The 69,359-nt window shown below is 57.8% G+C and overlaps 1 protein-coding gene across 1 annotated transcript; it reads left to right on the forward strand.

Annotated features, from left to right (window-relative positions):
* Positions 1-258: 258 nt before the first annotated feature.
* On the forward strand, positions 259-53,405 carry ASS1 (argininosuccinate synthase 1). Its single transcript, XM_042913738.1, has 16 exons — positions 259-337; positions 5,124-5,185; positions 7,132-7,241; positions 8,041-8,109; positions 12,981-13,169; positions 18,456-18,512; positions 21,825-21,899; positions 25,018-25,088; positions 25,633-25,663; positions 30,861-30,951; positions 33,799-33,883; positions 34,416-34,480; positions 43,144-43,275; positions 47,709-47,865; positions 51,770-51,835; positions 53,124-53,405. The coding sequence occupies exons 3-16, from the start codon at positions 7,137-7,139 to the stop codon at positions 53,167-53,169; spliced, it is 1,239 nt and encodes a 412-aa protein (XP_042769672.1). The 5' UTR covers positions 259-337; positions 5,124-5,185; positions 7,132-7,136; the 3' UTR covers positions 53,170-53,405.
* Positions 53,406-69,359: the final 15,954 nt, after the last annotated feature.

The raw sequence follows: 69,359 nt of genomic DNA on the forward strand, positions 1-69,359 counted from the left end.
GCCGCGCCCCGAGGGGCCGCCTGCCCGAGGGTCAGGGCGAGAGGACCCTGGGCGCGTGCGCCCTCGGGAGGACGTGCGCCCCGGGGGGCGGGGCGAGGGCGGACAAGGAAGGAGGGAAGGAGGGACCGGGCCCCGCCCACCTGCAGGTGGCCGCGGCCGCCTAGCGGCTCCGCGTGGGGGCCGGGCCCGGGGGCGGGGCCTGTCGCGCGCGTTTCTCCCCCCCCCCCCCCCACGTGTCCCTGGTCCCGGGCCCTGCCCCCGGGCCGGGTGTTTATAACCCGGGATGCGCCACGCAGCCGGCCCTGCTCCGCCGCCTGCCACCGCCGCCCGGGCCACGGTAAGGAGCCCCCGGCCCGAGACTCCGCTCCCACCCCCTGGCCTAGGACACCCTGCCCCCGGGTCCCGCCGACAGCGAGCCGAGGAGGCCGAGGGGACCGCGCTCCGGTCGCCCGTGCAGGCGGGAGCAGAAGTCGGCCCCGAGTGGCCAAGCGCCCCGCGCTCGCACCTGGACGGGAGGGCAGGAGAGCGACGCCGGGGCTTCAGTCCTTCGAGGGTGGGGCCGGGGCGCGAGTCTCGGACAATGCGGGGGTGGGGGGGGGTGGCAGGTCAGGTTATGCGTCCCCTTTGCGGGCCGAGGTCTTTTCTAGATTCCCCGTGTCTAGCCCAGCTTCCTCTATGCCGGACCCCCCCAGATGGAGACCTTGGGAGTCCGGAGGGTGGGGTGGGGTCCGGATTCTCTCACCCCTTCTCTGACCTCCCCCTCCTGCCCCGGTCTCTGTCTCCGCCTCCCTTTCTCTGCGTGAAACCTGAGTTCCCGCCCGACCTCTGCCCCTCTCCCCGGGCCTTGGGCGCATGGGCCCCTCCCACAGCCCGAGCCTCAGTTTACCGCGGGCAGATGGGCAGCGGGACGCGGAGTCTTGGTTGTGACTGCGCTCCTTCCCCCGCAGGGGGCGTCAGTCTCTGCCTCCTGAAACCTATTAGCCTTCTCCGCCCGAGGGTTGGGGGCGGTGGCCGCGCCGGGTCACGGTGCCCGGTTTGTGGCTGGCACTGGACTCCGGGGCTGTGGGAGGGGCCGCTCTGCAGGAAATGTCCGCCGTCCGGGTTGCTGTTGCCTTTGGCCCCTTGGGCGGCTGCGCCCTCCGGAGAGGGAGGGTCATTGTGAAATGGAGGAAACTCCTCTCCCATCCCGCCAGGGCTCTTCCTGAGGAGGTCCCGTGACCCGCCACCTCAGTGTTCCTTTCTGCGCAGTGGGGGCGTCTCCTCAGGGGCATCGCGGCCCGGAGCTTGCACAGAGTCAGGCAGGAACAAACCTGTTCTTTCCCCAGGGTCGGATCAAATAGGCCCTGGGCTTTGATCTTTCCTTCCCAGCCCACGGCTGGTAACAGGGCAGACTCTGGAGCCAGCAGACCCAAGCCCGGAAGGCAGGCACGACCGGGTGAGACCTTGGGTCAGCTGCCAGCTTCCCAAGCCTCAGTTTCTCCGTCTGTCAGAGCTGGCACAGGCTCGGCGCTCAGGAAGCAGTAAGACGGTGGGGCAATCTCTGTAGACTGTTGACAACTGTGGCTGGGTCCATTCACTCAGTAACTGTCTGGGGCATGCCTCACCACGTGCCATACAGGGGACATGAGACCGGAGACCAGATCTCTACCCTCCTACGGAAGCTTCTAGTGAGGAGACCGTAGACAGAGCCACAAGAGGAATGGATGGGTAGGGCGGGAGGAATCTTCATCCTACAAACCCTTCCCTCCTTCCATCCCCCCTCTCGGAGCCCAAGCAGGGGAGCCAGGGGGCGGGGTGGGGACCTGTCCCAGTTGGAGCCATCTGTGCGCTGTGCTGAGAAGCACTTCTCGTTCCGCTCAGTACAAGCTGAGTGATGCAGGCTGCCCACTGAGCACCTAGACCCTGAGCCAGGCACCGGGTGGGGCAGAGGAGGGAGGCCCCCACTCTGTATAGTCCAAGTTCCCCCGAGGACTCACATGGGCCGCATCAACTGGCTGCCTGCTCTGGGCTTTGTGGTCGCTTGGCTGTGATGGTAGCCATTTCCCCTGGCCTAGGGCCCCAGGAGTCTGACTCACGGAGGGGAGCCAGGCCCAGACTTACCTGCTGTGCAAGCACTTTCCCAGGTCCCATTTCTTCTTAGCCTCATGGGTCCTGGGAGGCGAGCCAGGACAGCCAGATGCCTTTATTGGAGCACAGAGCCCCTGAAGAGAGTGCCTTGCCTGTGGGCGCCCATGTGGAAAGAAACCCATTGGAATTCAGGGTCTAAGCCTCTGAGCTCTGCTGTAACACTTTGGGAAGGGTTGATCTTCCAGGCCCTGGTGCGTTCCACCCCCCGCCCCCCGCCCAGACTTGGGGAGGCGCCCTCCCCAGACTTGGGGGTAGGCCATGTACCCAACAGGCTTTGCAATATTATTGGTAGGATCAACGAATGAATGAATGCACTCTCTGCCGTGTGCTCCAAATGCTCTTAGAAGTTTGCCTGTCTTTTACCAGAGTCTGGTGAGATCTGCTTAGTCTCCCTACCACCTGTCTCAGGGGCTTTTCACCAGAAGTAGAGACTCAACCTTCCCAGCCACGGCAGACTCCCCAGTGACCCCTAACCCTGGGTGGAAGATGTTTGCTGGAGTGCCACTGTCCCCGAGAAAGCCAGTGTTCCCGATTTGATTCTCAGGCCCCAGGAATCCCGCTGCTGAGAGCCAGCTCATTGTCTAGCCTAGGACAAGCCCCTTGACCTCAGCTTCCCCCTCTGTCAATTGGGAAGAAAATCACTCACTGTCTTACCAAGGATGTGCAGACAGATGAGCTGAGCCCATCAAGTGGATGGTGGGGCTGAAACCCGACAGCGGCACCTCCTGGTCAAAGTGTGGAATTGCAGCCTAGCTCTGTCAGACACAAAAGAGGGCCCCGAAGTGATAGGACCTCCAAACCCAAGAATGAGGAAACCCCAAAGTCAGAGAGAATTCTTCCGGCTTAGGCGGAGCTAGGGTTTAAAAAAAAAAACAACTCTAACGAACCCAGATCAGCAGAGTTAGAATGTGAGGGAGGGGTTCCAGAAGAACATTCACCAAGCTGTATCCCTGACTCGCGGAGAAATATACTACTGGTTGGTGATGATTCATTGGGGGTTTTGGTTTCTGGAAGACAAAAGTGAGGGGGAGGCGATCTGTGGTCTGCATTCAGCCTAGGCTTCAGTCCCAGTTCTGGCATCTGGCAACCTGAGACCCGGGCAAGTAGTTGACCTTTTCTGAGCCCCACGTGGTAGTGATAGCTGGTATAATTAATTTTTAGGAATAGTCTCCACCTTGAAATGGCACCTGTGTGGCACCGCACAGAGTATCTGCTCTTGTCATCGTTCCAGCTTTGACGTTTAGGAGCCCACGGGTTTCATTAGAATTGAGGAAGTATCCAAGGCTGGCCTAGCAGGTGCATGGGAAGCTTGTGGGGTGGCCCGGGCTGGGGCCACGGAGAATGCCACCTGCCTGGGCAACTCAGACCAGGCTGGTAGGCATCTCGGCATGAGGCCACCTTCTTCCCTCCTCCCAAGGTGTCCGTCTTCCGGGGAAAGGTGTCAGGTCTGGCGTGGGAGTGGGGAAACACGGATCTTCTTGGCAATGGGCACGTGCCTGGGAGCTGGGGAGGGGGGCAGGAGACTGCCCTGGGCCCTTCATGGAGGGTGGGGTGGAGACGAGGGTTTGCTAGACACACCCAGGCAGGCATCCCAGGGTCCTGGGGTGTCAGAACCAGAACGGCTTCCAGGTAGTGCCGATGGCTAGACTGAGCCCTGGAGAGTGAGGGACTGGCCTGAGGTTAGCCGTGGCCGTGGTAAGGGGAGTCTAGCTTGGTGCCCAACTCTGGCTCCTCCCCGCCAGCCCCCCCCCCCCACCCCAGCATCTCACTGAATCCTCACTGTCGCCCTGTGGACTGGTGGGCTCTTCTCACCCCCATTTAGCAGACGAGCAGCTGAAGCAGCCTGAGCCCAGGTCTGGAGGACCCAGCCCCTGTGCTTTACCCATAGTGGGTACTCACTGGACTGTACCCCCCCCTTCCTGCTCCTCGGCCCATCTCCCGCCCCCAACTCGAGGCCTCAGCTCTTGTCAGTTTCCACTCGCGGAGACAGACATCAGTGTCATCACACAGCCCAGGGACCGGGCTGGCTGGGGGAGGAGAAGCTTCACCGGTCCGGGGATGGGGGGTGGGGGCTCTGGGAAGACGCCAGTGTCAGATTGCGACATTTCCCAGCCCACCCGCCCCGCTAATCTCTGCACACACAGGCCCAAACATCCCCCACGCGTGCGGGCGTGCACACACGCGTTCATGCTCCTGGGCACACAGTCCTAGATACGTGCATTCTTTCACACAGCTCAGACCTCGGGGCCAAGGTCCTCGGTGGGCATGCAGGCACACAGCCTGGCAGGCAGGAGGGGCGCGCCAGTTTCTGGATGAGCGCGTGCATAGAATTCTAGGCTTTGGGGGGACGTAACCCTCCTCTTACGGGCAAGGAACTGGCCTCTGGACAGTAGAACAGAAGCGTCGCTCTGAGTGCCTGCCAGGTGCCAGGCACCGTCCGTGAGATGGTCCCTGTCCTCGCGGAGCTCACACTTATGGGAGTGGGGGTACAATTAGAATGCAGCGTGCCTGTGCCGAGATGGGACCACGGGGCGGAGGGGGGCGGGCACAGTCTGTCTGTCTCCGTGGGGCTCCCTCTCCCTTACTCTGGCGCCCACCGTCTTGGCCTTGCATCACCTGTCCCTGTCTCGAGCCCACCCCAGCCGCGCCAGGGTGTCTGAGCCGCCTGTGGCTTCCCAGACCACACCTGGCCCCAGCGGTTCCCTTCCCTGGGCCTTGTGCCTTCCAGCAGGGGGCTTCTGGGGCCCAGCTGCTGCTGGGGTTGAGTCCCGGCTCTGCCACTTAACCAGCCAAGCAAGGCCTTGAGCAAGCTCCTTAACCTGAGCCTCAGTTTCCCCGTCTCGGAAATGGAGACGACACAAAGGGAAGGGCTCCGCACGTGACGGGCATGTTCATTTATGTGGATTGTGGGGACCAGACGGAGAGGCCAGGTTCAGGGTCTCTGGCTTCACCTGGACTGCCGTTCCAGACGGCTGAAATAGCTTTGGCTTTTGCAGAGTGGTTCGCCGAGCCGTGAAGTCGGGTTCCAGAAGCCGGGAAGCCCCACGTCCCATCCAAGGTACCTTCTGAGTCCTTCCTGCCTCTTTCCCTCCATTAAAAAAGAAATATTTTTTTTCATGTTTATGTTTTGAGAGAGACAGAGCGCGAGCGGGGGAGGGGCAGAGAGAGAGAGGGAGACCCAGAATCCGAAGCGGGCTCCAGGCTCCGAGCCGGCAGCACAGAGCCCGACGCGGGGCTCGAACCCACGAACTGCAGGATCATGACCTGAGCCGAAGTCAGACGCTCAACCGACTGAGCCACCCAGGCGCCCCTCCTTCCCTCCAGTTTTGATGGTCTGCTCTTGCCATGAGCACCGTCCTTGGGCCCCAGGGTCAGGGTCTGCTGAGTCACCAGCAAGCCGGGCTGGGGACAGGGCCTGGCAGGCGGTCGAATGCCCAGTGGAGGCAGAAGTCGTCTGCATCCGTCAGAAACACCCCCCCTCCCCATCCGCACTTCTCCATGAGGTGTTCTCCCTTCCGCGTGCCAAGGGCCGCAGGGTGTGCGAGCCCTGGGGCTGGCCAGGGGTCTGCACACAGGATGCGTGTTCTAGCGTCGCAGTCGGGCCCTGTCCAGGCTCTGCTGCGCAGGGCTGGGTGACTGGGCCAGCACATCTCCTCCCTGGACTTCCAGGCCCAGGCACAGGGGAAGTTTTCAGTACATGGGAGCCTGTATCTTTGCGGTCGTGATGATGGGGTGCCCCTTGTGGGCTCCCTCCTGCGGAGGGGCGTCCACGGCTTTTCCCAACAGTGCCTAATAAAGGCCCTGACCTTGGTCAGACTCCAGTGGGAGCGCCTCTCACCAGACACAAGAATCCCCCCTACCAATGCAGGATGCTGGGGCCACGTCCAGGGAGGCTGGGACCAGATGGTTTGGGTCCAAATCTGGGCCTGCTGCCTGCTGACCGTATGACCTCCAGCAAATGACCCCACCTCCGCGACCCTCAGCTTCCTCATTAGCAAAGCGGGCACGATAACAGCACCTACTCTCGGGACCTCGTGGAGAGTGCCGGGGGACTCAGGGCGGGTCCTAACGGCCCAAAGGCTGAGGGAGAGCCTCCCGGACGGAAGAAACAGTGGCTGCAAAGACAAGGACACAGGGGTCTCTGGTGCCTCAGTGTAGCTGAGGAGACAGATAAGGCGGGACGCATCTGTCCCTGCTGCAGGGGGACGGATCATCTTCATCTCCAGGAAGGAACTCCCTCTGCCTGTCCCCTTCCTTCTCTGGACCTCAGTGTCTCCGTCTGTATCCTGGAGCAGCGTTTGAAAAGAGTCTAAACTCCCAATGTGCGAGGGCTCGCTGGGGCACCAGGTGGCGGGGGGGCGGGGGTACGTGGAGGCAGGGACTCTGCACCCTAGCATCCTGTTCTGCTGGGAGGCAGCATTGCATGCTGGGACGAGCTCTGTGACCTTGAGCCAGCTGCTCACCTGTCTGAGCCCCAGGGTCTGCCGCCCCAACGGACACAACAGCGGGTCACGGTAGGGGCGGGGGGTGAGCCACGTGAGGCCCCCCAGGGCCACGCCTGGCAATCTCTGAGCTGCCCAAGGCTTGGGGCCAAAGCCCCGCCCAAGTCTCCAGAGCATCCTGGCCCTGTCCCAACAGCTCAGGCTCAGGCACCTTGTCTACCTGGCGAGGGATGCTTCCTTCCTCCCCCAAACCCCTGTCACCCCCAAGCTGCTATCAGTCTTCCCAGCGCCTTCCCTGCGTGGATGTAGGTGTGTGCGTGCAGTGTGTGGGGTCAGGTCCCCGGGGGTAGGGGTGGGGGAAGGGATGAGGCCGCAGGAAGGAACAGCTTCTCAGCTGGCCTTGAGAACAGGTGAACACCTTGTTCCCAGCCCTCTCCTCCCCCCGCGGCAGCTCCTCTGAGGGCTGAGGCTGCCCAAGGCCAAAGTGGGGGCTGCTGGCCGGTTGGGATGGGCTGGCTCTGAGTCACTCTCCTTCCTCCACGACAACCTCCCCCTCCCCCAGACGAGATGTCCAGCAAAGGCTCCGTGGTTCTGGCCTACAGTGGCGGCCTGGACACCTCCTGCATTCTCGTGTGGCTGAAGGAACAAGGCTATGACGTCATCGCCTACCTGGTAAGGAGGCTCGCAGTGTGTCCGTCTTTCTACCCGTTTGTCCTGCTGTCCGTGAGCTCGCTCTCCCTGCCCCCGAGCCCAGCTTCCCCTCCCTAAGCCTGTCAACTGTAGGCAAATACTTCTTTCTTCCCCGGTAGAATGAACATCCGTGGTGTCCCCAGGTCTGGGGTGCCCCACAGGGCACCGAGGAGGCCAGCCGTATGCGGGCGACCGGAGCGGGGGACGCCAGAAATGAGCTTGGCGGTGTGACCCGGCCAGCCTGCCTGCAAGGGGCCGTGGGCTCTGGCCTGCAGCGGGGACCGTGGAAGGCACACCGTCTTCCTGTTTCCGGAAGCCCCTTGTCAGCACCCAGGGAGTCTGCAAAGATCATAGACTCTTGCAGTGGCTGAAGGGTTCTGACTGACTAGGCTTGGATCATGGGCGTATCCCTACCTTGAGCAGGGGACGTGATTTGCTCCCCTCCATTCCTATGGAAAGAGGCCCCCCAAAAGAAGTTTCTGGTCCCAGAGGAAGCGAGGACAGTGCTCCACATAGACAGAAGTTCAGCCGTTGCCAGGAGTGATTGGTTTGCAGTTGAAGTCAAGATACCTAAGAGCGCCCGGTCCCCTTGTCATTCAGGTAGGGGAGGGTGAGGCCCAGGGAGAGAAGCGTCTCGCTCACAGTCACCTGGTAAGTGAGAGCCACCTCCATTTGAGGGGTGTTGTAGACAGCTTTGGCAGGGGGAGAAGGGGCTGAAATTCTTCTCCAGCTCTCCTTCGTGCCCCTGGGCTGATTAGGCCTCTCTGCTGCTGTTTCTCAGGCCAACATCGGCCAGAAGGAAGACTTTGAAGAAGCCAGGAAGAAGGCGCTGAAGCTCGGGGCCAAAAAGGTACCAAGTGGCGGCAGGATTTGGGGTTGGAAGTGGGGTTTTGACCTGGTGGAGGCAGCAGTGGGCATGGCTGCCTCAGGGTTCCTTGTCCCCTGCATCCTTTTCAGCTGGGTCCTCTTGCTTCCAAGAGTATGGGCTCGATTCCTTCTGTTTTCAGGTGTGTGGATGCCATCATCTCCCTGCCTTCCCTACCCACTTTCCCACCACGTCCTCATCCCCCCCTGCCCTTCTGTCTTCCTCTTATCCATCCGTCGGTCTGCCTGCCCATCCCTCCTTTATGCCTCTGTCCCTCCACCCATGATTCACTCATCTATCCATCCATCCAACAATCATCCATCCAGCCAACCATCATCCAGCCATCCAGCCATCCATTCACTCATGTATCCCCCCATCCAGCCAACCTTCTTCCATCCATCCATTCATCCATCCCCCCATCAACTATCCATCCATTCATCTGTCCATCTATTTACCCATTCTTTCATCCATCCTTCATCCATCTACCTGTCCATTCCTCTTCTATCTCTGTCCATCATTCCATCCATTCAACAGAATCAGAAAATTCCAGTTGAGTCCGGTGCCCTGATTGAGCATCTAATCACGTGGCAGGCAGGCCCTCTGTTGGGTGTGGAGCCCATGTAGTAAATAGGGCCAACATGGTCCCTGCTCACATAGGCTCACAGTGTAAAGTCTGAGCTGCTCCCCGGGGCCGTCCCTGGTACCCTCACCCCTTCACTTGGGCAAGTGGACAGGGGACACAGCAGGGATGGTGTGAAAAGCCATCAGCTCACCTGCTGGGTCAGAACTGGTCCCCTCTGCAGGGCACTTCCTTGGGGCTCTCAGAACCTAAAAAGGAGCCTGGCACATACAAAGAGCTCAATTGGCACATTAAAATAATGCATGAGTCCCATATCCCATCACTGGCCGCAGGCCTAAAACTGGATCTCCCTCACGTCTCAGAGCGGAGAGGGGTTGTCTGAGCAGGAACCCAGAAGGTGGGATAAGAACACTTGAGTGTTGAAGATGAGCTGGGCCTTCACATGAGTTGGGCTTTTGTGTAAAGATCTGTCCTTAATTCATTACTCTAGAGCATTCTTAACCTTGTGCTCTGAGGATCCCAACTACTTTTATGTACTTGGAATTGGAGTGGGAATTTCTTGCCCATACCATCAGGGTATAGTCTCATTGCTTTTCTTTTAATTTTCATTTTCTTTCATTCTTTGAGTCATTTAAAAAAAAATAGTTTCTTTTTTTTTAAATTATTTTTTAATGCTTATTTATTTTTGAGAGAGAGACAGACAGAGCACGAGCAGGGGAGGGGCAGAGAGAGAGGGAGACACAGACTCGGAAGCAGGCTCCAGGCTCTGAGCTGTCAGCACAGGGCCCGACGCGGGGCTCGAACTCACGAATTGTGAGATCATGACCTGAGCCAAAGTCGGGTGCTTAACTGACTGAGCCACCCAGGCGCTTCCCCCCACAAAATGGCTTCATTTTAAGCTAAATATCGGCTCACAGGAAGTTGCAAATATAATATAAAGAACCCCATGACCATTTTCCACTCTTGAAAATACTTGAGTGCCCCATAGTTTTGTGGATTACATCTACTGATACGACGTTATAAATAAAAGCTGAAATTAAACACTGTAACCCACTTTAACGTTTTTTTTTATTTTATTTTATTTTTTTTTATTTTTGGGACAGAGAGAGACAGAGCATGAACGGGGGAGGGGCAGAGAGAGAGGGAGACACAGAATCGGAAACAGGCTCCAGGCTCCGAGCCATCAGCCCAGAGCCCGACGGGGGGCTCGAACTCACGGACCGCGAGATCGTGACCTGGCTGAAGTCGGACGCTCAACCGACTGCGCCACCCAGGCGCCCCAGTAACCCACTTTAAAGACCAATATTAAACACATCCTATGTTAACATCAGTGACGTTTTTACCTCAGAAAAATAAGTATTTCCAAAACAAAAATGTTTGGTAAAAGCAGCATTGTGTATGTTGCATTTTTATAAATCTCTTTCATGTCTGGTTTAGCAGAAGACAGGTGGATTCTTGAAGCTGTGTCTCCATTCATCTTGCGATGTGTTGTTTTGGTTGATACTGTGAAGAAAATACGGCCTCAGGAATGTAGCCCTGGAAGAGAGAGGAATATTTTATTTTATTTTATTTTTTATTTTTTAAAATGTACGTCCAAATTAGTTAGCATATAGTGCAACAATGATTTCAGGAGTAGATTCCTTAGTGCCCTTGACCCATTTAGCCCATCCCCCCTCCCACACCCCCTTCCAGTCACCCTCAGTTTGTTCTCCATATTTAGGAGTCTCTTCTGCTTTGTCCCCCTCCCTGTTTTTATATTATTTTTGCTTCCCTTCCCTTATGTTCAACTGTTTTGTCTCTTAAAGGCCTCATATGAATGAAGTCATATGACATTTGTCTTTCGCTGACTAATTTCACTTAGCATAATATGCTCCAGTTCCATCCATGTAGTTGTAAATGGCAAGACTTCATTCTTTTTGATTGCCGCGTAGTACTCCATTGTCTATATAGACCACATCTTCTTTATCCATTCATCCATCGATGGACATTTGGGCTCTTTCCGTACTTTGGCTATTGTCGATAGTGCTGCTATAAACATGGGGGTGCATGTGTCCCTTCGAAACAGCACCCCTGTATCCCGTGGATAAATGCCTAGTAGTGCCATTGCTGGGTCGTAGGGCAGTTCTCTTTTTAGTTTTTTGAGCAACCTCCATACTGTTTTCCAGAGTGGCTGCCCCAGCTTGCATTGCCACCAACAATGCGAAAGAGACCCTCTTTCTCCGCATCCTCGCCAACATCTGTTGTTGCCTGAGTTATTCATGTTGGCCATTCTGACCGGTGTGAGGGGGTATCTCAGTGTGGTTTTGATTTGTATTTCCCTGAGGATGAGTGATGTTGAGTATTTTTTCATGTGTCGGTCGGCCACCTGGATGTCTTCTTTGGAGAAGTGTCTGTTCATGTCTTTTGCCCATTTCTTCACTGGATTATTTGTGTTTTGGGTGTTGGAGAGAGGAATATTTTAATAGCCTTTTCAGAGAGTTGGGGATATTTTCTGATACTGCACCTAAACTCAGCAAGGGGTGGTTTCTTAAAGATTAGTGTGATGGGGAACTTGACCCTGTAGCAATGAGTTTTTCATGCATCAGAATCCACTGGCGCAGGAGCGCCTTGGTGGTCCAGTCAGTTGAGCATCTGATCCCAGGGTCATGGGATCGAGCCCCGCATGGGTCTTCTCACTGTGCATGGAGTCTGCTTAAGATTCTCTCTCTTCTTCTCCCTCTGCCCCTCACTCTGGCTTGCGTGCTCTCTCGCTCGCTCTCTCCCTCCCTCTCAAATAAATAAATAAAATACAAATACATTTTTAAAAACCCTGTCCATCTTGCACTTTCGATGGATTTTTTTGTCTGTGCAAGATTGTGTCACATCATGCATCCACTGATCATGTGAAAGCCATTATTTCATTGAGTTATGCAGATCTTCCAAATGTTGGTACATTTCATCATAAGATATCAAAACATCGCATTTGTCAATCTCGCCACTACCCACGGAAATATTAGGAAGCTGTCAGATGGACGTTGTCCATAATTCTAACTTTTACCGGAAAACCTGAGTTTTCTCATTGGTAACAAATACTCAAGTGTTCCCTGAAGTGACAACAAGGTCACTTTATTTTTGTGAAAATGTCAAACACTCCAGTCTGAAAGACCATGTTTTGTCTGTCATGCTTTCAAGTAAAAGCGATGTTTCATGAAAAAAAAAAAATGGCTACTTCAGCTTGTAACTCGCTTTGGAAGGCACCAGAAGGACTTCATGTGCATTTCACCTTTTGTGCTTGAGATTCAACGGAAGTAATCATTGCTGCAGCTTTGAGACCGTTCTTAAGTGAAATCATCGCGGTGGAAACAAGACGTTAGGAACACAGTGGTGGTGTCTCTGCCTTGATTTGTGCTGAGGGGCCAGGGTGAACATCAACCCTAGTGAAAAAGGCAAATGACAGCTTAGCATCATCATAAAAAGTCTTTCCAGGGCGCTGGGTGGCTCAGTCAGTTGAACGTCTAACTCTTGATTTCAGCTCCGGTCATGATCCAGGGCCATGGGATCAAGCCCCAAGTTGGGAGAACACCTGTTTAGGATTCTCTCTCTCTCCTTCTGCCCCCTCACCCCAACTCATGCATGCTCTCTCTCTCTCTCTCTCTCTCTCTCTCAAATTAAAAAAAAAAAATCTTTTCACTCACTCAGTCTCCTTGAAAGGGTCCTGAGGGTGTCCAGAGGTCTATGCTCTGAGAACCGTTCCTTTAGATCGGGGCCTCTCAACCTTGGCACTCTTGGGACGGAGCTGGCTGCCCTGAGGTTTCTGGGATGTCTACCAGCATCCCTGGCCTTTGCCCATGAGATATCAGAAACCCTCTCCCCCAACCCACTGGTGTGAAAACCAAAAATATCTCCAGCTATTGTCACTGCTCCTGGCGGGCAAAATCATCCCTAGTTGAGAGCATTTGTGGATTACTATCTCCTATCTACTGCTTTAGATCTTAGGTGACAACAAGTTTCATCTCAGGCCCAGAAGGTTGGGCTGGGAGGGACTTAAAGTCTGCATAGGTTTCAGCTAGATGGCCTATCAGGATTGATTAGCAATGTCTGCCATGAGTGCAGGAAGGGAGTAAGAGTACTGTGTGCTAGGGTTGATTAATGATGTCTGCTACCGATAAACAGAAGGTAAAGTGGAGGTGCATCTGGCCAGGATCCATTAGTAGAGTCTGCCGTAGACACAGGGCTCTGTCGTCTGGCTGGGCCCTCTCCTTGCCGAGCCTCACTCCATGGGCTCCTCTCCCTGTAGGTGTTCATCGAGGACGTCAGCAAGGAGTTTGTGGAGGAGTTCATCTGGCCGGCCATCCAGTCGAGCGCGCTGTACGAGGACCGCTACCTCCTGGGCACCTCCCTCGCCAGGCCCTGCATTGCCCGGAAACAAGTGGAGATCGCCCAGCGGGAGGGAGCCAAGTATGTGTCTCACGGCGCCACAGGAAAGGTGAGCCAATGGGTGGACGGTGCTGGGGAGGGCTGGGCAGAGGCGGGGGAACCTGCAAAGGGGACTCGGGAAACCAGGGTGGTTGCAGGCTTCGCCCCCAGGAGAGGCAGGCGAGCAGCGGACACGCTCACTGTCCACACTGCCTGTCCAGTCTGAGCAGGACGAATGGTATTCGCAGGAGCGGGTACCAGGGCGTAGGCAGCTGGGTGCTGCGGGTCCGTGTGTGTCTTCTGTCTACGGGGGGAGCAGTTTGGCGGACTTGACCCTGCGGCTCAGGGCAATCACCCCTGGCCCGGGTCACAGAGCACAGGTCACCATGCAGTGCAGTGGAGAGGGCTGGAAACCCCGCATTAGCAAAGCGGGGTGGATCCCACCTGGGTGGCCCCTGTGGGTCTTCGTTGGCCAGGACCGCCACCCCACAGTGCCACAGGCCTGGTGGCTCCAGCCATAGAAGTGTGTCGTATCACGATTCCAGGGCCGAGGTGCGGGCAGGGCCGGGCTCCCCCGGCGGGGGCGTGGCGAGGAAGGCGTCCATCCAGGCCTCTCCAGGTTTCTATGGGGCCCTCATCTGCCTTCGGGCATGGCTCCCTCTGTGTCCAAATTCCTCCCTTTTATACCACACCAGTCCTATCAGATTAGGGCCCACCCTTCTGATCCCATCCTAACCCCATCACTTCTACAAAGACCTGTTTCCGAATAAGATCACGTTCTTGGGTACTGAGAGCTGGGGCTTCAACCTGACTCTTGTGGGGGACACCAGTCAACCCGTGACACAACCCCGCCTTCCGGCCCCTGCGTGGCCAGTGCAGACTGAGGGAGGGGGCCCGGTGGGGGACAAGGCAGGAGAGCCCTCTGCACGCTGTCCCACAGGTGGCCGTGCTCAAGACACAAGATTGCAAGGCAGACAAGTCTTGGGCGATGGTGTCAGCAAGGCTGTGTGGTCACGGGCTCTCAACGTCACTGGACGCCAAGCCAGTAGCCCCCCCCCCCCCCGGTACAGGGCTTGGCTCCCTGACAACCCCACAGTCAGCAGACCCTGCCCCTCCCCGCGACAGGGAGCTCACTACCTTTCCCGCGCTCATGCTAACCTGACCCAGGCCCCGCCCCTGCCCAGGCTGGTCGGGGCAGTGGGAGGGGAAGCAGACTCTGGCTCGCTGTGACACAGGGACACTTGTAGCCTAGATTATGACAGAGCAGACGTGACTTGAGGGTGGCCTTGCAAGCCAGGGTGGCCCTGGTTCCGGTCTTCGAGAGCTGATGCGTTCGTTCAGGCGCATGGGCACGAGGTCAGCAAGCTTATACGGGGGCCTGTGGAAAGGGTTGGACACAAGCCGGGTCTGGCAACAGTATTGAACTTCTGGGGCTCCTCCCGCCCTCAGGGAGCCTGTGTGTCCTAGCAAGGGAGAGGAGAGTGGACAGACAGACAGACAGACACGATAAGGTGGCTGTAGGGGTGGGGCCTCTCGGCCGTGGGGGCAACAGGCAGGGGAGGGAGGCTGATCTCCAGAGCATGGCCCTGCAGGAGGAGTGTGGGTGAGTGAGTAATGGGGTACGGGAAGAGTGTGCCCGGCAGAGGGATCCGCCTGTGCCAAGGCTTGGGGGCACGGAGCCCCGAACAACAGCCCGTCTGGGGGCATCTAGCCAGAACTGTCGCTGTGGGAGGCAGCAGGCTCGGGGCCGGGCCGCGGCCATGCTGAGGGGTTGACTTCTGAGAGCAGCACATCAGGAGGCACGGGAGGGCCCCAGGCTGGGCGGGGGGTGGCCAGCGAGTCCCCCACTGGTGTGTTGGGGATGGTTCTGGACTGAAATGGTGGGAGTTCCTTCTACGGAGGAAGGGGACTGGGGTCTCTCGCGCAGACCTGTGACCCTAGAGCCTAGTCGTGAGCACACGGTGAGCAGGGTGACAGAGCTGGGCTGTTTGCACGGGGATGTGCGCGTCCCCTCCCGCCTTGAGGGCGGTAGGACAGAGTGCACGAGAACCCGGAGGTTCGGGTCGTGCGGCTCTCAGAGCTGTACTGGGGGCTCCTGCAGGTAGAGGAAGGTCAGTGAGAACACATGTCCGTGCGGAATAAAGAAGTTTCGGAGCCGTGTCATCCGCCCCGGATGAGCTGAGCTGAGCAGTGAGCTCCCTGTTCTACGAGGCATTTAAGCTGAGACCAGATCAGGATTCTGGAAGGGCTCCTGCCTGGAGAAGATCCCCCCAGGACTGAGGATGGGTGGCATTCAGGGCTGGCGGAGTGAATGGTGGGTCTGGCCCTGGTGTGGGAGACTCGAGGGTCCAGGGAGAGACCCTCCCTGACCCCCCCCCCTCCCGGGGCAACTAACCCCACAAGGCGGCGAGCAGCCACCTGCAGCCGTGTGCACCCTCTGTTTGGCCACAAGAGGACACCAGAGGCTTGGATTTGAGGCCTTCGGGTGAGAAGGTGTGTGCCGTGCTACCCCGGGTCTGCTGTCCCTTCTGGGGGTTGATGGGCGAGGCATACTCCTGTGCCTTAGTTTCCCCTTATCTGCAGAACCTGAGGAAGCCCCCCAAAGTCTCTGAAGACAATTTCCTAGCCCCGAGAGGTGTGAGTAGAGAGAGCCAGGAAGGCTTGGGGCCGGGTCCAGAGAAATGCCAAGTTTTTGAGGCAGGAAGGAGCGGGGACAGGGGCCGGCGGCCTGCAGTGGGCACCAGCGATCAGGAGGTGGGCTTTGCGGGCAAGCGAGGGAGGCTTGTGGCCCCAGATGGAGGCACCTGGGCCCCGTGGGGTGTGGCCGGCCACCCCAAAGAGAGGTGCCAGAAGGACGCTCAGCGGAGTTTTCTGCAGGGGTTCACGGTGAAGAGAGAGCTGGGGTATAAGCAGACTGCGGCCCCACCCCCCGCCCCCCCTGCAGATGTGGGGGAGATCCCAGCGTGGCCAGTCCTGAGGCTGTGGCCATTTGGAACACCCAGCCACTGGCCTCTCCCAGATGTTGGCTCCTGAGTCGCGGATGGAGGAAACTCGTTCCAGCCTCCCGGATAGATGTCACCTTCCCGCGTGTGTCCATTCACTCCCCGAATACTGATCCAGCACGGGCCCTCCTCCACGCACGGGGACGCTGGTACAGGAGGCGCTCGGGACTTAGGAGCCCTAACCCAGCAGGGGCTGGAACAGGGCGGGAGCAAGAGTTAGCCAGGGATGCCGCGGGGAAGGGCATCCCAGGCCGGAACAGCCCTTGCGAAGGCCTGGAGGCGGGAGGGAGGCAGCCGGGCGGCACCTGGTACTGAGCTGGAGCTGGGGGTCCCCCCTCCACGCCCTGCCCTGATCCCTCGCTAGGAGAGAGCTGCACAGAAGCTGGGGTGGCCCTTCCGGCACCCCCCTCACCCCCCCCAGTTTTGGAAGAAGGGCCTGGAAATATGAGCCAGACCTAGGCAGGGGTACGGGGAGCAGGTCTGTAAATGGCGCCATCTGTATGGTTAGCCGAGGAACAGATGGGCGGGCCCCCCTCCCCCAGCCCCTCCGGGCCCCGTGGGCGCTGCACCCACACTTATGCACACCTGCACGTGTATCAGCGCGTGGACACACACGGCTACACCCCCCCCTCTCCCGCCCTCGGGGCCGCCCTGGTGCCGAGGGTCCTGGGGTTCCAGGGGGAGGAAGGACTTAGACCAACTGGAGTCTTAACCTGGGACAGAGTTTGAAGCAAGGGGGCCCGTCTGGCTTCTGCGAGGGTCTCCGACTGTGGAACAGATGGGTGTCCCCATGTGGGTCTGGACAGGCAGACACCAGCCCGGGTGTGCCTGTCCGAGGAGGCACAAGTGGCCATTGTACTGGGGAAACGTGAAGCCACGGCGGGGGGTGGGGGGTGGGAATCACCAGGAGACGCAATACCGTGGGCTTCGTGGGCTTCGCAGATCTGAACCGAGCCTGCTTCTTCATCGCCTGCCTTTAGCCCCGGGAGCTGTGCCCGCCACGGGTCCTTGGGCAGGCGTGCCACCTGTGCCTCGGTTTCCCCATCTGTCAGGGAGGGGCGATACCGGAACCTATCTCGGCTGTAAGGATTCAACAGGTTTAAGTCCGGAGCTTGGACCGGTCGCTGGCGTGTGAGCTGTTGGGACAGAAACGTTGTCTGTCAGCTGCGCGGCCCTGGGCAAGTGGCATCACTTCTCTGAGCCTTGTCAGCAAAGCTGGGTTAACTATCCCCCTGGCCCCAGGCGGCTTTCCCCTGTGGCCGCGAGCACATAGTAGGTGCTCACTACGGGGCTTGGCTGGCGGGCGGGGAGCCGGATGGGCCTGGGAGGCATCAGAGAGGGACGGCCTCGGCCCCTCGGCTCCTGGCTCCGCAGAGAGGGGCTGCAGCCTGTATTTCCACGCCGCCTGACAACATTCTGGAAAATAACATGTTATTCCCGCCGCTGCCTGGCTGGGCCCGTGCAGTTTTCACAGTAGGCGAAAGGCCCCTCTGTTATTTCCACAGCTTAAGTCCCCCTCTGGGCGCCGAGCTGACGGGAAGCAGGCAGGACGCTGGCAACCATTGTGTCTGCGGCCTTCTCTTCCTCCTCCCCGTCGTCAGCGCCCTGGGGTGTCAGATGAGCCTTTATTTTACGCAGGCGCGGAGAGGCAGGGCAACCCTCCCAGGGAGGTGGGCTCAGTGCCCTTGAACTAGTTCCTTCTCTTTGGACCTCAGTTCCCTGTCCGTTCAGAGAGGAACCGAGGAGCAAAGAGCCCTCAGGGGTCACCTGGTTGCACCCATTCCCTGCCCCCCCCCTCCCCCGGCAATTTATAGATGGGGAAACTGAGGCTCAGAGAGGAGACGCGATTCCCAACTGGATGGATATGAGTCGTCAAAGGACCACGGAGCCCCAGCCCTGGGCTGGATCTCTGGGTGGGGGTTAGATGGGGCCAGGTGGGGGGAAGAAGGCTGAGGTGTGGACAGCTGGGGGCTCCCTAGAGGAGGACGGGGATCTCGGCGGGGCTAGAGCCCCCGCCTCACACATGTGTGCGCCCCCTGAAGTGTGCTCGCCCTACCGTGTTCCCAGACAGGTGTACCCCCGTCGGGCCACACGCCCCACACCCACACCGCTCGGCTGTGTACTCAGAGTCCTGGATTCTAATCTTGACTCCACCTAAAGGGCAGGGGCCGGGGCTTCCTCTCCAGGAAGGAGGCTCATTCATAACAGTCCCCACCTCAGAAGATCTTGGGGTTGGAGGTGGGCCTGCCCTGAGCAGCCCTCAGGCAGGTTGTCGGCCGTCACACGGTGCCGTCCCTGCCCCCAGCCCCTGTCCTGTGGCTCCCGGTGATCCCCCCCCCCGTTCCGTGTTTCAGGGAAATGACCAGGTCCGGTTTGAGCTCACCTGCTATTCACTGGCCCCTCAGATTAAGGTAAGATGTTGTTCCTCCCCCGAAGGTGGGTGCTGGGGGCTAATGTCACCGGCGGGGGAGGGCAGGGTGTGGAGTTCTGGGAGGTCCCACGGACAGGGACAGAGTGCCCCTGAGTCTCCAGGTGGGTGGTTCCCTTCTTGCTCGGGAGAGACGCTGTGCTCACGCCAGCTGAGAGGCCACGGCACCCTCTCTGACCATTAGTCCTCCTGGAAGGCGCTGCCCAGGGGCCTGGGTAGGTCAGAGCACTGGACAGAAAGACATAGCCGCCCTTTGGCCAGTGTCCTTGGTGCTCCCGGGTCCGGCTTCTCGGTTCCAGGCCGGAACGGTTCTGGGACAATGTTGGCCTGTTTCTAGGAGCTCATAGCACACCCAAGGTCGGGGCCACCCAGCTAAGGCCCCGGCTCTGCTCCGGCTGCCTGAGCCCTGACCCCCTGCATCCTGGATCCTTTCCTGGGTGGAAATCACCAGGATCTGGGGAATCAACCGCCCCTGCCCGTGGCCTGTCGCCCAGGCATGAGAGCACACATCAGGGCTGTGTGTCGGCCACCGCTGCCTCTGTCCCCCCCCCCCCCCCCAGCCTGGCCTGGGGCCTGGGCCTGTGTCCATCTATCTTATCTGTTCCCTTCCTCCCTCCCTCTCTCCCTTCCTTCCTTCCTTCTTCCCTTCATTCCTTCCTTTCTTCCTGCTTCCCTTCCTTCCTTCCTCCCTCCCTCCCTTTCTCCCTTCCTTCCCTGCCTCTCTCTCCTTCCTTCCTTCCTTCCTTCCTTCCTTCCTTCCTTCCTTCCTCCTTTCCTCCTTCCCTTCCTTCCATCCTCCTTTCCGCCTTCCCTTCCTTCCTTCCTTCCTTCCTTCCTTCCTTCCTTCTTTCCTTCCTTCCTTCTTTCCTCCTTCTCTTCCTTCCTTCTTTCCTCCTTCTCTTCCTTCCTTCCTTCCTTCCTCCCTTCCTTCCTTCCTTCCCTCTCTCTCTCCCGCCTTCCTTCCTTCCTTCCTTCCTTCTTCCTTCCTTCCTTCCTTCTCTCTCTCCTTCCTATCTTCCTTCCTTCCTTCTTTCCTTCCTTCCTTCCTTCCTTCCTTTCTCCCTTCCCTCCCTCTCTCTCCTTCCTTCCTTCCTTCCCTCCCTCCCTCCCTCCCTCTCTCTCTCCCTCCTTCCTTCCTCCCGCCCTCCCTCCCTTCCTTCCCTCCCTCTCTCTCTTTCCTTCCTTCCTTCTTTCCTTCCTTCCTTCTTTCCTCCTTCTCTTCCTTCCTTCTTTCCTCCTTCCCTTCCTTCCTTCCTTCCTTCCTCCCTTCCTTCCCTCTCTCTCTCCCGCCTTCCTTCCTTCCTTCCTTCTCTCTCTCCTTCCTTCCTTCCTTCCTTCCTTCCTTCCTTCCTTCCTTTCTCCCTTCCCTCCCTCTCTCTCCTTCCTTCCTTCCTTCCTTCCTTCCTTCCTTCCTTCCTTCCCTCCCTCCCTCCCTCCCTCCCTCTCTCTCTCCCTCCTTCCTTCCTCCCGCCCTCCCTCCCTTCCTTCCCTCCCTCTCTCTCCTTCCTTCCTTCCTTCCTTCCTTCCTTCCTTCCTTCCTTCCTTCCTTCCTTCTGTATTTACTCAGATCAGACCCTGGGCCAGGCTCCAGGCATACAATGAGTAGACAAGGCTGGGCCACAGAGCTGTAATGTGCCATCAATGGGAGCCCTATGGGTAATTTACGTTTTTCTAGCAGCCGCATCAAAACAAACGGATAAAAAAACACAAAATAAAAAGCGACGGGTGACCTCATTGTAATAATATGTACTGCATGTATGTCCTGAACCCTGTGTACCCCAGTGGTGTCATTTAACCTGCCATCGATGTGAACACATTACTCATGAGATGTTTTCCATTCTGAGTCTTCAAGCTCCTTGTGCTTTGCGGTGGCAGCACATCCCAGTCGGGACCGGCCACGTTTCGGGTCTCGGTGGCCACACGTGGCTCCTGGCTGCCGGACTGGACAGGACAGGCCTAGGTCTGAGCTCCTTCGAGGTCCCTTCAGGCTAAAGCTGCAGAAGACGTGTCTCCTCCTGAGCACTGAAGGAGCCCTAAGAGGTTTCCTTATTTGTTTATTTAAAAAAAAAAATTTTTAATGTTTATTTTTGATAGAGAGAACGTGAGTGGGGGAGGGGCAGAGAGAGACACACACACAGAATCCAAAGCAGGCTCCAGGCTCCGAGCTGCCAGCACGGAACCTGACGTGAGGCTCGAACTCACGAGTCGCAAGATCATGACCTGAGGCGAAGTCGGACACGTAACCGGCTGAGCCACCCAAGTGTCCCTTTTTTAAAGTAGAACATCTTTCTCTGTCCCTTTAACCAGCCAGCAGCTGCTTGCTGGGTGGGAGTGACCTGGAGGGAAGCTCTAATGGTCCCCAAACACTGGGCAGCTAAGAAGCCCTCAGCAGTGGCTGCTTGCTAGCTTGTCGCAGGCCGGTGGCCATGGGGGCTTTCTCTTGGCCCCTCCTCCCAGGGTTCCCACAGCAGCTTGGGGGAGGAGGGCAAGGTGTCTGGTTTCTGGATCTCTGTCTGCAGAGGCTGAGCCGAGGGGCTGGGATGGGGCCGAGGGCAGGGGCCAAAGCTGAGATGAGATGAGACCAGAGGGTGCCCCCCATGGCTGAGCCTGTGCCAGGGGCAGCTTGCCATCAGAGGCAGGGGCCTGGCTGGCTCCAGGGCTGGGTGGGGGCTCTTCTTGAGGACCTGACCCTTACACCCCCAGGCTGATGGGGCCCCCCGTGAAATGAGCTCAGTCCCCTCAGTCAGGCTGGGACTCCTCTCCCTTCCCCACCCAGCGCAGCTCCGGCATGCAGAAGGCAGGAGAACAAGAGAAATGGGTTGAGAGCACCATGCATTATCTCTGAGCCCTGCAGGGCTTCTGCAGTGGTGTGGACCGCCCCCCACCCCCACCCCGGGCAGGGGTCGGGGGTTGCTAGCCCTCTGACCGGGGGTCCTCGTAGGAAACCCGAGGCCTGTCTGGTTCAAACCCTCAAGTCTCAGAGAGACGGATGCCTGGAAAGCCAGAGAACCCTTCTGGGGGCCACAGGGCCATCCTGCCGTGGAGCTTGGGCCTCTACAAAGCACGCCCCCCCCCCCATTGTAGCAGGTCCTGTCCATCCCGTGCCTAATGGGGTACCACTGGCCACCCCACACGGACTGTATTCTCTCCGGGGGGGATGCAGTGGGGGACTCCCCACCCAGGTGACCGTTGGAGTCTTGGGCCCCTTAACAGAGAGGCCAGCTCTGTGGCCCCAGGGCCAGAAGAAGCCAGCATCTGGGCTCTCCCACATCTGACTCCTTGTCCCCATGCCCAGGTCATCGCTCCCTGGCGGATGCCTGAGTTCTACAACCGGTTCCAGGGCCGCAATGACCTGATGCAGTATGCGAAGGTATGGCTGAGTCCCCCCCCCCCCCCCATCACCCCCAGCCCTGGCCCTCCGGGCATATCCCTTCCAAGGGGCTGGACCAGCAATACAAGGCTAAGGCTGATCCTTATCCCGGGGGAGGGGGGGGTGGCGGGGGGGGGGGGTACCGAATCTCTGTCCCAGCTGCCTCCCCCACCGTGGCACCTGTCCCCTGGGCCAGCCCCACGGTGGGCGCTGTGGTCACTACCTGGGCTGGGCATCTCCACGGAGAGTCTCCAGTCCGCCAGGTCAGAGGGTGACAGGCACCCCGTGCCTCCCCCTCCGTGAGAGGTGTGAGTGAGGTGTTCTTTGGCCCTCCGTTACCTGGCTGCTAATGGTCCCCGGCGCTTTGCAGGGAACAGGTAGGCACGCTGAGGGGCAGTGGCAGACAAAGGCTGGTGTCGAGCCAGCCCTTTTGAAGTACAAGTTGCAATAAAACATATTAGAAGTTTTGCATCAAGATCCTTAGCCGCTCCCCAGGGCACCTTTCTTTTTAGCGACTCAATGGCAGCTCTTGACAAACAGCCTCAATCAATCAGACGGGGGGAAAAGCGACTCGTTGCACACGCCAGCAAATTGCTCAGGTTTTAAATAGCAGTCACCAGGGCTGGCTGTGAGCCCTCACCGCAGCCAAGGTGCCGCGTGGTAGGGGACCCGGCGGGGACGTGGCCCTGCCCCTGCCGCCAGCATCCCATTAAGACCTGGAGGGCTTGGAGGAAAGATCTCCTGTACCATCTGTTGTTTCATTATTAAGAGGGGAGTTTACGAGAGGAAGCCCATATGTTGCCAAACAAATTGTCAAATAGCAGAGCTATTAAGAGAACCCGGTTGACAGGGCCTCCCCCGCCGCCCCCCCCCCCAAGCCCTTCGTCTCCTTGATCCTGAATATGGAACACGTTTCATCTTTAAGAATAATGAATTGGAACCCCCACCCCGAACTACATTCTCACGACTGCCGTCCTGGTTCAAGAGAGGGCCAGGGCGACCCCACGCGTGGCCCTTCGTTTCCGTTAAGCCCCACACAAAAGCGGCTCCTGGTTTTCCCAGCAAAGATGAATTTCCTTCCCAGATTTTGGGGGAGAAGTCACTTCACTGAGCTTCTGTCCCCAATAACCTTAGGACAGGAGAGCATGGCGGGGAGGGGGGTGAGGAACAGGCGAGTCTGGGGCCCCAGGCCTTGGGTTCTCCTCCCCCCGCCCCTCGACGGGCGGGCAGTATCTGCATTGAGCTCCAGGGAGTCTGAGCACATTCTGGGAGGGAGGCCGTGTTTCTGCACCCAGGAAATGACCAGAATCACTGAACAGCAACCAGGCTTTGTCCAAAATTCAGAGCCAGGCAGCTGATTCAGCTGAGACAAAAAATCAATGGGGCTTTGAAAACCCCTGCTTTCAAGACCCGTAAGTTACCAAGGCCAAAAGGTGGGGTCGGAGACCCGCAAACATGTGTTGCCTGCATTTTCCATCCAGCCCCCCCAAGCCATCGTCCAAGGGGGAAAACACTCAGAATCACCCGTCCGCAGCATTGTCACCCTAATTAGTTTCTTTTAAAAAGCCAGCGGACAAGCCAGGGGGGGGCTACAAAGCAGGGCGGTTGCTGCATACATGTTGACGAGGGTTTTTTTTGTCTCAGTTGCAGTGAGAATTTCTTTGCGGGCGGGGTGGGGGTGGGGGAGCCTCAGGACAGAGAGGGGAGGGGAGACAAAAATCTCTTTGGAGGGGCTGCCCATCCTGCCTTCCCTCTCTCGTCTCCTTACTCCGACCACGACCAAGGAGCCCCAGTGGGAAACAAGGCAAAAGTGTTTCCAAACCATCCCCCCAAACGGGCTGCAGGGAACCCATCTGCTGGCTTTCTCCGCCCCCAGCCCGGGGATGCCAGCGCCTGCACAGGGTCCCGGTCCCCACAGCTGGCCCACTCTACCTGGAGGGAGCCTAAGGCCAGCACGTGCATTTGACTCTTGGCAACCTGGCGGGGAGACAGGCGGCCCCCCAACGCTGAGCAGCCCTCTAAATGGGGTGTTCTGTTTGCCCACAAATTCTCGAGTAGATACGGACTTACAGAAACGTTCCCCTGGTAAAGCTTGAGAAAAACGACTTAGAGGGCTTTTAGCTTCATTTACCTTGAAATTTTAAGGTGAGGCTGAAGGAAACCCAGGGGCTCCCTGGAGGAGGCTGGAATCTTACAGTCGTGGGAATAAGTGTGGCTCAGGGTGGCCCGACCAGGAGAGGCAGAGTGGTGCTGGTGGGGGCTACGGGGCTGGGGCTGGCTAGGTCTAGGACCACAGAGGGCACGGTGCCGAAAGGGGGCTTGGAGGCAAAGCGTCAGGTGTCACTGCCTTAAAGGGACCTGGCTGGGCCCCTCAGCTGCCTCTGCCCAGTAAGCGTGTGTGCGCGTTAGATTCCGGCCGAGTATCCACCCAGGGCAGCGTGGGGTAGCTAAGGGGGTCAGCCTCCTCCTTATTCGGAAAGGGCCTTCACAGTGAGATCGCCAACAGCCTTTCAGACCCAGGGTCTCGGGTGGGATGAGTTTTCTCCTTGCACGACGGATGGAACCATTTGGGAAGCAAAACACGATTGGAACCAAGAGAGGAGGATGGAGAGGGTGCGGATCGGCCCAGGCTGTTCTTTGCAGGGTTGCAGAGTGATGGGTGTGGCCGTTGCGCCAGGCAGGGGGAGAGGGGTGCCTCCCAGAAAGTGCCAGGCCCGTATCGTAAACAAGTGCCGTGGGCTAGAAGCCCTTTGCTTGGGGCACAGATGGCTTCCGCGGTGGAAGTTTGGACCCTTCCAGCACCCCCCCTCCCGCTCAGAGGGTCGGGGACCCATTCTAATGCTCAGAATCTTCTGGAAGGAACCTCCAAGGTCAGTCTCCACTCCACGATGTCGCAGACACCATCCTGCGGTTTCTGCACGTGCGGGTCCAGCCACAGGGCCCTCACTCTCCGTGCAGCCTGGAGGAGGGGAGGAACACTAGAGCGGGGCCCTGGCCTTGACTGCGTGGTGACCAGTGTGTCTGCAGCCTGGAAAGAAAACCAAGGCAGCCGGGCCTGCCCCTCAGGCCTCCTTCACGCTGCCTCACTCCCACCCCCCGTGTCACTTCTTACCTGCAGCAACACGGAATCCCCATCCCGGTCACCCCCAAGAACCCGTGGAGCATGGACGAGAACCTTATGCACATCAGGTAAGGAAGACGTCCCCCGCCTGTCCGCTGCCCCGCCCCGTGTCAGGGAGCACCTGCCTGCTCAGGGCAGATGTCACGGTGACCGCATGCGTGGACCGACCCACTTGTAGCTCATTGCACGGCCCTCTGGGGGGTAGATAGATGATAGGCACCTGGCCTCCGCTGGGGTATCCGGAAGGCTTCTCGGAGGAAGTGACATTTGACATTCAAACTTCAAGGATGAGAACGGACTGGACCGGCCTAGGTGCACGCAGTGTTTTAAGCAGAGAGAACAGCATGTGTGAAGCGCCCCCCCCCAAGATGGGAAGCCCTGGGGCCGTGCCCCCCCCCCCAGAAGATTGAGGGAAATGTCCCAGGGTCTTTCCTACAACCTGCAGTTCCCACAGCCAACTATGGTGGGCTCAGAATGTTCCAGGCGGGGCTGGCAGCGGTTGCTTTGGCAGAGAAAGAAAGGCAGGGCAGACTTGTGTCGGGCATGGTGGGGGTGGGGGGCGTCTCCCTGCCCCTCCCCAGCTGATCCCCTGTCTTCCCTCTCCCCCTGCAGCTACGAGGCTGGAATCCTGGAGAACCCCAAGGTAATCCCCCCCACCCCGTTTCCTGTGAACGGGCTGCCTGCTCCGGGCCCGATGCTGTCTGATGTGATTGTAGCCTAATTTGAAATTTCACGGGGGCCGGGTGTGGGCCTGGGGCCGAGCCCTGCCTGCGTCCAGATCCTCCCCACCGCCCCCCACCTCCCCTCGCCGCCTCCCCACTCCATGCTGCTGCGTTTTGAGACAACCCCCCCCCCCCCCCACTCCCTGGCTCTCTTTTTCTAATTGCCGCCCGAGATGAATAGGGGAAGGAAATATTTCAGGACAGCATGGAGAGAGTGTGTGATTGTAAGACAATAAAGAAGCAATTAGGCAGATGAGACACTTGTAGGAGGGCCCAGGCTGTGCCCACCAGCTCTCAGGCCGCTAGTGCTGCAGTGGGGTGGGGGGTGGTACAGATTAGAGCCTCAGGACCCATTTGTCTGCGTTTTCTGCTTCCACGGCAGCCCGAGGCAGGCCGCCCTGAACCCCGGGTCCCCAGCCTCCCAGGCTGGCCAGGCTGGGCCTCAGCCCTGTTTGAAGTTTAGGATTTCTCTCCCTGGGGGGTTTCCCTTTGTATCTCCCCCTGCCACCGTGGGAGATGGGGGCTGGGGCGGGGGGGGGGGGGTGGTGAGGGGTGGGGGGGGACCCGGACGAAATCTATCCTGGGAAAAGAGAAAAATCTCTTTGTCCCTGAGGGAATGTGTCTCCATTCCCTGGCCCAGCCCCACACCAGGGCGGCTGGTTTGGGGGTGGGGTGAGCTGCTGGGTGGCTGACGTTAGGGAAGAAGTGTGCTGTGTGGGGTGGGGGTGCTTGGGCAGCGGGGTCTGGGGGATCCAAGAAGGCCAGCTGGAGGGGGGGGGGTGCCCTGGTGGTGCCGGTGAGGGTCGGAGAGCTGGAGCCCCTGCCGGGAGTCCTGGGGGGGCCCCCCGGAGGGACCAGGCCTCTCTGGCAATGTGGGTGATATTGTAACAGCTTCCCAGTGACCATTTCTGGGGCCAGGCCCGGGTTTAGCTTCTTCTTGGATTCCTTTCCTTGGCTCCTAGCCATAAGCCAGTCCTCATCTTACGGGAGAGGAAAGGGAGAAACCAAGGCCCAAAGTTAAGTGGCTCCCCCCACCCCACCGCCTTCCTAGGGCACCCCATCTCAGGAGCTGGCCCTCCTGCCTCCGTGGTTCCCCCAGTGCCCGCCCCCACCCACACTCGGCTCTGCCCAATGTGTCACTCAAGAGAGCCCGCACCCTTGCCCCCTGGGGGCTGATGGCCCCACGGGGCTGCTGCCTGCTGGCCACAGGTTTTTCCAGTTCATGCTCTGCTGACCCCATGACACTCAGGCCAGCCACCCCTAATTAGCCAGTCAGTCAGCGCCAAGGGGGGCGGGGGAGGCTGAGCCTGGCAGAGGCAGAGCTGCGCAGAGGCAGGCTGTGACCCCGACCCCTTTCCAAACATCCTGTGGCACTCTCACCCACCAAGGGGCGGCTGGGGGGGCGCGGGGAGCAGAGCCAAGGCCAGAGGGGAAAGTGCCCCTTGGGCAGTGCTGGGGGTGCAGATGGCTGTGTGACCCTGGGCAGACCCTCCCCCTCAGGCCTCCTGTCTAACGAGGGCGGTGGATGGATGCGTAAGGGCCAAAGAGTGTCTTTGTAGGAATTCTGCCACCCGCTCAAGTTGGGAAGGCTGGGGCCTCAGGCCCGGAGCTAAGAAACCGGGCTCTGAATCCTGTCTCTGCCCCTTGGTGCTGTGCCGCCTCGGGCAAGTGACCCAACCTCTCTGAGCCTTTGATTCCTCATGCACACAGTGGGAGGCCCCAGCCAGCCCTTCCCTTCTGCGGCTCTTGGCCTGTCCCTAGCACAGGGCGACGACACCTCGATCTTAGCGCCGGGCTCCCCGCCCCCCCCCCCCCCCCCGCCCTCCTTACACAAAGATTCTTTGGGGGATAAAGGGGCCGAGATCCTCGTGGGACCCCTCTCATCGGGCAGGGAAGGCTGGGCTGGGTATGAGTGAGAGGAAACATCGTTCCCGCTGGGCAGTGTGGGGTAAGGCTGAGGACCCCACGGTCCGGCTCTCCGGGGCCTGCCCAGCTTGGTGGCAGGGGTGGGGGGGCTCCCCCAGCCTAAACCCCAGGACCCCCCCCCCCGCTTGCATCTCTAGATGCCCTGTGCATGGTGCCAGCCTCCACCCCACCCCCACCCCCCCTGCCCCACCGGCAGCCCTGGCCCCCTTGGGAGGAGATGGGGAGACAGCTTAAGGGAACGGGGGCCCCCCTCCCCCTCTCCAAAAAAAGCCCCAAGACCTGCCGAAGGGAGGGTCTGAAGGCAGATGGCGGAGCCATTTTCTGCCTCCGTGAGGGCTGATTGAAGGGCAATGAGGCAGCTAATGCGAAGAAAGATAGAAATTTACTTGCTTTAACTTCATACGGCACACAGTGAAAGAGTTCATTCAGTCGCCGGCCCGCCATATCTGATGGATGAATAAACCATTTTCAGCATCGACCATGCCTCTACATCATGGTTTAGTTCATGGGCCATTTGCTTCCAATTTCTCCTTCTCGGCCCTGTTTCATGCTTTCTTTCGGCCTCTCCCCCCACCCCACCCCCCACTCTCTCTCTTTTTTTTTCTTCACTCTCTTCCCTCCCCCCCCCCCCCCGCGCCCCCCCCCCAGATGACATTGGAAGTGAGCCCTCCCGCTGGGAGGGATAAATAGATGGTATTGATACTCGGCAACAAACTATTTGTCATTCGAACTGGGCTTTTAGGAGGGAGAGTAAAAAAGAAGGCAGGCGCCCGGCCACCTCGGAATGCAAAGCAAATGTCACTTGATTTCTATTTAGTTATTTTATTTAATCGGTGCTGTCAGGGTGTCGGAAACCGGCAGGACAGCTGCATCCGACGTCCACTGCAGAGTGTGGGTCGCTGGCCGTGCGGCTCTGCCCGCCTCCTCTGTCCTCCCAAGTACAGGCCATCTCGTCCTCCGTTCCCAGCTTCGCAGAGAAGCGCAGCTGGAGGTCAGGCAGCGCTGGGGGGGGGGGCGGGAGGAAGGAGCCGTGGGTGCGGGACCGGGGACCCTCAGCGCTGGCACCCCGCTTGGAGTTCATCCTGGGCTGTGGGGAAAGGGGCTGCGGAGTCAGGGGGGACACCCAGAGGTCCAAGCCCTGCTCTCCACTTTGCCTTTTGGCCAAGGACGGTTTGTCATCGGGCCTGCCTGTGCCCAAGGAATGCGGTGGTCGGCAGGACCCAGCGGTGCCTGGGGACCCAGCGGTGCCTGGGGAGCTGGGCATTTCTCTGAAACCACGCGAAGCCTGTCCCCACCTTGCACGATGGTGGCTGTCTCGGGCCCAATCCCTCCCGCTGTTTCTCAGCCCTTTGGTTTTGAAACCAGCTGGGGAACAGCAGGGGGTGATGGAAAGAGCACTGAACAGGGAGTCTAGAGTCTACACTGGGGGAGGGGGGCGGGACAGGCAATATGATTGGGTCAAGCCACTTCTTTGGCCTTGGTTTTCCATCTCTGCCATGGAGGCATCAGGTCCTGAAGGACCCTCTTCTGCCCTGAGTCTGTCTTTGAGGTCAGCTCTGGAGGCTTATTCCCACCCTACAGATGGAAACGGATGAAGGGATACAGCAGGGCCCAGGTCGTGCAGCAATCTGGAGGTGAGGGGTCCACCGCAGACCCCTGCGTGAGCTCAGAGGTGGAGATAGAAGCCCAAGCATCCCCCTTGCCCAGGACTGAGGGGTGCCTAGGCGGGCAGGAGCCAGGATGGCTGGTCACTCGGGCATACAGCCAAGAAGCAAAGTGACCACAGGCGAGGGGGCCCAAGGCACCTCTGCCGGCCCACCTCTCCTGGACAGGCTCTTCCTGGAGGCAGACGCCACCGGGGGCCTGTTCCAGCTGCCATACCCCACCCCTGCAGGGCAGGTCACAATTTGCACCCAACCTCCCTGCCATTTTCTTGGGTGATGTGCACGCCCAGTAAAAATTACAAAAACCATCCTGTGTGCTTATGGTGGAAGATGGTCAAGGGCAGGGATCGTTTCCCCATTTTGCAGGTGAGGGAAACAGGCCCTCCCCCTCCCCCGGCCCCTGGCCGGAGATCCTGACCCCTGGCTGAGGGTATTTCCCACCAGTCTAAAACCCAGCTCGTGTCTGTGGCCAATCTCGGGGTTCCCTGTCCCGGGCAGGGTTCACGCTTGCACAGAACCTAGTTGCAGCCATGGTCCGCCCCCCGCCCCCCGCTCAGCCTCTATTTCTTCATCTATAGATAGGATGATAGCACTTGACCTTACCAAAGGGGGCCGCTGGGAACCTGAAAGAAACTGCAGGTGGAAAGAGACCCGTGAATGTCTACAGGGTTCTGAAAGCAAAGATTTAAGGAACTATGTGTCCCAGGGTGTCCCAGGTGGAAACTGCTAGGTCCGGGGTGCCCACAGGAGAGACTAGAGCAGTCAAGCTGAGAGGCAGACCCCCCTCCCCTCAGTGGCAAGGATCCTGGGCCGGCGGGGAGTCTGTGGGGGGGGGGGGGCGGGTAGCCAGGGCCTCGGGAGCCCCAGGCAGTCAACGGTCCCTCTGCCGCTGGATCAAGACGAGAGGCCCATTTTCCAACACGCCCAAGGAAAAATATACATAAAGGTTGATGTGCTTTCAAATGGGTTTTTGCTTTACTCTTCTCTTTTCTCCCTGTGAGTATTAACCTCGGGGACCCCGGGGACGGCTCGGCCTGCCGGAGCACCTGCTGGGGTCACGCGTAGTCATTAGCTTTGCGGTCAGTGCAGAATAAACCCCAATTCCCGGCGCCTGCGAGAGCGAGCGCCCGCTCCCGGGAAGCCCGCTGCCACCCGCCCGCCCGCCTCGCTCCTCCAAAGTCACACTTTTCTTGCCTGACTTGTTCCTCTGCTGCTATTCTTTTCTATTCTACCTCCAGCTGTGGGGGCGTCGAAGAAAAAGATGAGATCAAGTTGAGGGGAAAAATTGTCATTTCTTGAGCCCTTTGTTTCCCAGGCCCCTGGCAAGTGGGGGGGTGCAGGGGGGAGGCCAGCTCCAGGCTGGGGGGCTGGGAGGACCATGGGTCCGTGCCAGGAGGTGGCAAGGGCCGTAGCCCCCTAGTTCCGGAGAAGGGGTGCAGATGTCTGCGGGAGGTGGGGTGCAGGGACTGGCAGGGCACAGCTTGGCTCTGGGCACCCCGGCCTCCAACCTCTTTCTGTCTTTTATCAGAACCAAGCGCCTCCAGGCCTCTACACAAAGACCCAGGACCCCGCCAAAGCCCCCAACAGCCCTGACATCCTTGAGATCGAGTTCAAGAAAGGTAGGTGCCCGCCTGTTGGGACGCGAGGGGGTGGGCTCTTGGGGCCCTGGGGTCCTGGCTCCTTTACCCTGTGCCCAGGCCTGGGCACGAGCCCTCTCCATCCCTCCTGTGTTCCCGGAAGCCAGAATTCAGGTTTCCCAACCCCCGCTTCCACAGATGGCATGGTCCACGGAAGCCCCCCAGGCTTAAGAGAAAAGCACCCTCAGTGGCCCATCACATGGGCTTACGGGCACCAGCTCTGACGTGACAGCATTCCAGTCCCCAGGCAGTCATTTGCCAGCTGCTTTGGGACTTGGGACAGTCATTCATCTATCCTGGGCCTCAGTGTCCCCTTCTGTAAACTGGTGATAAAAGCATCCGCCGCCTGGCATTTTCATGGCATGGAATGAGGTCTGAAAGGGACATGTCTGCTACAGGGTTCCGGCACCAAGGAGGTGCTCAGTAAATGGCGGGTCTTAGAGAGCCAGCCTCGGGGGGCCCCTCTGACCCCACAGCTAAAGCCTCAGCTAGTCCTAGGCTCGACGCTGTCCACACCCCCTACCCCAGACTCAAAGCTGCCACCACTCTTGTTCGCTTTGGCCGTGGGTGGGTGTCCTGATCTCCCTAGCTTCACTGCTAGCAGCAAGACATGTTTGCTGGCCCGGCCTGAGTGCCCAGTCTCGAGCCTGGCACCAGGCACACCTCTTGCCGCAGAGGACAGATGGGAAGGCAAGGTGAGCCTGGTAATGAGAAGGGCGGGACCAGGCTCAGAGTGAGGGCTCAGGGCACCCAAGGAGAGGACCTGCCCAAGCAGCTGTAGAAATCGGGGAGGCTTCCTGGAGGTGGTGCTAGGCAGGAGCTAGAGCATCCAGCAAGGTGGTGGGGGGGGGCATCCTGAGTCTGGACAAGGAGGCTGGACAGTCCATCCACAAGGCCACTCCCTGGGCTAGAACAGAGCGGAGGGAGAGGGATATGTTCCCTCCCAGGGCACCTCAGAGACCTAGGATGGGGAAGGGGAGGTGGGGGTTCAGATCTGTGCCTCACTCGTGCTGGTGTGACCTTGACAGCCAACTTCACCCCTCTGGGCCTCAGGCTCACTTTCCTATAAAACAGGCCATGGAAATGATGCTCGTAGGTGCTGAGTATGATGTGTGGAGCGAGACGGTGGGAAATAGAGGCTGTTAGTACGCGGATCATCCGCCTCTCCTGGCCTTTCCCAGGAACCTGGCCAAGCCAGCGGGCGTCTTCATTGCCCCCCCCCCCCCGCATCCATTCAAACGCTTGAATTTCATGCCACTTGGGAACCAAAGGGCCCGTGGTCTGACGCCCCCGCAGGTAGCTGAAGCCCTAAGTGCCCATTCTGTCTGACCCAGGTCTGGTCCGCAGGCATGGGGCATCTCCGGGCACCATCTCGAAGAAGGTGGCAGGAGGGGACCCAGGCAACACCTCCGGCAGGTTCCGCCGGGGAGCCTGGGAGAGGGTGGGAGGCGGGCGGGCAGGCGGCAGCGGGGTCCCGGACACAAGGCTCTGGCAGCCTTTTCTTCCAGAAATAGGGCAGCCCCAAGGGCTGAGCTGGAGAAGAAACGTGATCCATTTTAATGATTTGGGGAACCGTCTGGAAAAAAAAAACAACAAAAAAACAGACGGGAGGAGCCGTCCCCGACTACTCCCATTCACTCTCTAGTTAATTTATTTGAAGTTTTAATCTAATTATTAACTATTTTAAAGGCTAAGAGGCTTTCTCCGGCAGCAGCATCGACAATGTTAGCTCCTCTCTGGGGCAGGCCCCCATCCAAGGCCCCTGCGAAGGCCATAATAGGACCGGGAGGGAGAGAAAGGGAGAGGGGAGAGGCGGGCAGTGGCGAGAGGGGCTTAAGGTTCATTATTGCGCAGACTTACATTTAATAGCAATTTACAACCAAGTTATAAAACCCCTGGAAATGGGGGTGAAGAATGGCGAGGTGACAGCGCCTTGAGGGAAGCCCCTCCAAGCGGCGCCCGGCTAATAAAGACTGGAAAGCCGCTATAGAGGCTGATTGGCCCCCGGTCGCTGGCTACATGGTAATGAGCTGGGCAGATGGGTGGGGGATTATCCGCCAACTTTGAACAGCTTTTCTTTGTCACTGTTACAGCTCTCTTGTTAGCCCCCTGATACATTCATTGCTCATTTCACACCGCTCCAGAAAAGTGCCCCCTTGCTATTCAAAGTCAACCCTGAACCCACCCACTGCCCCCCTTGACTCGGCCCTGCCCTCCCCTCCCCGAGCAGCGGCCACCTCCCTCCTGCCCTCCTGCCACCCCAGCCCCGACTTCTCAGAATTCACGGACACCTCCCGACACCTCGCCTGCTGGAGCGGGCACCCCTTTACCCCGGCAATTGGATGGCTGTGGCTCTGGAGGTCTGGGGTGCGGGGTCCGGGGGGTCCACCTGACGGACGTGGCAGGGGGCTGTGTGTGTGTGTGTGTGTGTGTGTGTGTGTGTGCGCGCGCGCATGTGCATACACGAGCCCGAGCCCCTCCGCATCTCGGCCAGGCGGCCTGGGTAGCTGGTGGGACAGAAGGTGCCCGGGCGTAAGACAATGGTGGAGCGTGAAATTCAATTAGTTCAGGGCTGGTTCCAATTTCACAGCCCCTAAATGCAAAAGGGACAGAGAGAATGGGAAGGGTGGGGGGCGCGTTTTTATTGCATTTTCCCTTTCATTCTGGGGGGCGTTCTCGCCCCTTCTCTCCCTCCAGCAGGCCCCAACCTGCACAGGGCTTTTCAAGGAGTCATTTGGAGTCCATATCTGTCACATCCATTTAAGGCGTTGCGGGTGGAGGGAGAGGGCGGGGTGCCCGCAGGCCCACCGCCCTCTCCTCCTGCCCTAGGGGTCCCCGTGAAGGTGACCAACGTCAAAGACGGCACCACCCACCGCACGTCCCTGGAGCTCTTCATGTACCTGAATGAAGTCGCGTGAGTGCCCGCAGCCTTTCCCGGCCTCCTGGGAGACCACCATCTCGGGCAAGCCCTGGCACAGGCCATTGTGGCTGATGGTCACGGCCTGGGGCTTCGGGGCCAAGGGGGATGCGCCTGGGTCCTGCCGGTGGCCTTTGGCACGGCCCGTAGGCAGGGGGTCTCCTGGTTTGAGCTTCTGAGCCCTCCGTCTGACCCGAGACCGGGACAGAAGGAAAGATGAGCAGGGGGTAGGGCTGGTGCCATGCAAGGCCTCAGGACGGAGGTAACAAGTGGCAAACTCAACTGCGTGACCCAGGCGATCCTTTCCACCCTCGGGGTCTCAGTTTCCCCACCTGTGCAATGGGCGGTTGAAGCAGGTGACTTGGCTCAGATGTCCTTTGAGTCTTGGATCCTGCGATGGTGCCGGGCACCCCCCCATGTGGCTCTGTGGCTCTGGCGCCCCGCAGCTGAGAGCCCAGCCAAGAGGGCGGCCTCCGACTCGCATCCTCGCGGCGGGCATCTGGTTTTCAAGAACCCGCTCTCCCCGCAGGGGCAAGCACGGCGTGGGCCGCATCGACATCGTGGAGAACCGCTTCATCGGGATGAAGTCCCGAGGTGAGTCTGCTCTCCGCCCTCGGGGGCACGTCTCAGCTCCCAGAGACTCCAGAAGCCCCCCAGATCGCCATCCCATCGGGACGTCGGGGCAGGTTCCTTCCCCCCACCAGACCGTTTCTCCCCTGTGAAGCGGGGATAGCGGGCCGTGTGTCCCTGACTCCCAAGGGCATCATGAGAGGCACTGTCCCAAGAGTGAGGAGGAAGCTGGGGGTCCAGGAGGGGCTCAGAGGCGAGGGAAGGCCAGGGACGGGCCTGGAAGCCAGGCTCCCCTGTGCCCTGGGTGGGTCGGCCAGGTCTGGAGGCAGACCATGCAGGGCCGATTTCACAGTCATTAAGGCTTCTTTGAGGAGGCCGCCAGCCCAGCAGGGCAGGAATCCTGCCAGGGGTGGGCGCTATGGGCTGCGCTGGTCATGCGAGGGGGGCCTGCGCCTGGGTTTGGGACAGCTGACTCGGCCAGGCTGCCCGTAGCTGCTTTTGGCTGGCCCAGGAGTGGAGAGAGGTTGGTCCCAACCAAGCAGGTGCCTGTCTCTTCTCTTTAGTAAGCAGAGCCCTGTGATTTTCCGGCCATCGCTCACAGGGGCATCAGACGGATCAGTCCCCAGGCCACACCCTCCCCTCCGGGACTCAGTTTCCCCATGCAAGGGGATCTCAAATCCCCACAGGAACTGGGTCTGTCAGCATGATATAAAGCAATGCTGCCTCCTTAGGGAACTTTAAGAGGGAGAGGGAAATCTTGCAGCAGTGAGAGCCCCCAAATCGAGCCCCTGATTTTTTAAATACTGGTGGTGAGCTTGGGGGGGGTCCCCTGTTTTGACAGATGTTCAGCTTGCTTTGCTTAGGTTCGATTTATTTTATGTTATTTTTTATTAAAAACAATTTTTTTTTAATCTTTATTTTTGAGAGACAGAGTGTGAGCAGGGGAGGGGCAGCGAGAGAGGGGGACACAGAATATGAAGCTGGCTCCAGGCTCCGAGCTGTCAGCACAGAGCCGGACGCGGGGCTCGAACTCACGAATTGTGAGATCATGACCTGAGCCGAAGTCGGACGCTCAACCGACTGAGCCACGCAGGCGCCCCGTATTTTATGTTATTTTTAAAAGTTCATTTACTTATTTGGAGAGAGGGAGCACGAGCAAGAACACACGTGTGAGATGGGAGGGGCAGACAGAGGGGGAGAGAGAGAAAATCCCAAGCAGGCCCCACACTGCTATCGCAGGGGGGGACGTGGGGCCCGAACCCACAAACCATGAGATCATGCATGCCCTGAGCAGAAACCAAGAGTCAGATGCTTAACCGACGGAGTCACCCAGGCGCCCCTTCTTCGGGCCAATTTAAAAAGATAACACAAGCCAAAGGCAGCCAGGCCAAGGGATAGTCACGGCGCTTTGTCCTTTAGGACATTTTTACTAAGATTCTCAGATGCAGAGAGCTGATGGCCAGATTTCAGCTGTCAGAACAGCGCGCTGGGCCGGGAGGCAGGGTGTGGGAGCTGTCACTCAGGCTCGCCCAGGCTTGCCCGGTGACCTCTGACTTGTCAGCTCGGGGCCCCCGTTGGCCCACGTGTGACGTGGTAGGCACGGGGGTGGAGGTCGGATCTTCTTGCCTATGACCTGTTTGGATGTGTCTCCAAAGGTGTGGGGAGGAGGGAGGCAAAGTGACTCCTTAGCCTCTTTCCCATGATTTTTTTTTTTTTTTTTCCCTCCTGGTCTCAGCTACTATCTTCCAGAAGCAACCTAATTGAAACTCTCAGGGAAGGCCTTGTCAGAACAATATTACTAATTAGCTGCTACCTTTTACCCTCACTTACCTTTGTCTCTTACCTGTATTAACGTCTAATTAAATGTCCCTTTGTCTCCGTCTGCCCTTGGGAGACAGCACAATGTAAAATCGTGCGAGGCAGATCTAGGCGGACCTTGGGGAGCCACAGATCGGCAACCTTCATTTGACAGAAGGGGAAACCAAGGCCAGGACTGATGCCCAGACCCAGAGAGGCGTGGGGCTGAGGCCAAGAGCTGAAACTCGGGGGTGGGGCACACCCAGGTTCCGGCCGTGTTGCATAGTGGGATCAGGTGCCCCACAAATGACAGCAGCCACAGAGGCATGCTGGAAGGTCAAAGGCGGCCTGTGCCCTCGGGGAGCTCAGTGTGGCTCAGAGGCATCCTCTATGGCACCTGCCGTCATGACCTTCCCGAGCCATCATTCGTGGATTGTGGACGCGTCTCGGTGCTTTGGAGGGTGACGCCAACCGACCGGGACAGGCACTTGTGGTGAAAACGAATCACCTTCCGGGTAGGGACTGGCCTGAGGTCACTCTGTGAAATGGCATCCCGCAAAGTAGGGACAGTCGAGTAAACTTGAAGGGGGGGTAGTCATGAAGGCCTGGACGGGGCTATGCTGAAATGACACCCTGGAGACGGTGGCAGGAGAATGGGCTTCAGCGGGTAGATGTGGAAGAGAGAGGGTGGAGTGGAACATTCTGGGGGGATTAGTGAAGAAGTTAGGGGGCGCCCCAGGTGGCCTGTTAGGTCTGAGGGGGAGCCGAGCCCCTGGAACCTGACGGAGGCACATTGGAGGGCTGGGCTTTGATAGAAGACGTGAGTCCCTGTCTCAGCTCCATCACCACTGGGAAAGCGACTTAGCCTCTCCGGGTACTCTGCGTGTACCCGTGGGGAGCCGTCCCTAAAGGCACAGAATTGAGCCCGAGGGCTGTAGAGCCTTTGGAGCAGACAGTCGACATTCCGGCTCCCAAGAACTTGCTGTGTGACCTCAGCAAGTGGCTTTCCCTCTCTGTGGCCCCAGCTGTCGAAGGTGGGGCCGGCCTGGGTGATCTTACCCCTTGGAAGTTGTAATTTGCCTGTTTTCTTACTTGGATCAGAGGGGGTGAGAGAAGACAGCTGCTTCGCGATTTCTCGGGCGGTGTCCTGTTTCTACGAGTAATTCGTTGGGAGGCTGAACGAGCGGGGGGGGGGGGGGGGGGGGTGGTAAATGAGGGTGCTGGGGATGTCCACACGACAAGGTCTTTATGAAGTCCACAGTAATGGGAGAAGCTGTTAATTGTCAACGATATTGAGGGCAGAACAGGAAGACGCTGTTGTCCGTTGCTCCGTGTACAAGGGGAAAATGTCGTTTGTATTGATTTTACAAAGCTCATAATTGAAATTCGTTAAAGGGCTTGGTTTCTTTTTTTTTGGGGGGGGGCGGTGGGAGTTGGGTAGGGAGCTGGGCAGTGCCACTGCCCTGAGCCTGGGGTGGTCATGGGGTCAGAGGGGCAGGGGACTGGGGAGGCTGCAGACGGAAGTCCTTTTGCTGTATTGTGGCTGTTCACGTTGTCATTATCACATTATCTTTTTAACTCTGGAGGGGGGCTAATTAAGTGAAGTAAATGAAATCAGTGGGGAGGAGAAGGGGGGCAGGGCAGGCAGGAGGGGAGCGGGGAAGGCGCCAGCTCCTGTCCTTCTGCTCACCTTCTCCTTCTCCAGCCACCTCGGCTCCCTTCTTCGCTCCCAGCCCTGTCCCTCCCCGGCTCACTTCTGCCTGCTGCTGCCTCTCCCCCCTGCGGACTCCCTGCCTCTCCTCCTCATTGCCTGCTTCTCCTCTTCCCTCTCCTGTCCCTCTCTCCTCCACCCTTTCCATCTCTCTCCCACTCTCCCCTCCTGTCTCACTTCCTCCCGATTCCTCCACTTTCTGGCTAAGAAAAACCAAGGGCTGCCCGCCCACTTACCCACCTGCCTGCCCACCTGTCCAGGCCTCCCAGAGGCTCCGCTCAGATGGAATGTTCCAGATGGAGAGGAGAGAGAGAGAGAGAGAGAGAGAGAGTTATGCAACAAAGATGTCTGTACCCTCAGAGGCCCACACTGCTCACCAGGCTGGGGTTCGCAGGGCACCAGGAGCACAGAGGACGGCTGGAGACCCACCATGATGTGCCTCCCCGTTACCATGGCAACCGCCTCCATCCTTGGCCCTGGTACCTAAGAGGGGAGCCCTTGGGCTCCAGCCAGCCTCCCTTCCCCGGGTCTTTGCAAATCTCTCCCTCTGGATCCTGCTTTCCCAAAGCAGACCACCTCTGGTCCAGGCGCCCTCACCCCTATCCCCACCCGCTGCCCCGGACCCCAGCTCACTGGTGGATCTCCCTCAGTTCTGCCAGGCCGTGCGGGTCCGGTTAACCTGGCAGCCTCGGGAGCAGAGAAACAGCAGCAGAAGTGTTTTGGTCCCCACCACTTCCTCCTTGGTCCACTCTCGCTCCCACCCCCCCCCGCCCCCCCCCGCCAACCTCCCCTAGATCCCTGCCCTTTTCCCCATTCCCCCCCACCCCCGCCCCAGCAGTAATTACGGTGTGATTGAGGCTGCTCTGCAGAGAGCCAATGACACCTCTGTCTTTTTCCTGTAAACACGGGGAGATGAAAATAGACAGTTGGAGCCGCTGTGCATGTCACTGCGAAGATGTCTGTTGTCTCTTCCACCGCGACAGCGACTCACCTGTCATTTCCTCCTTCTTTTTGCGCAGTGGTTTGTATGCCGACTGTCAAAAGCCCCAAATCCATAGTCTTTTAGCATCAGGTTTCTGTCACTGTTTTTTTTTTTTTTTTGAAGTCATTTTTTTTTTTCCAGAAGGAATACACAGAAATCATCTGTACCCCCTACCCCTGTGGAGAGGAGAGGGGAGATCTTTCAAACGCTCTCTCTCTCCCTATCACACACCGTACACACACACACACACACACACACACACATGCACACAAAACAGCAGCGACCTGAAAACAGCTTTTTGATCAGTCACGATTGACTTTAACACCTAAGAAAGGGAGCAGGAATATTAATTGTGCTGCTGTGTGTCAGGGGCTATGGCTTTTCTTCTTGCCCGGATGCTTCCCGCAGCCGTCGGGCACGTTCTCTGCTCCTTTCCTGGGAAACGGCTATCCTGGGCCAGCAGCGGGTGGCCCTGGGGCAGGTCACAGGTCTTCCTGGCTGGACCATCTAGGTGTCCTCGTAGCATCGCACGTGACTGCTGTTCAGGTGATACTGTGGGGTCAGCCCCCGTGTTCTAGAGACAAAGCCAGCAGGGTGCGCACCTGTGATGTGGGTGTGCCTGGGCACTCGCCTTCCAGGCAGGCCTCCCGTGAAGGTTGGAAGGAGGAGCAGTTTGCTTGGGGCTCAGAGAGGCAACTGATGTGGGCCAAGGTCACACGGCAAAGCTGAGCTGGGAACTCTGCGAAGATATCCTGTCCGTGGGACTTCTGGTCCCCAGCCTCAGCCCTTTGCAAATACGGCTTGGACTGCGCCCCATGCCTGGCCCAGCCAGACAGAGAAGCAAGGAGGAGTCAGGCTCCCCGGGAGCCGGAAAGGAAGAGGGCTCCAGGGCTCTAGCTATTGGCCCGCCCCGGCTGGCACTATGGAGACCGACCGTGCCAATATACGGATAGGCTTTGAAAGTATCTGGGTTTTTCCAAGACGTGGCAAAACTAATCATTAGAAGGCCTGTTTGCAATTCAATAAATACCGAGTTCTTAGCTTGTGCCTAAGATGGACGAAAGGCCAGTAAAAGCCTCTGTCGGTATCTTGCTTTAGGTGGCTCTTGGAAAATTACTGTGTTCCCGACCATAAAGTTTCTAGGATAGTTGAAAACCTGCCCCTTTAATATTGTGCTCATCTCTGCCATTCCGGAGGCCGACTTTGTTGATGTGGTTGTTGATTTATTTATTTTGAGAGTGGGGAGGGGCAGAGAGAGAGTCCCAAGCAGGCTCCACGCTCATCGAGGAGCCCGATGTGGGATGGGACTTGATTCCATGACCATGAGATCACGACCTGAGCCGAAATTAAGAGCTGGGACCCTTAGCCGACCGAGCCACACGGGTGCCCCTGGAGGCAGGCATTTCTCAGTGTTCCCAACATGTCTGTCTTTGTAAACAGATGGCTGAACCTGTCCGGTCTTTCTCCGTGGCCCCGGGGGCCACTGGGAGCCACGCGTGTGTGGTACCTTACCGCCCCAACTTCTGTGCTAAGCTCTCGTACGTTTTCTGTGGCTCCCCGTTCTCATGCTCTTGGCTTTTCTCAGCCATCCATCCGCCACCAGCCTTTCTGCCCTTTCTGGCTTGTGGCTGGGGGCCGCCCCGAGCCCATTTGAACCTTGTTTGCCAAAAGCTGAGTGAGGGTCTGAACAACTCCCCAGGACTCCAGGGCTTGGGGCCGGTGCGTGGACTTGGGATGGTGGGGTCTTCCTGCTGGGGAGGCCATTTCCCCTGCCCCCTGAAAGGTCACGGTTGGAGCAGGACAGTAGACCTTGCCCTGAGGGCCACACAAGTGGAATGGGACAGTCCCTTCGTGGCACACTGTGATCGTATCGGCACCTGGCCTCTAGGTGGGGCTTTGACATGGATGTGCCCACCCCCCAAGACCAGGATAGCAGAGGTTTGCAGATAAGAGACTCACCACCCGCCCCCCACACACCCCAGAGAGGCTCTTTTCTTCTACTTGGGAACACCTCGGAGCCAGGGTGAGAGCCCAGGCTTTTCCTCCTAAGCCACTCCTCAGATTTGTTCCCTTTCACGCCCTGGTAAGCACGGGATTGCTTTGCCAGAGGCCCTGAGAAGCAGCCTGGGGCAGGGAAGGGAGGTCCAGTGCCGGTCCCGCTCGCCTTGGGCAGGTCCCCTCCCTCCCCGGCTTCAGCCTGCCCCTCTGTGAAAGCGGTGTTGGACCCGGTTGGCATTTAAAGGACTTCTTGGTGGAGCCCAGCGTTTTCGGAGGGGCCTCCGCTCCCCGCAGCGGGGCCTGGGCTGCGTGTTCTAAAGGCCGGGCTTCTGCCAAAGCCTATCTGAATAACAGGTTTGCAGCTCAAAGTTAGGACAACAGGGCACCGGCGATCCGAAAGGGCCTGTCCTTGCCCTGGCATTTCTGCGACTCCCGGACGGAAAGATCCAAGGGGGGCAGGTTCTCGGAGGAGGGCGTTTCTGGCCAGGGACAGCGCACTCAGCCGTGTCCTCGGCCCCTTGGGTTCCAGGGTTGAGAACAACCTCCTTTCTGATTTGGGCTCGGGGCAGGGGAGGCTTTTTGAAACCTTTTTGTGGAAACCGTGGTACAATACACCTAACAGGTGTATTTGAACCATTTTCGAGCCTACGGTCCAGTCCAAATACATTCACACTGCTGTGCAGCCGGCCCACCGGCTACCTCTAGCCTCGTTTTCGCCTTCCCGAACCGGAGAGTCCTCACCCTGTAAACCAGCCCCCCCGCCAGCCCCTCCTCCTTCCCAGCCCCTGGCGCCCGCCCTTCTACGTTCTGTGCCTATGAACCTGACGAGTCTGGGGGGCCTCACGTAAAGTGGAACCGTGCAGGATCTGTCTTCCCGCGACCGGCTGGCGCTCCTTGTGCCCTGTTCTCCGGGCGCATCCCCGCCGGATCCCGCGTCAGAACCCCCTCCCTCTTTCAGGCCAGATAATAATTCTGTTGAGTGTGTTTGCCACATTTTGTTGAGCCGTTTGGCCGTCGGTGGGCATTCGCGCTGCTTCCGCCTTCTGGCCGTGGTGAACACGGCCGTGCAGGTCCTTTCTGGTTTTTAGAGCAGCCAGGGTGGCGAGACCGCGGTACGTTTTCAGGATCACCAAAACATTCCGTTAATACCGGAACGTTATGCGGTGGGAGGAGGGGAACCTTTTGGAGAGGCATCTGCGGAAGGGGGACGGTTACGGCCCCGCCATCGGGACAGCAGACTCTGTGGTCAGCTCAAGGCGCTGCCCTGAACTTCACCCGAGAGGCCGTACTGCTCGCCGCAAGAGGGGGTCTGACCGTGCGCGCGCGCGGGCGGTCCTGCCTCTGGGCACCGCGGTGTCCTCCCCTCTAGGGAGGAATCTGGGAATCACACCTTCCTCCCGGGACCGCGCTCAGCTCGGGGCCAGGCGCCTCAGTGTCACTTCGGAGACCGTCTGGTCCAAGCAGGCTGTTTAGGAAACGGAGGGGCTGGGCCTGACGTAATAGGGACGGAGGGGGGGCCGTGAGCAAGACCAGCCTCCCCACGACCTTCTGGGTTTGGGCCCCCACCGCCAGCTGAGCCACAGGGCAGCCGACAGCACTGGTCAGGGACGTGGCCCCACGTTGGGCACGTCCTTTCTCCTCCCAGGCTCAGTTTCCCCATCTGTTCATGGGGCCAGCACAGGATACCGCCGAGCCCTCCGCGGCTACCCCAGAGGAGAGGGCTCCTCTGCAGAGACGTGACTTATAAGGGAGCCTCTGGCTGAAGGTGGCATGTGTGTGCACAGCTGTCCCCTCCCCTGGCTCCCCCAGTGGAAGGGAGGAAGGGATATTTGGGGCCCTGGGCTCCACCGTGGTTGGTTTAATTATAGGTTTTCAGCCGCGGGCCGGTGGGCACGCGTTGGGAGGGAGGGGGGAACAGCTCCGAAACCCTGTCATTTTCCAACGTCTGAGGGCCTCTTCAAAGGGGGGATCCAGACATTTTCTCCACAAGCCGCAGAGTGGACTGTCGTGGCCCCAGCATGAGCATAATGACAGGAGCGTTTTGCGGCAAGCTGGGAGTGAATGGGTCCGACCGGCTTGTCTCCTGTCAGACGAGTCATTATTTTTTTTTTCCATTTTTTTTGTCATTTGCTGACAGTTTGGGTTTCATGCGTTTCTCTCTTTTTTTCTCCTTTTCCCCCTGCCTGGAAAAATGGCTAGGTATCTACGAGACCCCAGCAGGGACGATCCTTTACCATGCTCATTTAGACATCGAGGCCTTCACCATGGATCGGGAAGTGCGCAAAATCAAACAGGGCCTGGGCTTGAAATTCGCCGAGCTGGTGTATACGGGTGCGTAGACCCCGCTGCCCTCCCCTCCCTAAGCAAACAGCACCCTCCTCCGGTCCCGCTCCACCCACCGCCATCCTCGCGAGAGAGCCCGAAGGATGCAGGCTGAAGGGGGTCAGGCGAGGGCGGGGGACAAGGAGCGAGGGGGGCGGGGGCGCCAGAACCTGCCTTCCTCGCCGGGTGTTGAGGGGAATGTGTCAGTCCCCCCAAGATGTCCAGCCGCTCTGCCACCTGCGATTCGCGTGACGTCAGGGGGGCCAGGGAAGCGTCACACATCATCCCGGGGGTGGCCGACTTTGACGCGACACGCGTGCCAGGCACTGTGTGGGGACACCAGCCATCCCAGGGAGTCCCTCCCAACGTTCCCAGGAGAGCTCCGGCCAGCTCTTGTTACAGACGAGGAAACTGAGGCTCAGAGGAAAAGGACCTTGTACAAAATGACACAACCGGAGGTGGCCTAGTTGGGTCTGGCCCCAGGTCAGGCTGTCTCCAGGCGGAACCTGGAACCACCTCAAGCGAGGGAAAGGCTGCCTTGACCAAGAGCTCGGCCCCAGGTCCGGGCATCGCACGAGCCAGATGTCACTAACCCACGCTCGGAATGACATTAGCACGCAGTATGGGTGGGCCCCCGATTTACAGTTGAGACTCGGGTTTCCGTGCCTTACCTGTCGTCCCAGAGTTGGAATCCACATTGTAAAACACTGGTCCCCAGGTCCGGCCCATCTTCCATACCTGTTCAGCCCCTGAGGGGAACCCAGTTTTTGTTGTTTTTTTTTTTTTAATACTTCTTAAATAGTTGGGGGAAAAGTTAATGACACTCTTTCACATCACAGGAAAATGACAGGTAATTCGGATTTCAGTGTCCATAAAGAGTTTTGGGGGCACGGCCGCGCTCATTGGCTCCCATGTTGTCTCTGGCCGCCTCCGAGAGATAATGGCAGCGCTGAGTAGTTGTGAGAGAGGCCGCACGGCCCGTAGAGCCTGGAATAGTTACTGTCTTCAGGGCCCTTTCCGGAAGATGTTTGCCGACCCCGCTCTATGGCATTCACCGGCTCCTTAACGTGAGAAACCACATCACAGCAAACAGCCCCTCTGAGCTGTGGCCAGGGACCGGCTGCTGACACCTATGGGGTCCTGGACGTCAGGGGGACCCTGGAGAGTGAACATTAATAATCCCTACCTGGGATAAGACTCCGAGGCTCCTACCCACCCCCTCCTCCTCCACCCGGAGCTTTTATTTCCTTTGAAAGCTCCTAACCACTGTAACTCCTCTTGGGGCTTCAAGGGGACTCGGTGGTTATTGGCTGGGTGATCTCTCCCTCCCATTGTATCCGGCAGCTTTGAAGCCGGGTCCCCCTCCTTCCCAGGTAGAGACAGGTGTTTAAATACCATTGTCTCCTGCGGGCTCTCTTGCTCAGCAGGGCTTCAGCTGGAAGGTGGATTCTGGTTACAAAGGAGGAGAGTCGTGAAGCCTGGCAGGCCAGTGGGGGAGAGCACCTGGCCCGGGCGGCGGCGGGCTGCTAGCTCCGAGGCCCCGGCTGCTGCTGCGGGGAGGCCGAGCGGGGGCAAGCCACCAGTCGCCAGCCACCTCCCTTCTCATCACAGAAGGGCTGCTACCTCTTGCCGAGGGGCCCCGAGCTGGGCCCTCACGGGTATCACCTCATCTTGGCTGCACAGAGGTGAAGACACTTGAACGGTTTCACGGCTGACGAGTGGTGGCTTTGAGCCCGGGACAGGCCAGCTTCGGAGGGCAAGTGCTCAGCCGCTCCAGTCGATCCCAGGAGGCAGGAGGGGCGTGGGGGGCAGGGAAAGTGGGCTGGGGCCCTTAGGAAAGGGAGATCAAGGGTGGGGCGGACAGAGCATGCAGGGGGCGGGGGGGAGGGTTGCTACTGCAAAGTGTATTGAAAACTACAAATGCCTGGCATGTTTCCCAGGATAGAGGCAGGGACCAGGGCCATGCCTCTGGCTGGTTTGATGACCTTGAGTAGGTCTGTCTACCCCAAGCCTCAGTTTCCCCTCCTGTAAAACACAGGGCACCAGGCCGGGACTCTTCACGGTTCCTGATTCTAACAGCTCAGTCATACAGCCACTCCGCTGTGACACTCGGCTTCCCCGGAGCACAGACAGGGAGACTGAGGCACGAGGGAGCCCTTCTGCCTCAGCCCCACTCCTAGATGCCCTGGTGACTGACCCCTGTTCATTTCCGTCTCCTCGCCCCATCCCCACATCTCCCTGTGGGCTTGTACAGATCCCCTCCCTCCAGGCGCAGACCCTGGTCCCAACCCACAGGGTCATCCTGGCAGGATCCCGGCTTCAGGACCCATCTCCTTTAGGGCACATAAGCTCACCTCCTTTCCCCTTGCCTCAGTTACTTCAGCAGAAAAATGGGTATAACGCACCCCTCCAACAGAGGGCTGTTATCCCCATTGGCACAGTGCCTGGCCCAGCCCAGAGCTGAGATGCCCATGGAACGCACCAAGTTCACTGCCCCTCTCCCCAGGCTGGGTCCGCTGGGAAAAGAAATCTGAGTGCAAGACCTCCATGTAGTAGAGGTGGGGAGGTCCCGAGATAAAGCCCAGGCCGGGTCTTCCCGCGTGGGTTTCAGCCCCCTATCTCTGGCTCTGTCTTCCAGCCTGAGAGCTTAAAGGTCTAATCATCCTGACTTAGAAAGATGGCCAAGCCACCGGGGCATGGCAGGGAAGGGGCGCGGGGGGCATCAGCGTCCCCTCCCACGGGGGTCTGGGCCAGAGTCGGGAGCACTCTTCGGGATCTGACTGTGGCTTGCGACAGCCTCTTCCTCTCTGGGTTTCTGTCTCCCTGTATGCAGTGAGGGCTGGCGGAGGCCGAGTTCAAGAATCTGGGATTTAAAATGCTTAGTGTTCGGCCCACATCCTGTTTGTTCATTGAAACCACACAACTCCCCCCGAGAATGGTTAGTACTCTCTCACCGTACAAACGAGGAAACCGAGGGACAGAGAAGTTGCATCGCTTGTCAGCGTGGAGCGGGAGGTGAACCCAAGTGACAGGTGGCTGGAGAGCGAGGACCCAGTCTCTTCTCTCCCTGCCTGGCCCCTCCCCCACTTCTGCAAGCCACCGGACCCCATCCCGGAGAAGGCCTGCTCCGCTTTCCCACGGAGAGCCTCAGCAGGTGCCCACCCCCCCCCCCCCCCCCCACCGCCCCAGAGGCCCGGCCTCCAACAATAGCTGCAGACCTGGGGCTGACCTGGCCCTTTATCAGGGCAGGAGATCGCGCACCATCTGGCCCCACAGCTGCCCAGGTGGGGTCACCTTCCCGGCTCCGTTTCAAAGAAACCCTACCGCCTGAGCTGTCCCTCCCCCAATCCTGCCCGCGCGGCCACCCGCCCTCCACAGGGACCAGAGAGGAGATAGCTGTCTGCAGGTCTGAGCCTGTTGGGGCTGAGATACAGGCCCTGGGGCAGCCTGGGGACTGAGCACATGGCCTTCGCTGGCCTTAGGGCTCCGGGGGTCAGAGCTTGGGGGCGGGGGAGGCGGCACATTTCTCAGGCACCTTGTGCGCTGATGGATGTTCCATCCCGGGACAGGAAAATTCCAAGATTATCATGAACTTGGGAACTAAGGGCACACCCAGGCCCCTCAGGGTCTGCTTGGGTGTGACCTTGGAGAAACCTCGGCTTCCCCGAGCCTTACTTGCTCACCCAGAGAAGAGAGAGGCTAAGAGAGTTTTTCTCATAGGGCTGTTTATGCCCATTCGAAGAGCCAGTCCGGGATACCTGTGCTTCATTCATAAAAATATTTGCATATGCAAATATTAGCAGTATGTTGACAGGTTACTGACATCCAGGGAGTAGCGGGGGGCGGGGGATGCGTACTGGCTCTTGGCCAGGACGCCAGTGTGTGGATGCCCAGGACTTCCACGCCCAAGAAGCCCACTAGTCCTGGGAGGGTGATTTTGTGTCACCCCAACTCCAGACATGGGGAAACAGAGGCAGAGAGGTGAAGGCCACGCACATGTGGCCTTTCTGCACCCGAGCCACCATCCAGCTGCCCGTGCTGGGTGCTTCCATTGCTCAGGCTGGGGTCACACACACGCCTGAGTCTCAGGAGGCCTCCTGCCCCACCGCTGTCCGCTGTCCTCATGAGACTGAGCTCCCAGCGGGCAAGCGTCCCTTCACCGCCGTGTCCCCAGTGCCTGGCCCGTTGTGCTCCCTGAATGTCTGGCCTGAGGCAGAGGGTAATAGCTCCCCTCCTGATCGTGGCAAGGGTACCTCCTTACCCACAAGAGACCTGCAGGGCCACAGGCCAGGCCTGCGGGCTTATGCCACAAGTGCGCGTCATGCCGAGACTCGGCAGTGAACAGGGCCGACCCACCCCCGAGGTCCACCATGATGGGCTGAGGCGTGTGGTACCCCAGCGCCGTGGGCCACCCTAGCACCCTCACTTTGTCCCCGCTGCAGGTTTCTGGCACAGCCCTGAGTGTGAATTCGTCCGCCACTGCATTGCCAAGTCCCAGGAGCGCGTGGAAGGGAGAGTGCAGGTGTCTGTCTTCAAGGGCCAAGTGTACATCCTCAGCCGGGAGTCCCCACTGTCCCTCTACAACGAGGAGCTGGTGAGGTAGGTGCCCTACAATTGCCCCAGCTGGGGAACAGACCCCCACAGCCAGTGTCTCTTCTGACGGGCTTTCTCAACAAAGATGAGCACGAGCAGGGCACGGAGGAGACGGTCACGAAGAGAACAGACATGCTGCCTCTGCCCTCGGGGCCCTTACAGGCTAGATGGGGAGAAAGGCACCAATCCAATGATCGATTGAATGAGGAAAGGGGGTGTTAGGCTGGGGCGAGGTGCAGGGTACTCTGGGTAGAGTGCGGAGAAGCTTCCCTGAGGAAGTCACCTTTGAGCTGGCCCCCAAAAGACAGGAGCTAACCAGGTGGAGAGGCAGCAGGCAAGTTTCCAGGGAGGTTCTGGGCCTGGGAAGAGCCTAGAACATTACAGGCACTACCAGAACCATGGGAGGGACCAGAGCATGGGGGCCGGGGACCAGAGCATGGGGTTCCCGGAGCCAGATCTTAAAGGGAAGGACCCATCAGATCTTTTGTTTCCCAAGGGTCCTTTCTGGCTGCCCTGGAGAATGGATTCGGGCGGGGAGGGAATGAGCAAGGGTAGAGCCCATAAAGCACCCCAGGGGACATGCCGGTGGCTGGGACCCGGCTGATGGTCCTGGAGACCGAGAGAAGCAGAAGGATGTGACAAATGGTTCAGAGGGAGAATCGAGGGACACCTGGGTGGCTCAGCCGGTTGAACATCCGACTCTTGATTTCAGCTCAGGTTATGATCTCCAGGTTCATGAGATCGAGACCCCCGTGTCAGGCTCTGTGTTGATGGTGCAGAGCCTGCTTGGGATTCTCTCTCTCTCTCTCTCTCTCTCTCTCTCTCTCTCTCTCTGTCTCTGCCCCTCCCGCACACACTCTTCATCTCTCAGAATAAATAAATAAACCTTAAAAAATTCAAATAAGAGAGGTAGAATCGAAAGGGCTTGGACGTGGAAGAAGATGAGGAGGAGGTATGAATCACCCAGCACGAGCTGGGCGCGCTTCGGTGGCAAGTCCTGGGTGGAGGGAATTCTTGAGGAAAGAGCGTGCATTTGGATTCAGACACCCTGAGGGTGAGTCCTCTTTGAGACTGACCAGGAGAGTGCCTGGTCAACCCTTGGACACACGGGTCTAGAGGGGAGGAGAAATTGGGTTGAAGACAGTGGAGACTGGTGGACAGCCGGATGTTTTCCGAAGCCCGGAGGAAACTGGCTGGGGGCTAGGATCAGACTGAGAGGGCAAGGGAGCCAAGGAGGGATCTTGAGGCCAAGCCGAGGGTGCTGACGAGGCCCCGGGGGGACAGGCTGCGGAGCCCGGGTGGGCCGGGTCAAAGGCAGCCTTTGCCTTTGAGCTGCACCTGCACTCGTGTAGGAGAGCATGGCCTTCGCCGATGATCAAGGCATCCCTTTTGGAGGTCATCTGGCCAAACCAGAGGTGGGGACAGACAGCCCCCCCACTCCCCCGACTCAAGTCCCAGGCCTAGGTCAGCCCCGGGGGGGACGCCCGTTGGGAATTAGTGTGTGAGTTTTGTTTGGCAGCCAATATTATTTTTCTCTTTCCCTTCTCCTAGCCGTGTTGAGCGTCTCCCCCCTTCCATTTTTCTAAACACTCTATAAGCCATAAATATAACCGAATCAGTTTAGATCAGTCGGGGTAAATGTCAAATTATCTTCTCTCTTTCTCTCTCTGGCTCTTTCTTCCCTCCCCCTCCGAATCAACAGCCTCTAATAATCTGCCCAACCCTTCATTAAGCCTTACAGCCTCACTCAGGGAGATTAAATGAAGAAAGTAAAAAGGGGAAGGGAAAAAAAGAGAGAAAAGCAGGCGCATTTATTCTCACTGTGTCTCCGACCATTTCCCCTTTCTTTTTGATTTCTACATCGCTGACTTGAAAGCCCTTGAATGACAGCGTCACAGGGACCAGCGAGGAAGCCGTGAGAGGTAGCAGGGCTGGAAATGCCGAGGCACAGTAGGTAGAAAGTAACGTAATTATAGAGCAGGTCAGAGCCACTCGAATGAACAAAAATAAAAGCACAGAGGTTTTCTGTAGACCGTCAGGGGAGGTAAAAAAAAAAAAAAAATCATTGTAAACTCTTTTTCCACCACCCCCCCACCCACCCACCCCAAACCACGATTTTAAAAAGAGGTTTTTCAGCTCCTGAGAAACACCTCTCGGAAACTCTTCGGCAGCCTTGCGGGACAAGTTGGTCCCTGGACGTGGGCCTCCCTTTGCAGGGGCTGCTGGGGCCGGTGGACACGGGGCGACAGGGAGAGTGGAGTGGGAAAGTTTGTTTTGACACGTGCGACGAGATGGTGTCGCAAAGGCAGGTGTGCATGGAGGGGAGCTGGAAGCTCGGAGCCCTGGCTTCTCCTTGGGCCGAGCACAGGGGTCCTTCTGAAGGGGATCGGTGGCAATGTGTTCCACAATTTGTGGGGGGAGGGTGGGGGGAGGGGTAAGCTTCATTTATCATCCAGGGCAAAGTCCGTAAAAGGGATCTGTGGAGGCTGATGCTTTAGTTTGGTCCGGCTTTTTCTCCTCCCAGTCAGGGGCAGGGGGCAAGAGGCAGCGCCCCCCCCCCCCCCTGAAGTCTGTCATCTTCCCCCTTACAGGGGAACTTGCTGGTCGGCTCCTGGTGGCTTCAGCCACCTGAGACCTGGAGGGGCCAGCGGAGGTGAGGAGGAAGGGAGGGGTGGGAGTTCTCGGGCAGCTTCACAGCCCCATGAAGGTCAGGGCAAGGGCATGGTGTGGGTCGGGCAACAGAGCCCACGTCCTGAACAAGTTTCAGGACAGGGGAGCCCAGAGACACCATTGGTCCTTGGAAAAAGCCCACATCCACAAAGAGCCAGCCAGAGGCACAGCCTTAGGGTGAAAACACCCGCAGATTCTCCTCTGCCCTCCTCCTCCCCGATCTCACCCCTGGGGAGAAGGGCTCCTGAGGGGACAGGCCACCCCCCCTTGTCATTGAGAACCTTGAGACTGCTTTGTCCCGAGGCTGGAGTTCTGGAGACGTGAAGACAAGGGGCTGATTCAGAGCAGGATGCGTGAGAAACAGAGGAGGGTCCTCTGCCCACGGGGGGGCCTTGGAGGGTGGCCGTGTGGAGACAGATCTGAGACCGCAGCGCCCCTGAACTTGTCCTCAAAGAGCTTATCACAGTCACAGTTAAGGAAGGCAGGTGGGTGCTTGAGTGCTCCCGTCTCTGCGCCACCCACACCCCGCGGGCCCTGTTCTCGTCTCCCTCTCGGTTTCCTCGGCACCTGCGGGTCCTGGGTGCCTAAAAGATCCCCAAATAAATGAATGAGTGAATGAATGATACAAGGTAATGACATTGAGAGCCCCCGTTTGGCAAGTAAAAGCCTGAAGTTCAAAGAACAGGAATATTTGCCCTAAGCTCCCTGGCGGAGGGGGGGGGGGGGGGAGAAGGGGCGGCAGAGCTGAGAGACAGGCCCCTCCCCACCCCACCCCCACCCCGCCCTGAAGGACTGTGGTTGGGAGGGGCTTTGGAAGCTAGGGAAGTGAAAACAGCCCCAGAGAGGTAGAATCTGGAAGAGGAAGGTTGTAGATGGGGCGGGGGGCGGGGGGAGACACTGGTAACAGCAGTGGTTGACCAGGCGCTTCTGGTGGCCAGCTGGCGTGGGGTGGGCACCAGGTTCGTGGATGCGTTAGGCAGGGTCTGGCCGGGACCCTACCTGCCCCGTCGTGTTAGCAGGGATGAGGCTCCCCGCTCTCCAGCCCCGGACACGGTGCCTGGCCCGTAGTAGGGCTCCTGAATTGGGACAGAAATGCAACGAGAAGCCAAAGTTTGGGCCAGCAGGGCAGAAATACCCCGGGTACCTGGGAGCCTGAGCGGTGCCCAGCCCCAGAGATCCTCTGACATCGCAAAGCAAGGCCTGGGGGCTGTGCTGACAGGCTTCTACTGTCTCCTTGCAGCATGAACGTGCAGGGCGATTATGAGCCCATCGATGCCACCGGCTTCATCAATATCAACTCCCTCAGGTGAGCGGCTCTGGGCCCTGATGGGTCCTCAACACCCCCCTCCCCCAGGTGTGGGCAGCAGGCAGTGATAGGACCTCAGCTGCCCTTTCCTAGACAAGCCCCACCTTTCTGTCCCCCTGCCCATGGCACCTGCAGTGCCTGCTTTGGACCCAGCCTGTTCCTATTCTCAAGGAGGCAGGAGGCACAGCCAAGAGCCACAGAGGGTCCTGAATACTTAGGTTCCATGTTCCCGGGTCCTGCCCTTTGCCTCTGACACTTACTCCCACCCTCTCCAGCTGGAAGAAGGACTCCGCTAGGAGCCCCTTGCCTGGGTGGGTTAGAAAGGGAAATGGCCAAGAGGTAGAAAGGCGCCTCAGAGAGTCACCGGGCCAGAAGGCACCCGTCGCCACCCCCGAGCTGCGGGTGTAACTGGAAACCACCCTAGCCACGTGGACCCCCATGGCCTAGCGGGGTAGCGAGTACCATCTGAAGCCGCTCAGACCTGGGTTCAAAGCCGAGCTCTGCAGTACGGTCTCAGAGCAAGGGCAAACAGGGTCATTTATTCCCAACAGTCACCATACACTAAGCCACTCCCAAGGCACTCTCCTAACTTGTCTCCTTTAATTCTTACACAAAGCTGCGACTCCAGAAACAGGCCCAGAGCGGTTAAGTAACCTGCCCACAGTCACACAGCTAGGAAGCCATATTGCTGAGTCCAGAAGGTGTGTCTGTCCAGCTCTGGGTGCTTAGCCACCAACTTCCTTCTCTCGGGACTTGGCGTTGGGTAGAAGGCACGAGTCTCTCTTGTCTCCCTGACACATGCACTGGGCACAGAGCCACCGTTTTCCCCCAAAGCCAGGCTCTTGTCCCTGGTGCCGAGACCGAGGGAGACGCTGAATCCAGCCTGACCTTCCCGGGCGCTCTCCGCTCCGACAATCACCTCCGCCAACCCGCCTCCTTCGCCCTCTGTATTTTATGACTATAAACCCTTTTTCAATGGCTCCAAACACATCGGGTTTTCATAATGGCCTCTTCATCTCTCCCATTGCCAGTTAAATGCTTTGTCTTCAACAATGCCAAGCAATGTTTTCCCCCAAAGATAAATTAATTACATTATCCTGATTGGAGGGCAGGAGGGGCCGGGGGCAGGAGTGGGAACAGAGGGGGGGAAAAAAAGACAACTTCACACACACGCACATCTTAACAAGCAGCTGCCCCCCGCCACCCGGGTTGGGCCCGAATTAATTGAACCGAGTGCATGTTGTTATTGTTAATTTACATTTTTCTTTGTTTTGAATCTGGTTTACAGGCTGAAGGAATATCATCGCCTCCAGAGCAAGGTCACTGCCAAATAGACCGGTTGACAATGAGGAGCTGGGCCGCCTCCTTTGCCCATCTCCCAAGTACAGGCGCTAATTGTTGTGATAATTTGTAATTGTGACTTGTTCTCCCGGGCTGGCAGCCTGGTGGGGGTGCCAGCCCCCAGCTTTGTTCCCCGCTCCCCTGCAGCCTGCAGAAGTGGGCACGGAAGGGAAGGGGGGGGTGGCTGCAGTGCGGAGATGTAAAATGACAATTAAAAAGAGATACATTAGTCTTTTGTTTCTTTATTTCTGCAGAGAGAGGGTGTGTGTGAGACTGTGTAGTCAGCGGTGCTCTTCTTAGACCAACCTTTGTGATTTAAGCGCTACCAAAGCCACCTTTTGCCGGGGACCCTGTTTATCTGGGAGGATCGGACCGACTCTCCCGCAAAAACCCCCCAGAGAATCCAGATTTGGCCCCCTGGGTCAGCCTGGCATTTTGTCACCGACTGTGGCCCCGTGCCATGTCACAGGGAACCAAGGAGAGTTTGGGTGACCTCCTGGGGAGCTGTCCCGCCCGCTGCCCACAGAGAACAGCCGGGAATGGCGGCCATGACTGCCCACAGGAGGCTCCCCCCCCACAGCACGGTGGCCTTATGTGGCCCAAATTATGGAGGAGGAGGAACCCTGAGTTAAGAAGAAAAGCCTGAACGGAGAACAGAAAAGGACAGCCACAGAACTTAGGGTCAACCCTTGGGGGGAGGCCACCTGGCCTACAAGTTTCCCCCCATCACTCCAACACAAAACAAGGCCCAAGGCGGCCATGTCTGTGCAGTGACTCCGCCCCCTCAGCCATATCTCATTGGGCCGGGCCTGGACACCTGACCCAAGCCGGGCCAATCAGAATCTTGCTCCCAGGGACCCAGCAGGCACAAATAGGCAGAAGCGAGACCAGGTGCCCTTGGGCTGGTTGGGATGCCTCGTTCCGGAAAAGTGCGGAGGGAGAAGAAAGCAGGTGGCAGGGGGATGGGAGGAGTGGGCTTCAGGGTTCGAATCCCAGTTCCCATCCCGGTGCGCACCATGGTGGTGGTGGCGTTTCTTCATCCGGATTCTCTAAGACAGCCTGGGGTTCTCATAACCCAGTATCGTGTGGGACCTAAGCTTGAGGAGGGAGTGCCTGGTACTTGCAACCAAAAGCCGCTTTACTGGGAAGACTGGAGTGCAGATTACTCTGGACCCTGCCCTGGTTCTGATCTCCCGTCTCCTGCCTTGGCCAACGAGGGTTTCTTTCAAAACGAGTTTTGTCTTTGAAACTTCTTTTTCTCTGCTTATCGGAGTTATCGGTGAATTCCTCAAAACCACCGTTGCCAAACACTTCGCTATACGCTTTATTCACATGGTCTCCCCGGACCTTCAAAACACCGTGTGGTAGACACTGTCCCCTCCATTTTACAGAGGAGGCAACAGAGGCAGAGAAATTGATTTGCCAAAGGTCCCTCAGCCTCAAGCGAGAGCCAAGGACCAAACGCTGGCCTGGCTGCCCCGCAAACGCTCCCGTGTTATGTCGTGATAGGCTGCGTCTTACTAAAATTGATTGAAATTTTATGGAAAGAATGAACACTCATCGGCTTGCCACCCAGTTACAAACACTGCTTATACCTAGTTTATTTCCTTACAGTTGTGTTTTTCTATGCTTATAAATATTTTTGCAGAGTCCTTTAAGCTAAAATATTTCAAAAAAAATTTTTTTTAACGTTTTATTTATTTTTGAGAGAGACCGAGCACGAGCAGGGAAGGGGCAGAGAGCGAGAGGGGGACACGGAATCTGAAGCAGGCTCCAGGCTCTGAGCTGTCAGCACAGAGCCTGACGCGGGGCTCGAACCCACAAACTGTGGAGATCATGACCTGAGCCGAAGTTGGGCGCTCAACCGACTGAGCCACCCACATGCCCCTACGCTAAAGTATTTTAAAAGCAGGTGGTAGCTCAGCTTTAAAATGTTAATATTATGCGGGTCAACCGGTTAAGCGTCTGACTCTTGCTTTTGGCTCTGGTCATGATCTCTCGGTTCATGAGTTCGAGCTCCGCATCGGGCTCCACGCTGACTGTGCAGAGCCTGCTTGGGATTCTTTCTCTTTGCTCCTCCTCTGCTCGTGCTCTTTCTCTCAAAATAAATAAATAAACTTTAAAATGTTAACAGTATATCACGAATGGTTCCCCACATCATGAAATCTCTTCTCGAACACTTCCAAGAGCTACGTAACATTCCATTATATTGAAAAAAAAAAAAAACAAACCCAAGTTACTCACAGATTCATAGATTTAGTTTTTTTCCACTTCTAAATTGTTTCCCTCCCCTTTGTTGGATTTCATTGGGCATTTTTGGTAGTTGGTTTATTAGCTATACTTCTTTTTGCCTTTCTGGTGGTTTCTCTAGGGGTCACAATATCTATCTTTAGCTTAACCCCAGACTACCTTCAACGAATACCGTACTGCCTCGTGTGTAAGGTGAGAATCTCACAACAGAGCAATCTTAGAACATTTCCCTTTGTGCTGTTGTAGGCATTACTTTTCCCAAACCCCTACGATACGCCGCTGTTATTTTTTTTTTTAATGTTTTTATTTATTTGGGGTGGGGGGAGAGGCAGAGAGAGAGGCAGAGAGAGAAAATCCGAAGGGCGCTCAGTGCAGGCACCAGAAAGCCGGATGCGGGGCTCGAACTCACGAACCGTGAGATTGTGACTTGAGCCGAATTTGGACCCTTAACCGACTGAGCCACCCAGGTGCCTGGTTCAGGGTGCTTTTAGTGCCGCTTCTGTCTGAAGGAGCATCCTTCTGTAAGCCTCGTTTTTCCTCCTGTAGGCTGACAAAGCCTTTTTAATGTATGTGGGATTGATAACGGTGTCCTTCTTTCACGACTCACTTTGGTAATTTGTGTCCTTGTTTTTTCTTGACTAGTGTAACTAAAAATTTACCATTTGGGGGGCGCCTGGGTGGCTCAGTCGGTGAGGCGGCCAACTTCAGCTTAGGTGATGATCTCACCGTCCGTGGGTTCGAGCCCCGCGTCGGGTTCTGTGCTGACGGCTCAGAGCCTGGAGCCTGTTTCGGATTCTGTGTTTCCCTCTCTCTGCTCCTCCCCCACTTATGGTCCATCTCTCTCTCTCTCAGAAATAAACATTAAAAAAAATTTTTTTTACAAACATCATTTTTGTCCTTGTACGTATGATGTCTGTTTTTCCTGCCTGCTTTTTTTTAAGTTTTTAAAAAATGTTTATTTATTTTTGGGAGACAGCGTGCGAGTGGGGGAGGGGCAGAGAGAGAGGGAAACAGAGAATCCCAAGCAGGTTCCCCACTGTCAGCGCAGAGCCCGACTCAGGGCTCGAACTCATGAACCATAAGATCACGACCTGAGCTGATTGAGAGTCGGTGGCTCGAGTGACTGAGCCACCCAGGCACCCCTTCTCTGCCTGCTTTTAAGACCATCTCTTTATTGCTGGTCTTCAGCAACCTGATTATGATGTGCTTTGTTATTGTTTTCTTATGCTTATTCTATTGGGGTTCATTGGGCTTGAATCTGTGGGTTTTTATCCAATTTGGAACATTTTTGGCCGTTTCTCCTCTCAGTTAACACATGTCGCATAGTTTCCCATCCTTCCTGTTTCCACCACGTCTCCTGTCTCGCTCGGCACAAAAACGCAAATCCTTCCTCCAGCCGGGACCAATTGCCAGACACAGAAGTGAGACCACATGGGAACTCCGGCTCCAGTCGAGCCGCAAGATGACAGCGGTTGCCTGAATGATCCCACGTAAGACCAGCAGAAGAATCACCCAGACGGACAACCTCTGGGCTCCTGAGAATGAATACAGTTTTGTTCTGTTGCATTAAGTTGGGGTTGCTTATGACGCAGAAACAGATCAGCAATACATTTACTAGGGCCTATGAATCCCTTCGTGGCTCCCTACTGCCTCCCTCCCTCACCTCCTTCACTGCCCCCCTCACTCTGTCCAGCCCCCTGCCTTACTTGCTGTTCCCCAAACAGGCCAAGCTCTGCCTGGAGCCACCTGCCCAAGACGGCCACAAGTCTTACTTGTTAAAGAGCCTCAACCTGGCACCTACTATACCCTTTCCCCTGCCTTTCTCTGCTCCATATTACCTATCACCACCTGACACGTTATGCATTGCTTTGCTTTGTGTGTCTAATAATTTTTTTATTGGATGCTGGGCATTGCTGAGTGTCTCTCCCACCGGAACAGGGAGCTCCCTGTGGGCAGAGACCCGGTCTCCGGGTCAGACCCAGACAGCCATGTCCCTGGTGCTGAAACCACCATGTGGTCTGGTCAGTGTCTGGTCCATAACAGGTACTCAGAAAATTTTTGTTGGATGTTGAATATCCACCCAGCCTTGATTAGCTCAGAAGCCACATCCAAGGAACTTTAGAAGCACACATTCCCTCTGCCCCCAGTTCAGAGCCCATCCCTGATCTCGAAGTACAGGGAGGTGCCCATGGTGGTTAGGCCCTCGGGAGCCATTCCAACCCAATCCTCTTGCCACAGCCCAGGTTCCTGCCTTCACTCGCCTCCTGTTTTTCCTGTAACTTCTCTCCAGCCACTACCTACAAGCTTGACATGCCTCCGCCCCTGCTCTCGAGAGCAGGGACCCCCAACTCCACTGAGAAGTGGGTAGGACACCACCACCTTAGGGGATCCAGAGTAGGGTTGCTTGGACACTGAGATGTTAGAACTCCTAGCCGTTCGCACACCCAGCGCTGCCCCATCTGAGCACGCGGATGTGGCCAAGTGGTCTGGGTTGCTGGTGGTTTCTACCGACAGCCCCCAGCTCTCACTAGGACCGCCCTGTCTTCCGGCCACAGACCTTGTTGCAGGGCTTGGCTCACCGGGACTGACCCTACTTCTCTCGGGGTAGATTTTATCCTTGGGAGACCCTAGATTCCCTCACCCCCTGGCTATAGGCTTCCGTGACGTGGCCCCCAGACCACCACAGATGTCCAGGTATGTCTGAATCAGGCCATTCCCAACATTGGAGCTCTTTCTCCAGGCATGTCCTCAGCTCTCAAGTCAATCAGGAAATTCAAATAGATATTAGATTGTAGACAGGGCTGTTGGTACCTCACATCCATTGTTTACCTGGGCTCTGCCAGAGTGACCGAGCAGAGTGATACTGAAAAGTACAGAAACTTCGGAAAATCGTTGGGAAGAAATTCATTTCTGCACCCACATGGTTTTTTTTTTTTTTTTTTTTTTTTGGAGGTCTTTTGGTTTCTTGGTTTGTTTTTCTGTGTGCGTGCGTGTGCGTAATTTTTATTTTAGAGAGAGGGGGGAGAGAGGGGCAGAAGGAGGGAGAGAGAGAATCTCAAGCAGGCTCCACACTCAGCATGGAGCCCAATGTGGGGCTCGATCGCATGACCCTGGGAGCATGACCTGAGCCAAAATCAAGAGTCAGCCGTTCAACCAGCTGAACCACCCAGGTGCCCCTCGGCATCCACAGGTTAGCTAAAATATTTTGGTGAATATTTTTATGTTTCCTGTTAGTCATGTTTGCATAGACACATTTGCTCTCATGCGTGTGATGTAATATGTTTACGTTGTGTACTTGCACATTTCATTTTTTTTTTCACTTAACATAATAGCATAATTAATTTTCCACAGTGTTAATACGGGCTTCATAACAAACTTGCATTATATGCTTGAAATGGGTAAATCTTGTCTGAGGTGTAAATCACGTTTCAATGTGAGGAGGAAAGATGGCCAGTGTTAAAGAAGGATGGGTGGGGCGCCTGGGTGGCTCAGTCAGCTGAGCGTCCGACTTCGGCTCAGGTCATGATCTCACTGTTCGTGAGTTCGAGCCCCGCATCGGGCTCTCTGCTGTCAGCGCCCCGAGCCCGCTTGGGATCCCCCGCTGTGTCTGCACCTCCCCAGCTTGTGCTCTCTCTGTCTCTCTCCAAATAAATAAATAAACTTTAAAAAACAGAAAACAAAAAGGACGGGGAAGAGCATGGGCTGGGAAGGTGGGGCTGGATGGAACCTCTGGCAGGGGAGGAAGGTGTCCAGCCAGAGTGAAGCAAAGGGCTCTCACAGAGCAGCTATAGGCAAGGCAGGGGGGACGGGGCCAGGGAGACAGTCCAGGGGCCAGACACAGGCTACCCACACCACATCCTGCCTACTCCTCTGTCCCCCTGAGCTTTGGTTTCTCCATCTGTAGGATGGGACCATAATGGGTCCTTCCTCCCAGGGATCTCAGGGGACCCTCAGAGGCACACGACGGGCCGTCGGGACACAGCCTGGCCTCGATCACTGCTCCACCCGAGAGGCACTCCAGTGTCACAGAAGCTGGTCACTGCAAATAAAAACTGCCCCTTATGTGCACCCTGGGTGGGCAGTTCAAAAGGCTTTTTCTTCTTCTTTACGTCGTGGGAGCTTGACCATCATCATGGTGAGAAAAGGAGGGGGGAGGGGAGGAGAACCCTCATTTTACAGGTGAGGCTGCCCAGACCTGGGTTCAAATCCTGCCTCTGCCACTTCCTAACCAGTGACCCAGGCTGACTTCTTCAGTATTTCTGATTGGCCTCTGCATCCTCAGCTCTAAAACCGGGGTAATAACCGTGTCCACCTCGTAGGGACACTTTATTTATTATGCAGCAACCGTAGGTCTCCGGGCTCCCGGCTTCCAACCACGTCAGCCCATGTGGCATGCCTACAAGGGAACAGGCACCCCTCGATGTGGGTTTGGCCTGCGACGATCTGACCTTTTGCATCTCAGCAGCCACACGGCCTTGGAGCTGACGAGCCCTGGGCCCTGACGAGTGCCACTTTCTTGGCGTTCAAGGTTGAGGAGCACATCCTCCAGCTTTCCCTAAATGCTCGGCCCTGGCCATTCCCAGGGTGGGCTCCAACTACCCCGCAAGGGTGCAGACACCCCGAGAGCAGTGACTCTGCATCCTGTGCCCATCGCTGGATCACCGGGCACTCGGCACAGGATTTGGCAGCTAAGAAGTTCTCGGTGAGATTGTGTCGAATGGGTGAATTCTCCCATCTCATGTCAGTTATTATCTTATTGTTTCCAAATCTACCCCCCTGTCCCTCCTCCAGCTCCCGGCTGGGGGGAAGGAGGGGCTCTCGTGTCTGGTGCCGGGGTCCTGAGCCTGGGCAGGACAGACTGATCAAGGACCCCCGACCCCTTTCACCTTCTGGGGCTGGGGAGACAAGGAGGGATCTATCTCCTTGCCAGCCAAGGAGCCAGGCCAGCCAGCTAGGCCCACCCCTTCCAGGCCTCCCTGGCCCTAGAAGAAGCCAAACATTCTATTCAAAGGCAGAAGATGGGGTTGGCTTCAGTCGAGGCACAATATACGTGCACGCTAATGCATATACACACACACACATGCACACACTCACGGTAAAGTGCATAAATCTTTGATGGACAGCTCGATGAGGTGTATTCATCTCATCACCACTGAGATGAAGATATGGAACATCCCCAGTGCCCAGAAGGCTCCCTAGTGCCACCGTGAGACTGTTAGAAATCATAGGGTTGGGGCGGGGGGGTGCGAGGAGGGAGAACACCTTGCTTCTTTTAAAAAATTTACGGAGGCAGGCTGGGCAACTAAGAAAGTGGAGAAAGTTCAAAGGCACCTAGGCCGCCCCATCACAGTGCCGGTGGCAGGGATCACCAAGGGCTCGTCTGTTGAGAGCTCTGGGCCGTGGCTTGGTCCTACCCCGCGGGATTCCCTGAATGAGTCGATGAGAGAATGAGTGAATGAAGGAGCTTGCACCTGCCTCTGCTCTCCTGCTCTCAGCTGATTTCTACGGAGCTAGGAGGCCGGGCTGCCTGGGACCGGGAGGCCGAAGTCTCGAGTGACAAAGGTGAGGTTGAGATCTCGTCCCGTCCTGCCCCAGGGCTCGCACCGCTGGCCCAGATGTGGCATTAGATTGGCCGCCCCGACCGGCGGCCTCGCTTCCCCCTTGTCCCCATTCCCTGGCCAGACGTTGCCTCTGAGGCCCTAGGCAGACCGTCCCTTTCCACTCACATGCCTTCGTTCACGGAAATGCCCCTCTCCCCAGCCGCCCTTCACGGGGAATAAAGGCCCAGAGCCCAGGCGCTGGCCAGCCCACAGGCCCACCTGGTGGGGCCACTGCCAGCCTCACCTGGACCCCAAGGCCCCAGGCAGCTGCAGGGAGGGGCTTCAGGGCCTGGCAGCCAAGGTCCAGGCACAGAACCGCTCCGCTCCGCGCCTCTCAGGCTGGGGAAAGGGCTCTCCTGGGGTCAACACAATCGATATCTCATCTGTAGCTCTCCTAGCGGAAGTGATGGCTATTGGAACATGGTAATGGGTGTTGTCTTGTGGAAGAGACTAATCTTCCCAGCTGTGGAGGGCTCTGCAGGTGGCCAGCCACGCTCTGCTGCTGCTGGGGCCCTTTTAAAGCCACAGCGGCCTCCTGCCTGGCGGTGGCCATCCTGCTTTCCCAGCAGCTTCCTGGCGCAAAACCTCGGGGGTGACCCCGACCCGTCCTCCAGCGCGTAGACGGGGAGGCTGAATCGGTCATATGTCCGAGGTCACACGCTCAGAAGTTAGCCAGAGCTAAATCCTGGTCTCCAGACCCCTCATCCAGTACCCTGAATGTTGGCTGGGGCAAACTCATGGCCACAGACCCCACTTGGCTGTGAGGGCACGTGGGGTTTTTCAGTGGCTGCCTCGACACTTCTTGAAAAATAACCAGATTCTAGATGCCGTTGCTGTTGGCCGCGGTGGCTACCGTTCCTTAGCGTCTCACGCTCAGCAAGCTTTTACGCATCTCCTCACCTGTCTGAACTTGGACTGGTAAAACTGAGGTGTTAGCCCAGTGGGATGAAGAGGAAGAGAATTAGCCACGTCCCCTGGAGAAGTGGGACCCCCCCCCCCCCCGCGCGCACACACACACACACACACACACACACGCACTCAGCCTTCCTTATCCTGGCTCACAAGCCATGGAGGTGACAGGCTGTGGGCCCTGGGACAGCAAGGGTTGCATCTCTCTTATTCACTGCTGTGGAGGACATTCAGCGCACATTTCAAAAATATTAACTGAGTAGCTACTATATGCCAGGCCCTGGGCACATGAGCCCAGCTAACACAAAGCCCTTTACATTAATGCCTCCCGCTGCACTCCCGGGAACCCGGCAGTAAGTACTGACCCTCAGGTGGTGGAATCGTAGACACCTGTTACCCCACGCAGCTTGACGTCATGGCAATTTGCGGAACTGACTCTACCACTCATTTGCTGTGTGACCCTTAGGCCCCTGAGCCCTTCCGGGCTTTAGTTTCCCCAAATGTAAAATCAAAGGGCCAGGGTCCTCACAACTCCTAGGTTCCCTTTCTTTTCAAATGTCTTCTTTACAGCTTTACACCAGGGGTCCCTGCTGGTGACGGCCGGGAGCGCTCAGTGGGACCAGGCCACAGAACTTAAAAATATATATATATATATGTTTTTATTTATTTTTTAGAGAGAGAGAGACAGAGAGACAGAGCGAGCGGGAGAGGGGCAGAGAAAGAGAGGGAGACACACAATCCGAAGCAGGCCCCAGGCTCCGAGCCATCAGCACAGAGCCCGACGCGGGGCTCGAACCCACGAACCGCGAGATCATGACCCGAGCCGAAGCCGAACGCTCAACCGACTGGCAGGGTGGAGTGCTGTATGTTGAACCCGGATGGTGCGGGCTTGGCCCCCGCTGGCCAGGCTCCTTAGGGAAGGCCTTTGAGGGTTCCCTGCACAGCCAGTAACACCCGGGAGCACAGAGGCGGCAAGAACCCAGGAGGCAGAGAGCGTCGTCTCTCTGAGTCTCCGTTTCCTGGTCCATAAAATGGGCCCAATATAGCACTCATGTTACGAGGCTGCCCCGCGGAACGAATTATGCACAGAAAGAGCTTCAAACGGGCCAGGCACCTGGTAACACTTCAACAAGTGAGAACGTAGTTAGTGGTTATCACAATCGGCGCCCTCTCCCGGCCCCTCCCCCACACCCTGACCCTGGGAGTTGGGGGGGGGGGGGCACCAGTTGTGACTAATCACGACACTAGCCACCCCCACTGGGGCTAACAGGGACCCAGCCGGCCACTCAGTTAATACGGTAATGAAGCGGCTGGGAAACCGGAGGCCTTTCCATCTGGGACCCCGGCTGACCCGAGTCCTGCCTGAGGTTCGAGAAATCCCTGTGAGCACTCTGCCCCCAACCCCACCTCCCACAGCCCAGCTGTTTATCCCTGGCGCGATCATTTATTGATGTCCGCGTTACCCGTGCGCAGGTCCCCCCCAACCCCCCCACCCCGGGCCTCGCTCTGTCCCTGCCAGGCCTGTTCGTGGAGACAGATGTCCAGGGCCACGGCCCTGATGGAGGCAGCCCCCAGCCCTTTGGGACCACTCAGAGGAAGGGGTGGGTGTGACAAGACAGAGGTAGGGGTACGACCCCCTCATTCTTGGGGTAGGAGTGGCCCAAGGGAGACCCTGCACAGTTATGGAGGAGAATCTGACAGTTCCTTCCACTTGCTGGGCAACGCGCCCCAGGGAAACAGAGACGCCTATTCGTTCCACGGTTACTCATCGTATGTGTCCTGTGTGTCCCTGTGCTGGGGACACAGAGGTGAAGGAAACACGCTCCCCCGTGTACTAGAAAACAGACCCGAGTTGGGGGGGGGGGTCACTTAGATAGGGCAGTCAGGGAGGCCTCCGAGGGTGGCGAGCAGCGGCAGCCATGTGAAAAGTGCAGGGAACAGCGTTCTAGGCAGAGGGAATGGCACGGTTAAGACCCGAGGTTTGAGGAACCAAACGGGTTGAGTGGGCGCAGGGAGAGAGAGGGAGAGACACGGAAGGCCTGGGGAGGTGGGCACAGCCGGGTCACCTGAGGTCTCAGGGGCTTTGGCTTTACTTTAAGAGCACAGGGAGCAACGGGGGTCTCATGTGGCCAAGGAGAGCCCGGTGAAAAGCTGCCAAGGCAGTCCCAAACCCAGGAGTCCGGCTCCCAGGGACCCAGGCCCCTCGGCACCCCCAACTCCACCCTCGTGTGCCTGGGGCTCAGTGAGGTCGATGGCCCTGCCCCTGGGAGCAGCTGGCCCCACGTACCCTGGACAGCGCCTGAGGGGAAGGGTCTCACCAGGGAGTGGGGTCCCGGCTCCCTCTGAGTCCAACCAACAAGGCGGCTTTGTCAGGCGGCGCAGAGGACCCCAGTGCTCCTCCTGGACCCTCCGAGGACCCCTGCAGCGGCCCGAGGGGGAGCTCTGAAAGGCCGCTTTATCTGTGTCCCAGGCCAGATTGCTGGGAAGCGGGCGGTCCGGGCTGACACACAGAGCTATGCAGCCGAGGCTGCCCTGAGTCCTGGGGCTGCAGATGCGGAGAGAGGCCGGGGACAAAAGGGTGCCCTAGGGGAGCAGCCGGGTCGAAGCCTGGCCTCGGAGGAAGCCAAGAAGACCACACAGGCACCCCTGTCCCTCCTCACCACCGCTGCAATTTGGTCCCTCGGTTGCAGTGGCCGGTGACACGGTCCTTTGTGTGGCCCCCCATCCTGTGGGAGGCAGGAGGCAGGTAAGGCCGGGGCGCCCGTAGCCGGATCTCCTGGGCCTGCTCCCCGCTCCTCTTCTCTGGTCCTGGCAAGCACCGGCGAGTGGGAACAAACCGGCAAGGAAGGCCATTTTCCACATGAAAAGGAACTTCCAGAAAGATCTATGCCCTTAGCCACCACCGGGCAGACTGGAGGGAATGTGAATCAGCAAGAGGAGATTCCAGAAGGGCAGATGTTCCTGCGCAGACTCTTCCTGGGTGCGTGGGGTGCTGCCTCCCAGCCTGGTCCCTGTCGCCCTTGCGAAGCCCGGGTTGGCGCTGATAATGGCAAATGTGGAGTCCGGGCAGTGCCTCCTCGGGGATTGTTTCTAATGCCCACGAGACCCTTTGTGGCACTCGCTAAAGATAGATCAACACCAACCCAAGGCTTCCCGGCACAATGGGAAGGGATGGAAGAGAACCAGAAGGACACTATTGTCGGGGCGCTCGGGTGGCTCAGTCGGTGAAGCAGCCGACTTCGGCTCAGGTCATGATCTTGCGGTTCGTGGGTTCGAGCCCCGTGTCGGGCCCTGGGCTGACAGCTCAGAGCCTGGAGCCTGCTTCGGATTCTGTGTCTCCCTCTCCTTCTACCTCTCTCTCTCTCTCTCTCTCTCTCTCTCTCTGAAAAATAAATAAACATAAAAAAACATTTTTTAAAAAGAACAATATTGTTTATCCCAAGAGAGTCGGTGTTATTTATAACACGTAAGAGCCTTAATCTGCCACCAGATGTACCTGTTGCCCTTGGGAAACACCAATCATCGTACAGAAAGGAGGCCCAGAGAGAACGAGGGGAAGCCTCTGGACGCAGGGTCGGTCACAGCAAAACCCGGGCTGGAACCCAGGCCACCTCTGGATGAGCCTCAGCGCTGGGGGCGGGGCTGGGCGGGGTCCAGCGGGGACAGCAGAAGGGCAGATGGCCCTGCAGCCGGTGCTGTGTTTGGGCACCAGGGACCTGGCTGGTGCGTCGTGAGAGCTACGGGAACCCTGAGGAGGGGGGAGGCTGGGGCCACCGGGGGGGGGGGGGGGGGGGGAAGGGAATACTAGCGGCCCCATTCTCCCTGCTTGACCCCGGGTGCTGCCGGCCGAACACTCAGACGCGTTAAGGATGAGGAAATAGAGGCTCGGAGAGGCAGAGTCCCTCGACCACATCTGCACAGCAAGTCAGGCGCAGGGATGGGATTCGAACCCGGGTCTGGCAGACTCCAGGGACGGCGGGGTGAATGCCTGGGGAGGTGGTGGGGGCCAGGGAGCGGCGCTGGGAGGGAAACTCAAGCCTGGTCATCCCCGTCACAGACGCCACCACCGCCCCTCCGGCCCCGCCCAAGCAGCCCCACAGCGACCTTGACGGCGCGAGATTTCCGGACCGCGAGATGCGGCGTGTCGTGCCCCTCCCCCACCACGAGCCAAAACCCTCCAGAGTCGCTCCTTGCCACCTGTGGGCCCCGCCCCACAACCCCGTCCAGACCCCCCCCGGGTTCTGTCCGCCGGCCGGACTGACCCACTCGCAGCCCCTCTAAAGCTCTGCCACCGGCGAGCTGGGCCACCCGGGCTGAGTCTAGCCCTCTCCCCACTGTCAGATGGGGCTCTGAGCCCTGCCCTCAGAGGCTGCTCCCAGCAAGGGTGATGTGCAGAGTTCCACGCAAACTGTCAAGTCCCAGGTGCCATTATCCGACGATGAAGGAGAGCGGACAAACCCAGCCTGGCGGGGGACGATGGGCATCTAGCCCTGGCATCCCCCTCCTCGCCTCCCCCCTGCCCCTGTCCCCGCTGTCCCCTGGGGAGGCAGATTTATCCCCAGATTTCCTAGGGCAGGTTAAGACCGTGGTTTGAAGCCATCTCTGAGGTCACGGGGTCATGACAGTCTCCCATCGATCTCTTTGTCCCTCCCTGGGCTGCGGCCCTTTGCCCCGCCCGCCAGCCCCCAGAGCCGGATCAGGCTTCAACAGCCCCCTCCCAGCCTCACTCCCGAGCCCGGCCCCAAGGAGCCAAAACACAGAGCCGAGCTTTAAAGCACTGCCCCTGGGCGACTTACCGTTGGGGCTGCCCAACCCCTGACCTCAGGAGGAGACCTAATGCATCTCCCTGGTTTAGCTGGATCAATGGTGCTGTGAAAAACAGCCCCATGTGGGCCAGTGAGGACCGCAGAGAAGGATCCCCTTCCCCGGAAGCCCCACTGTGACAGCCACCGAGTTGAGGTCTGTGTGCACACGCGGGCTTGGGACATCTCTGCACTTGTCCTCGGCTCCACCGAAATGTCTCAGGCGAGAGTTGGGATTGGGGGGGGGGGGGGTCCAGCAGCCTTGGTTTCAGATGGGGAAACTGAGGCTGGGAGGTCACAAGCAAGGTCCTCAAGGTCACAGAGCAAGTTCAAGGTGGTTCTTGGTTTCCCGGTGGGGCGCTGTAACAGCCGTTGGTACTTGGGATGTCACTGGCCCCTGGAGCGGCCAAATTTGGCTCTCCCGGAGCCTCCCAGCTGGACCGCAGTGGACCCACCATGCCACCAGGGTAGAGCGCCCCGCCTCTGACTGATGTGCGGCAGAAACCAGACCTTTAGGACGGTCTTCTGGCTCAGTCGTAACATCCTGCCCAGAGCAGAAGCCCGGGGCGTTGAGCAAAAGGCTCAGTGTGCTCAGATACCCTCGCTCCCCCAGAAAGAACACCAGATTTGGGGGACCCTGAGTCCAAATGTTCCTCAGTCCTCACGGGACTGGGATAGAAAATCAGGGCCGGTGATCACAGAGTTCACCGCTGGAAATGATTTTTAATTAAAAAAAAAAATTTTTTTTTTTTTCAATTTAGGTGTAAGTTCCATACGGTAAACGGCACAAATCTTAAGTGTGTGAAGCTTGAGGGACTTTTACTGTATCATGCGCTGCATGACCACCACCCAAATCCAGATCTAGAACATTTTCAGGACCCCAGAAGCCCCCTTCTCCCCGCTCCCAGGCGCTCTCCCTCCAGTGGTGTATTAGTTACCTCCCGCTGCGTAACAAATGACCACAAACTTAGCAGCCTCGAACAACATCCGTGTAGGATGTTGTTTCCGTGCCTCAGGAGGCCGGGCATGGCTTCCTGGGTTTTCTGCTCGGGGTCCCCCGAGGCAGCAGCCAAGGTGTCAGCTGGGCTGCGTTCTTTTCTGGAGCTCGGGGCTGTCTTCTCAGATCTCGTGGCTGTTGGCAGAATTCAGATCCTTGCAGTTGGAGGACTGAGGTCCCAGTTTTCTTGCCGGCTGTCAGCCGGGGCCTGCTTTGGCCACGTGGTCTTCTCCCGGGCAGGTCACACGACAGAAGCTTGCTCCTTCAAGCCAGCAGGAGAGTCTCTCTTTTTAAAGCTTCTGCCTGATTAGGTCTGGCCTCCCCTTTGGAGGAACTGAAAATCAAACTGATACGGGACCTCCGTTAACATCTGCAAAAACTCCCTTCCCCTTTGTGTCATGCTGGGTGAGCGACAAGCAGCTCACTGGCCCCACCCACAGTCAAGGGGAGGGATTACACCAGATGTAAACACCAGCCGGTAGGATTTAGGGTGCCTGTGTGTTTGGGCGGGGGGGGGGTCACTCTAGGGTCTGTTGCCACAAAGGGTGATGACTATTGTGCCCTCTTTCATCGTCAGTTAGAACCCCCCTGAAATGGAAGCACACAGTGCCTTTTGCTTCAGGCTCCCCTCAGGCATCATTGTTGTCTGTGGGATTTATCCGTGTCGGAGCCGAGGTGGGCAATTTCTCTTTCCATGGCTGCGTAGTGTTCCAGTCCTCGAATGCACCACCGTTTGCTATCCGTCTATCGACGGATATTCAGGTTGTTTCCAGTTCCTGGCTATTAAAACAGAGCCGCCAGCCTGTGGGATTCCTGGTTGCATTCTAGAACAGGGAAAGGACGGTAATGGAATACAACTAGAGAAATCACAGTAAAGTCTGTGGCTCATTGATAACAGCGCACCAAGGGTTAAGTTCTCAGTTTGACAAACGTGCCACGGTTATAGACAAGGTGTTAACTTCAGGGGAAGCTCTTGGCCTTGGCCTTGGCCTTGCAACTTTTACGTAGCTCTGAAACTCTTCCAAAATAAAAATTGTATTTAAGAAACAAGCGGATGGGGCACCTGGGTGGCTCAGTTGGTCAAGCAGCCGACTTCGGCTCCGGTCATGATCTCACAGTTCGTGGGTTCGAGCCCCGCGTCGGGCTCTGTGCTGACAGCTCGGAGCCTAGAGCCTGCTTCAGATTCCGTGTCTCCCTCTCTCTCTGCCCCTCCCCTACTCATGCTCTGTCTCTCTGTGTCTCTCAAAAATAAATAAATGTTAAAAAATTAAAAAAAAAAAAAGAAACAAACAGATAAGCTGCTAGTAAGCACCTGTTACCGGCCGTGGTGGAACAGTGGGCACACAGCCAGCCCTCCCACCATAAACATCCACGAAACTGGACAAAATATATGATGTAGCTGTTTTCAGGCGGCATGAGCAAGAAGGGAAACCCATGAGGGGAGCCCACGGTCACCTAGCTCTCTGCCTAGGGCCAGTTTCCCAACCACAGATGAGAGAGCTCGGGTCCCAGATGAACAGAGGCGTCCCACTGAGCTGCGGAGTTGAAAGGCAGGATTTGGAGCTGCCGGAGGCAGCTAGACTCTGCAGGGCTAGAGAAGAGGGAGCTGCCCAGGGGTGGGTTTC

The sequence above is a fragment of the Panthera leo genome, chromosome D4 (genome assembly GCF_018350215.1).
Source record: "Panthera leo isolate Ple1 chromosome D4, P.leo_Ple1_pat1.1, whole genome shotgun sequence".
Lineage (NCBI taxonomy): Eukaryota > Metazoa > Chordata > Mammalia > Carnivora > Felidae > Panthera > Panthera leo.

Excerpts from the sequence above, each read along its gene's own strand:
- ASS1 (XM_042913738.1), top strand. The coding sequence starts at position 7,137 with ATGTCCAGCAAAGGCTCCGTGGTTCTGGCCTACAGTGGCGGCCTGGAC. Across the intron at positions 33,884-34,415 it reads ATGTACCTGAATGAAGTCGC|GGGCAAGCACGGCGTGGGCC; the intron begins GTGAGTGCCCGC and ends CTCTCCCCGCAG. Across the intron at positions 47,866-51,769 it reads TACAACGAGGAGCTGGTGAG|CATGAACGTGCAGGGCGATT; the intron begins GTAGGTGCCCTA and ends GTCTCCTTGCAG.